Raw genomic sequence first — 72,089 nt, 5'->3', positions numbered from 1 at the left:
CATCCATATTCATCTGTTCAAGGCTGGCCATGATCAATTTCTATTCCCCATTGCAAAATGAGGCTTTGGGCAAAGCTTTCGTGCTACCAGTGCGGTCCCAATGTATATTTCACTGCTAACTCACCTAGGATCACGTGGGAAAGATTGATGGTCATTGTTAGGGGCTCATCGAGGTCCCCATGGGTGACTTCACAGGTGATCTGAGACAAGATATCTTGTTTGGCCAACAGCACCCACGCCTTGCTTGTGATGTAGAAAGAGTCATTGCTGATAGGCACCAGTTCTGGGGCTGAGGCTAGGAGTTCATTATTGTCCTTCAGCCAATTAAAACTGAGGTTCCTGGAGCTGAAAGGGCCAGCGGTGCAGTTAAAAGGGACTAATTCTGAAGTGCCTGTCTTTTTCCTCTCATCTGGGCCATTGAGAGAGATGAAAGGCTTCCTATCTGAAAAAAACAAAAAACAAACAACAAACTCCAGATGTGACCACCTTCTCATTATTAGAGTTATCAGTAACATACAAGAATATGTAAACCCTAAAAGGCCCCTCTCATGAGTAATAAAAATTATCCCTTTTCCTGAGGTTTAGAGCAATGGCTCACTCAAGTCAAAATGCATTTCCCTGCACCCATGCTCAAGGGAGAATATAGTACCTGTGCTATCTGACATTGAGGGGAATGCAAATGACCATAACGAGCAAACAGCCAATAAAATATGAGTGCTGGGGGGGGGGGAGAATGAGTGTTCCCAGGAAGCCCAGCATGTGCAGAGAGAGAAAATGAGGAGTCACTCTACTAGGTGGTGACAAAGGACATCTCGAGCTGAAACAAACAAAACCGTGGGTGGTAGTGGCCCATGACTCTAATCCCAGCACCCAGGAGGCAGAGGCAGGCGGATCTCTGTGAGTTCAAGGCCAGCCTGGTCCATAGAGCGAGTTCCAGGACAGTCAGGGCTACACAAAGAAACCCTGTCTTGAAAAGATAATAAAAGAAAAGAAAAACAACAATAACAGGAGGCTTCAGAAAACAGGTCCTTCCACAAGACTGCAGCACTGCTTTCCACATGGGCAGGCCTAAGTCTGAGGCTTGCGCATCTTTCCTGCTGGTTCCAACAGAGAATGGATAACAAAATATTTGGGATACACACACACACACACACACACATACACACACATACACACTACACACACATACACACACATACACATACGTACACACACATACACACATACACACGTACACACACACATACGTACACACACCACATGTTTGTGCTATTGAGCTTTGAAAAAAAATGTATTCACAAAATCTGATGGAAAACAGAGGGACTTCTGATGCATAATCTTAAGTGAGTTCACAAAACTTCAGGTTGAAGAAAACTGCATATTCCCTCTCACAGGTGGAATCTAACCAATCACACATGCATATATGTAAACAAAGTAGAGAAGAGAACAAGAAAGGCTGTACGATAAGGAAAGAGAAAGAAATGAATGCAGGTAGTGGATATGACTTATGAAATAGGATACAATATTTAATTGCTTCAGTTTCACCTCTGTTGTGGATTTTTTTTATTTTGATGGTAGGTGAATATATAAAATATATTCAGTATTGAAAGTGTAAAGTCCAATGAAGCTACACAACTTCCATTCAAAATGGATAGCCTAACTGTATAAAAGTTCAGTCATCACTCTCGATGTTGGGTCTAGCTAACTTTGGTGTGTAATTTTTATAAGTTTTTTTTTTTTTTTTTTTTTGGTTTTTCGAGACAGGGTTTCTCTGTGGTTTTGGAGTCTGTCCTGGAACTAGCTCTTGTAGACCAGGCTGGTCTCGAACTCACAGAGATCCACCTGCCTCTGCCTCCCGAGTGTTGGGATTAAAGGCGTGCGCCACCACCGCCCAGCTTTTATAACTTTTTATAGTAAAGTTGGTTTAAAATATTTAGATATCAAAGAATAAATAAAAAAAACAGTATAAAGAATCTACAAATCTGAGAAGTGATCCTTTGAGAAGATAAAGATTGACAGACTGCTAGTCCAGTTAGTTGAAAGAAAGGAGATAGATAGCTCAACAGAACCAGATATGAATAGGAAAACATTATAATGGACACCAAAGAGATCTAGAAGATTCTAAAGGAATACCTTTGGAATCAATACTCCATAAGAAAGTAAATAAACAAATTTCTAGATTCTCCCAAACCACTAAAGATGAACCAAAAAGAGATAAACAACTTAAATAAACCCAAAACAAATACAGAGATGGAAACAGCAATAAAAATAGAAATAGCAAACCAACCAAAACAAAGCAGTCCAGGCTAAGAGAGATTCACAGCAGAATGGTACAAGACTGGCCAAGATCTACTGTAGTTCAGATTCTAATTGGTCTTAATCATAAAAGAGCAGAGAAGTAAAGGAGTCAGCCACTAGTGAGACCTTTCACCTCTGCTGAATCCCCAGACCAAAGTGGGCATGATCCTGTCTCCATGAACCCTCAGAATGAATGTAATGACCGCCTGTCTCCTCCCGCCTTATATTTCTCTCTCCCTCGCCATATCCCTTCCTGTCTTCACCTCCCTGGTGCTGGTATTAAATGTGTGTGACTCCCAGGTACCTGGATTAAAGGTATGAGACACCGCTACTTGATTCTGCTTCTCTTTTCGACTGGATCAATCTCATTGAAGTCTATGGTGGCCATGAACTCATAGAGATCCACCTGACTCTGCCTCTTGAGTGTTGAGATTAACGGTGTGTGTCACCACTGCCTGACCTCTATAGCTAACTAGTGACTAGCTCCATACTCTGATCTTCATGTGAGCTGATGGAGGAATTACTTTCATTTAATAAAGAAACTGCCTTGGCCCATTTATAGGCCAGCCCTTAGGTGGGTGGAGTAAACAGAACAGAATGCTGGGAGAAAGAAGCCGAGTAAGGGAGTCGCCATGATTCTCCCACTCCAGACAGACACAGGTTAAGATCCTCCCTGGTAAGCCAGCTCGTGGGGCTACACAGAGTATTAGAAATGGGTTAGATCAATATGTAAGAGCTAACCAATAAGAGGCTGGAACTAATGGGCTAGGCAGTGTTCAAAAGAATACAGTTTCCGTGTAATTATTTTGGGGCATAAGCCATGCGGGCGGCCGGGTGCCGGGGACGCAGCCCCGCCGCTCTTATTACAACAGTGAGCTTTATTTGTTAAAGCACAAACAAGATACCACCACAATCTACCACAACATTCCTAAATTATTTTTTAAAAATAGAAACAGAAGTAACACTTCCAATCTCTTCCTACAAAGCCAGTGTTATTCTACATACAAACCAGGCAAAGATACAACAATAAAGATAACTACAGGCCAATGTGCAAGGTGAACAGAGATGCAAAACTTCTCAACAAACTAATTGCAAACTTAATATGGGTATGCACTAAAAAATCATCTACCATTATCAAGTTGGCTATCTCCTGGAGATGCAAGGATTGATAGATACTCAATGTATTTAATAAATCATATTGTAGAAGGACATCAGTGGCCACATGTGACAAGCCCTTAGTCCACATCATCTTAGATGGAAAAGCTCTTGAAGCACTCCTGATAAAATCAGCAGTGACAAGAGCTGTTCACTCACCCCGTTCTTGCCTTATAGTGCTTGGAGAACTAGTTAGAGCAATAAAACAGGAGATGCAATGAGAGGGGTTCAGTCAGAAAAGAAGTTGAATTATCCCCATTTCCAGAAGATACGTAATGATGAAATCCTCCTATGACTAGTATGAAGGCACATTGAATTTGGTCAAAGGCCTTTTCTGTACCTATTGTGATGAGCATATGAGTTTTATCTGGATGTCCATTTATATAATTTATTTATACATAACAGACAGACCCCAAAGGTCCATCAGAAAGCTTCTAGGAATTCTCATCAATGTCAACAAAGCAATAAAATAAAAAATCAACTTACAAAAATCTATATATGCCTTTCTATATACCTATAACAAAAAAAATCTGCCTCCTCATCTCCAATTTTTAATATTGTCTTGCTTTCAGTCCAGCTCTGGGACAGGCACCATGTAAACTTGGAATAATCACTGCAGAAGCTCAATTGTGTCCCAGTGTTCAGATACCACGCAGGAGCCAAGGGAGGGAATCCTTGGCATCTCTCATTGACAGATGAAACAAATTAAACAGGAAATTGTGTACCTGGGGTCACACAGGCATTGGCCACTCTGATGCCTTCAACTGCAAAGTTTACACATACACTCCAAGGTGGGGACATGCAGAAGAGGAAGGTGCATAAGAAAGCTGCAGACCTGCGCTCTTGGATGTCACTGAAGTCTAAGCACTTGTTTGTGGGAGCTGAATGGCGTAGACAGATGTGACATTCCAAGGAAAGCAAATGTCTTCCAACAGGATTTGATGCTACAGGCAGCAACATTTTACAGTAATTATTCAGCCGTCTTTTTACGAGGGTCTCACCAAAGTCAGGGCCTTTGGGTGAAGATTTCAAACCAAAAAGCGGGTCTTTTGGTATTATTGCTTAGTGAATAAAGTGACTGGTTGTTGCTGTAGATTCTTCACTGTAGCTGGTTCCCCCTCTGCTACAAATTTGGGAATTAATTTCCATAGTTCAAAACCGTTCGATCATTTTCGATGCTCTTTCCTGTGCTTTGGGGGTTTAGTGATTGTATTCTCCTAGCTACGTGAAGGAACAGTTTCCCACTGCCAGGCCTTCGTTTCTCTCTCCTAGGTAAATACAGAGACCTGCGTTCTTACAATTATCATTAAAAACAGTCCAGGTAAGAGCATTCCATTTAAGATATTCACAAATATCCAAGGGCACAGAATTACTGCCCGCCCAAATCTGCTAATTCATATCTGCTCGGATGAATAGAAGAATAAGCAGGCCCTGGTTTTACCTCACTTATGGGTAAGGAATACAATGACCCCAAACTAAGCTTACATGAAAAGATTCCTAACTCCTTATGTTCACTTTCACCTCGGTTTTCTGATGATTTTAGTTCAGGAAATTTACTGCTTGTGTTTAACTCTCAAGGACAGCAGAAAAGATGATTAACCACAACCCAGAGAAAGACCTCCTTCCTGCTGGCACACAGACCCACAATGCCCACGATCAGAATGGCTGATAACAGCATACCCTAAAACTGATAATCTAGAGACCTGGGTCTCCTCTTTGTTTCTATTGCTTAGAGCAATAGCTGCAAACTCCAGACCTGAAGGCCCATAGAAATTACACCATCTGGTGAATGTGTTATCAAACCAGGAGTCATAGCTTTACCCTGATTATTTACATAGGTTTCTTGATTACACAATACCCTGGGACCAAAAAAAAAGTGATGTACTGATTTAAAAAACAATCCATGCCCTATTTGTAATTTTACTGAAAGCTAAACATTTTAGTCTTGCTCTAACAACCTAAAAATGTAGCAAAGTGCACTTGCCTTCCCCTCTAGAATTCCCTGATGATTTAATCCATTTCTTAACTGTCTCCATTAAGGACGTGCACTAAGCCACTCTCACCTTTGAGCTGACAGCCACAGATCTCTGTGTGTAAAAACTCTTATCTGATTTTTATGGGGATAAAGAATTCTAGCCATGGAAGCTGCTAGGGCTGAGGAATTGCTGGTTATAAGGGTATATATTACTGGGAGCATTTGTAACAGGAAAAGAAGGAGGAGGAGGAGGAGGAGGAGGAGGAGGAAGGGGAGGAGGAGGAGGAGGAGGAGGAGGAGGAGGAGGAGGAGGAGGAGGAGGAAGAAGAAGAAGAAGAAGAAGAAGAAGAAGAAGAAGAAGAAGAAGAAGAAGAAGAAGAAGAAAAAGAAGAAGAAGAAGAAGAAGCAGAAGCGTGGATAGAAAGATTGTGTTGTGAGTAGTTTTCTTAGCTCTCAGATTTTAGCTCCATTTGCCTATTGTCTTGTCTTTATTTGAACTCTGAGAGGGATCCTTAAGAGTTCCTGCCAATTTGAGAGGCATTTTGTGATAAACCTAAGGTCTGCATTCTTAGGTGGCAAAGAGGAGGAAGGGGAGGAGGAGGAGGAGGAGAAGGAGGAGGAGGAGGAGGAGGAGGAGGAGGAGGAGGAGGAGGAGGAAGAAGAAGAAGAAGAAGAAGAAGAAGAAGAAGAAGAAGAAGAAGAAGAAGAAGAAGAAGAAGAAGAAGAAGAAGCAGAAGCAGCGTGGATAGAAAGATTGTGTTGTGAGTAGTTTTCTTAGCTCTCAGATTTTAGCTCCATTTGCCTATTGTCTTGTCTTTATTTGAACTCTGAGAGGGATCCTTAAGAGTTCCTGCCAATTTGAGAGGCATTTTGTGATAAACCTAAGGTCTGCATTTTTAGGTGGCAAAAAAATGAAGCATACAGAAACACCACATCGAGCTTGTGATCTGAGAGCTGCATTGTAAGCCTAGCACTGCTGGCTGTGACTCTCAATCTGCTGCCTGCCCGCTCTCATGGTGTGAGCTGGGGCAGCGGGACCACTGCTATGCAGTGCCTGCTCTGTGGGTGATGAGCGCTTAGTGCTCTACAGGTGACAGGGAGGGAGAGATCTGAGGGCTCCAACCAGATAGAACAGGGTGTGAGTAGATGTGAACAGGAGTCTGGTGCTGAGGACAGGGATCTGGGGGTGCTTGGGAAGGGACAGCTACAGAGATGTGTTAGTGCCTTGTATACAGTTCTCACCATAGTAATAAAATAGAAAAACTTTGTTAAAACATCATGAGACTTGCTTCCTATGTAAAAGCATTATTCTGGGGTCTGTCACCCAGATCTATAATACATCCCACCGTGTGGATATGTCTTATTTCTACTGGACAACGAAACAGGACCCAAAGAAATGTGGAGATCATTATCTTTGAGAATTCTTACAGCAACCAGAAAAGGGCTGGTTCTGCCACAGGACTAGATGGAAATCAGGGTGGAAGCCTGCTGTGAGAATGGGCTATTTGGTTGCCTGGCATCTCCACTCCTCTGATAGCTGCTACCTGCTCTGAAATACACTGCAGAGAGCCCACGTGCACTGTAAGGAAAAACCCGCACGCTGCCATCCCCTGGCTTGCCCGTGCCTGACATTTTATTGTATCTATCCCTGATTGTGCACCTGCACTAACAGGTCTGCTTCAGAACAGCAGCCCCTTCTCCCAAGAGTGTGAAGCATAGCTGGATAAACAAGGAAGCTCTGGATTGTGACGGCACAGCGCCCCCTTGTGGGAGAATAGTGTGAGTCTGCAAGGAGTGAAGTGAGGAAGAAATAGAAGAAATCAGGAGCCCTGTGCATGGAAAGGAAGGAAAGGAGCAGAGAGATGTGAGTGACGGGGGATTTACACCCACGCTGTGTGACCCTTTCCCCTAGCTAAGGGAGTCAATAATTCTGGAGCTTTTCAAAGTTGATTTCCAGAAACATCCAACTGAATTCACATCCTGATTAATTGCTTTCCCACACATTATTTGGAGCCCGGCTATCCTTAACATTGGCGATTTCTTGCAACCAAGGGTTAAGAAGAAAAACCTTGCAACTTGATGAGTGCAGCAAGGGAGACTCATTTCTTGGTGGAAATATCTGGAAGAAAGGGGGTGCAGGTGGGGATGGCTATGCCACAGCATTCTCACTAGGGAGGGCTTCCTTTCTTTACTTTTACCAAGGCTTTCCCAGAGTCTAGCTCTTCAACCACAATGTAAATAGCGGGGAAGCTTTTCTGTCCTGATGGCCTGGTCACAAATAAATACACAGAAGTGATATTAATTACGAAGTGCTCAGCCAATAGTGTAGGCTAATTATTAACTAGCTCTTACTTTTAAGTTAACCCATTTCTATTAATCTATGCATTGCCTCATGGTCCGTGGCTTTATAGGGTTCTCTGGGCAGCCTGCTCATGCCTCTTTTAACTCTGTCCACCTTCATCCCAGTTCCCAGTTTGCTTTTCTGGCCTACCTTTATCCTGCCTTGCTATTGATCAAACAAATTTCTTATTAACCAATGAGAGTATTACATATTTACAGCATGCAGAAGGATCATATCACAGCAACAATGGCCTGGCGGTAAAAGGAGACAAGACACACACCTCTGCCTTTACTGGGGGTCTGGTCTCCCAGGGTAATGCCAATCCTCAGTGGAGGCTGGTCTACCTGGATCACCATGCAGATAAAGGTGCTCTCATCCGATATGGCACCTTCTTGCAATGTGTGCTTTAGAGAGTATGTCCCATCGGAGTTCCTTGTGGCCTGAGAGAGCTTGAGAGTCAGGATCTTGTGCTTATTCTTAATCCAGACGAGCAGCCCGACTGGGGGGTAGAAGTGGTTTACGTGGCAAGTCAGGTTCACTCTTTGATGCGCATGATCTTGAATCTGCGAGGGCTCTGTGGTGATCTTCAGTGTAGGGATAACTAGACAGGAGCAGGAAGAAAACAGGTGAAATTTTGTTACTGTCTTAGTTCTCTGTCCCAGGGTCTCTGGACTGTTTTGTTAAGATGTGATTGGTTGGTTGGTTGGCAGTGGCCCAAGAATTCCAAGATGACCTTTAACTCACTATGTAGCTAGGAATGATCTTGAGTTCCTGAGCCTTCTGCCTCGCTAGACCAATCTTCAGTCCCTCTTTTCTTTCTTTTTTTTTTTTTATTCCAGCTAGTATAATTTTTGTTGTTTATATGCTCGTGGGTTTGGGACACTGGAGCGTGCTTGACCTACCAGGGCCACACCCTTAAGGAAAACTCTCTCATTCCTTCAGAAAGCACAGGAGACCCACAGATATGGGGAAGGGTCCATGAGATCTCCATCTCAAGCTGGAAGTCAAGTGGCCTGATTTCCTGCAATTCTCTTTCAGCTGCTGTGAGTTCCCAATGAAGAGAGTTCACGAGTTCACCCTTTTTAAATAAACAACTTTTTATATGTTTCATGTAAGATAAATAGGGACAAATATAAATATTCATGAAACATAGCTGGAGACACGTGGATATGTAGTCTGGTCTGTGTTTTAAATATTCCATATTGTGACATAGAATCACAGGAATTATTAAAGTGAATTGCCCCACAAGATCAGGGACTCTATAATCACAACACCTGCAACAGTGCCTGGCATATAGTAGATGTTCATTTTATGAGTGAATTATATTTTATACAATGCTAAAGAATTCTCTGAACTTAGGATCTTATACATAGAAGACAAGCACTCCACCCCTGAAGTACATCCTCAGTCCCATTTTTCACTTATTTCATTGTATTTTATTTCACAAAATGTCTAGGCTGTCCTTGAACTCAATCTTGACCCTTACAGGCCTGGAATTTATTATATCTCTGCCTGTTTCCCAAGGAACTGAGATTACAAGCCTTATATACCACAAGCTCCCACTAATAATAAGTATTTAGAAATGTTTGACCATTAACAAGGAATTAAATAGAAAAATATGTTTAGAGAAGGGTGCTAGGTTCCATACAATAGTAAGGTCAAACATTTGTAAATGACTTACAGTGCGTTAAGCACAGTTCCTTCTTGGTGTTCTAGAAGGAACAACAGGTTTAATCTTCAGAGGAAACTTATCAGGAAGGTGTTGGTTTTATTCTAAATTTTTAGGGAAACTGGGGCACAGAACATTTAAGACACATGACCAATATTATGTAGCCTATGAGATGGTACAGCTAAGATCAAAGCCCAGCTAGCCAGCCCATGGAACCTGTACTTTTGATCCATATTCATCTGTTCAAGGCTGGCAATGATCAATTTCTATTCCCCATTGTAAAACGGGGCTTTGGGCAAAGCTTCCGTGCTACCAGTGCGGTCCCACCGTGTATTTCACTGCTCACTCACCTAGGATCACGTGGGAAAGATTGACGGTCATTGTTAGGGGCTCATCGAGGTCCTCATGGGTGACTTCACAAGTGATCTGAGAAAAGATATCTTGTTTGGCCAATGCCACGGATACCTTGCTTGTGACGTAGTAAACATCTTTGCTGATAGGCACCAGTTCTGGGGCTAAAGCTGGATGTTTATTATTGTCCTTCAGCCAGTTGACACTGAGGTTCCTGGAGCTGAAAAGGCCAGCGGTGCAGGTGAAGGTCACTGGCTTTGCAGTGGTCATCCTCTGTTCTGGGCTCTCCAGAGAGATGAAAGGCTTCCCAGCTGAATAAACAACAAACAAGAAACAAAAACCAGTTGTGACTATCTTCTCATTGTTGGAGAAACCAATCTACAACAGTATGTGACCACTAGCAAGGCCCGTCTCATGAGTAATGAGGTCACTTTTCCAGAGCTTTAGAGCAATGGCTCACTCAAGTCAAAATGCATTTCCCTGCACCCATGCTCAAGGGAATATAGTCCCCGTGATGTCTGACTTTGAGGGGAATGCAAATGACCATATCGAGCAAACAGCCAATAAAATATGAGTGCTGGGGGGGAATGAGTGTCCCCAGGAAGCCCAGCATGTGCAGAGAGAGAACATGAGGAGTCACTCTACAGGGTGGTGACAAAGGACATCTTGAGCTGAAACAAACAAAACTGTGGGTGGTAGTGGCCCATGACTCTAATCCCAGCACTCAGGAGGCAGAGGCAGGCGGATCTCTGTGAGTTTGAGGCCAGCCTGGTCCACAGAGCGAGTTCCAGGACAGTCAGGGCTACCAGAGAAACCCTGTCTCAAAAGGATAATAAAAGAAAAACTACAATAATGGAGGAACGAATAAATCCATCTATGGGAGAGGACACAGCGATGCCATTTGGGGCCTGAGGAGAGAGAGTTTACATGCTTGGACACATGCCAGAGATATCAAGCTATGACCCTGCTGTACCACTCTTCGGCTGCCTCGGGCAGCAAGACTTTAGGAGGCTTCAGAAAACAGGTCCTTCCACAAGACTGCAGCACTGCTTTCCACATGGGCAGGCCTAAGTCTGTAGCTTGCGCAGTCTTTCCTGCTGGTTCCAACAGTGAATGGATAATGAAATATTGGGATACACACACACACACACACATACACACACACATACACACTACACACATACACACATACACACACACACATACACACACACACCACCAGCCCCAGGCACACACCTCACATACCCTTCTGGCCCCCTCTGCCCCTGTATTATGTCTACACTTGCAGGCATGTCTCTGGATACTTACCTCGCATACAGCCATTGCCTACTGTGTTCCCCTGACCCTCAATAACCCTGGACCATCTCCACATTCCCAGGCCTAATTACTGGAACTAGCTCTTGTAGACCAGGCTGTCCTTGAACTCACAGAGATCTGCCTGCTCTGCCTCCTGAACGCTAGGATTAAAGGTGTGCGCCGCCACCACCCGGCTTCCATACCTAATTCTTAATAAGATGATCATATACCAGATGTTCCCGACCTGCCTCCATTCACTCAGTTTCTGCTCTGACTCAATCCAGTGCCACCTAGAATCTCACAACAGACACACAACCATAGAAAGAAGTCCACATGCTCAGGATACAGCACACAAATACCAAATGCACGAGAGGACTAGAAAGTAGGTGGGTCTCGCTCCCCAAACCCACCAGTCCCACATACATGTTCTCTATGGTGAATTATATAGTTGAACCCCAGAGCAAAGAACTTAAAAGAACAATCATAAAATATATCAAATAAATCATGAACTATAAGGAAGACACAAAAACACAGCTCAATGAACTTAAAGAGAAAAATAATAAATGCACCAGAAATCATCTGTACCTGAATGAAATGAGGAACAAAATCCAAAATCCAATAAAGAGAGAAATATTGAAGAAAGCTTAAGGTGTAATAAAGATAGAATTGAGTAAACAGTAACACAATTAGAAAACTCAGGGGAAAGCCTTGCAAATAGAATGGATTGAGCAGAAGATAAAAAAATTACCATGTCAATCACCATAGAAGGACAAAACAAGATATTCCAAGACAAAACCAGATTTAACCAATACCTAGCCACAAACCCAGCCCTACACAAAATACTAGAGGGAAACTCCAACCCAAGGACATCAACTACATCAACAAAAACACAGACAATTGATGATCTCATAGCAGCAAATCCCAAAGAAGGGGAAAACACACAAATAAACATCACCAACAATTAACACTAAATTAACAGGAGATAGTAATCACTGGTCATTAATATCCCTTAATATAAATGGACTCAGCTCACCTATGAAAAGACACAGGCTAACAGATTGGATACGAAAACAGAATCCATCCTTCTTCTGCATACAAGAAACACACCTTAACCTCAAAGACAGACATTGAATCAGAATAAAGGGTTGGGGAAAAAAATTTCCAATGAATGGACCTAAGAAACAAGCTGGTGTAGCTGTCCTAATTGTAAGCCCCAGTCTCTGGCCTCCACCTTTGGAGGCCCCGTCCCTGTGCCTGCCAAGTCTTGACCCCTTCCTGGAGAAGAATCAAGACAAGCCCACCAAAATCTTGACCACGCCCTCAGTCTATTTAAACTGCTTCCCTGGAAAGTTTCCTCATGGTCTCTTTTTTCCTTCCCCCCTGTGGTTGTGTTAGCAGCCTCCAGGTTCCCCCTCAGGGTCACCCGAGAGTGCAGGAATCCCATCAAACCTGGATATTTTTTAATTTGGCTTGTTGTGATTTGGCTTGATTGGGATTTTTGTGTCAGCAGAGAGCTCGCGTTAGGAAAAATTCCTAACATCTTGGAGGTTCCACCAGGTAGGGTGGCCTTTCCGTGTGGCCCTAGGCCACACCTCAAAAGCCCCCTAGTCCACAATCTGAGCTCTCCATGCCATGCTAAAACCGACTCCTCAGCTACAGCGGCTGTGTTTTGGTGAGTCCCTTATTTTTGTCTATGCTATAGGGTTTTGGGGGCACCCACTCATACTTACTTTTGTAGATTATCGGACTCTTGTTGAAGCCGTGAGCTAGCGGCAATAGTTTGATCTCAGCAGCGGCTAGACCGGCAAGACTGGGCCTAGATGAGGTGGACTTTGTTTGCTTTAGGGACACCTAACATTCAATTTCCACGACCCCGTTAGGCCTAAGAGCTATTTTAGCAGACGCGCTGTAATAAACTTAGGCCATGTGGTTGGGCATAGACTTTAAAGTGGGCACTTGCAGTTCAAAGTCAGATCCACTGTAGCCCCTAGGATGCCTCTTACAAAATCTTTATAAATTGGGACTGTCCAATACAATCTGTTCTGAATGGCTAATTTCCCTATGTACTAAGATTTGGCCTCAATACTATCTTGGCACTGGGACACATTGGCCACCAGAAGGAAGCCTTGAGCTTACCGTCCTCTGGAACCCAGAAAAGTTTTGTCGTTGTAAGGACAAATGGGCAGAGCTTACATATGTCCATGGTTTTGGGGCTCTGCGCTCCCACCCTTCCCTTAGTAGCCAGTGTCTCACAGCAATGCCACAGAATTTGCAATGCTTCCAAATTCCCAGTATCTGGGAATTGGGACCCTGACAATTGCAGCTGGACCATGCAGTCAGAGGCACTGGTCCCTCCCCCACTCCCTCAAGCCCACACTACCCAAACTCCTCCTGTGGAGCAACAGTCTCCACATTCCTCTCCTTCCCTTCCCGATCTGGAGGTTCAAGGTCACCTTCCACCTTATCCCCTCCCCCTCCCCCTCCTACTTTATCTCCCTACTCTTGGACCCCCTCTGTACACTGGGCTAGCCCCTCCCAATCCTCCCCAGTCTCCTTACATACCAGGTCCCACCATAGCTCTGCCCTTCTCTGTCCTCTCCAGGAGGTGGTGGGAGTCGATGGCATTATTAAAGTTCACATTCCCTTTTCTCTTCCAGATCGCTCTCAGATAGAAAAGCAGCTAGATTCCTTTTCTACTAATCCTTCTGCTTAAAGTTAAAAAAGGTTGAGGAGGGTCCCCAAACCCCTGTATAGGAATTGGTGAAAATGGCCTTTAAAGTTTTTAGTGCCCGAGAAGAAACAGCTGAGTCTTCCTGACAGACAAGGCTACAACAATCTACAGGCCCAGGCTTTAGCAGCTGCCCTAAGGTCACAGGAAGGGGGACAAGGGAAGCCAACCACAAGGCTCTACGCTGACAGAGCCCAGCCTAAGTCAACCTTACAGGCAAGCTGTTTCAAGTGTGGCCTAAATGGTCATGTGGCACAATATTGCACTACGCCTCCTCCAAGGTTATGCCCTATCTGCCAGCAACCTGGACCCTGGAAATCACAATGCCCCCATGCAGGCTTGTCCTCTATGCCATGTCACGGAGGTCTAGCTTCACCAACATTGGCAAGTGAAACTGTGCCAGCCTTAGAACTTCTCAGCTTTGCAGAGGATTGACGATGCCCAGACTTGGTATATCCAGTAACCCTATCCGAGCTTAGGGTAAAACTGCAGGTAGTGGGTAAGTCTATTACTTTTATTTTGGACGTGGGAGCTACATATTCTGTTCTAACATCTCACTTGGGCCTTATGTCCCCCTCACCAATTTCAGTTATGGGGATAGACGAGACCCATTCCTCCCTACTTAAAACTTTGCCACTGCTCTGCATTCTTAGAGGACAATATTTCTCTCATTCTTTCTTAGTGATACTTGCTTGCCCAGCACCTTTACTGGATCGAGAAATCCTTAGCCGCTTCCTCAAAGATTTGTTTCGCTTCTTGGAGCCCCTTTTTGACCCCACCCATCTCCGAGATTCTATTTTACAGGTTCACCCCTTCTGCCAGATGTGTGCCAGGCCAACACACAAGGGGCTCTCCACATACGTCTGTCTCTATACCAGCTTTGTGGACACCAACTGGGCAAAGACTGGCAGGTTGATTTCATTTATATGACTACTCATAAAAAACTCTGTTATCTCTTGACACTTGTGGACACTTTTACAGGATGGATAGAAGCATTTCCGGTCTCCAGGGAAACAGCAGATGTGGTGGCTCAGGTACTCCTGAACCACATCATTCCTCAGTTTGGTGTCCCATGAACCATCCAGACAGACAATGGGCCAGCCTTCACTTCCAGGGTCATGGAGCTCGTGTCAGAAGCTCTCAACATCTCCTGGAAATTCCACACCCCCTACCATCCACAATCCTTGGGAAAGGTGGAGAGGGTCAATGGACTCATCAAACAACAACCAACCAAGCTCTCCATTGAACACAGACACCTGCCTTCTCACCTCCCCCAAGGAACAGATGTCTGACGTCTCTGGGATGGCAGTACATGGGATGCCTTCCCAGCCACACATTTTGCTGAGCGTGGACCCACCAACACCTAGCTCTCCCCTCCCCCACATCACCCTATGCCTGCAGGAAGGAGCCAGACTTGAGTCAACACCCCTTTTTCCTAAGAAAGCCTAGATGTTAGTAAAAATAGCACCTCAGCTTCCTGTTACCCCTTATACAAACAGTCTGGAATGTAAGCCCCATCTCTGGCCTCCATCTTTGGAGGCCCCATCCCTTCACCCGCCATGTCTTGACTCCTTTCTGGAGGAGGGTCAAGACGAGCCTGCCAAAATCTTGACCACGCCCTCAGTCTATTTAAACAGCTTCCCTGGAAAGTTTCCTCGTGGTCTCTTTTCCTTCCTCCTGGTGGTCATGTTAGTGGCCTCCCCGTAGCCCCTGGGAGCCACCAAAGAGCACAGGAATCCCGTTAAACCTGAATATTTTTTAAGTTGGCTTGTTGTGATTTGGCTTGATTGGGATTTTTTGCGTTGGCAGAGAGCTTGCGTTAGGAAAAATTCCTAACACTAATATCTAACAAAATAGACTTCAAGCTAAAAATCAATCAAAAGAGACAAAGAAGGATATTTCATATTAGTCACAGGAAAAAATCCACCAAGAGGAAATTTCAATACTGAACATCTATGCCCCAAATACAAGGGCACCGTCATATGTAAAGGAAACATTTCTAAAGCTTAAATCATACATTAAACCCCACACACTAATAGTGGGAGACTTCAACACTCCTCTCTCACCACTGGACAGGTCAGTCAGACAAAAAAATGAACAGAAAAATAAGGGAACTAACAGATGTTATTACTCAAATGGGATTAACAGGCATCTGTAGAATATTTCATCCAAACATAAAAGAATATACCTTCTTCTCAGCACCTCGTGGAACCTTCTCAAAAACTGACCACATATTTGGTAACAACACAAACCTCAACAAAAATAAAAAAAAATTGGAATAACCCCATGTATCTTATCAGATCACCATGGCTTAAAACTAGAATTCAACAGCAATAATAATTTCAGAAAGCCCACAAACACATGGAAATTAAACAATGATCACCCAAATCATCAATGGGTCAAGGAAGAAATAAAGGGAGAAATTAAAGACTTCCTAAAATTCAATGAAAATGAGCACACAACATATCCAAATTTACAGGACACAAAGAAAGCAGTCTTAAGAGGAAAGTTCATAGCACTAAATGCCTACATAAAGAAGATCCCACACTAGTGAATTAAGTGGATTAACAGAACATTTGAAAACCCTAGAACAAAAAGAAGCAAACTCACCCAAGAGAACTAGATGGCGGGAAATAATCAAATTGAGAGCTGAAATCAGCAAAATAGAAACAATACAAAGAATCAATGAGGCAAAGAGTTGGTTCCTTGAGAAAATCAACAAAATAGACAAACCTTTATCCAAACTAACCAAAAGGCAGAGAGAGAATATCCAAATTAACAAAATCAGAAATAAAAAGGAGGACATAACAACAGACATGGAGGAAATACAGAGAATCATTAGGTCGTATTTCAAAAACCTGTACTCCACAAAATTGGAAAACTTAAAGGAAATGGACAACTTTCTGGATAAATATCATTTACCAAAATTAAATCAAGACCAGATAAACAAATTAAATAAACCTATAACTGCTGAAGAAATAAAAATAGTCATCAAAAGTCTCCCAACCAAAAAAAGCCCAAGACCAGATGATTTCAGCTCAGAATTCTACAAGATTTTCAAAGAAGAATGAATACCAACACTCTTCAAATTGTTCCACACAATAGAAACAGACAGAACATTGCCAAACTCTTTTTATGGGGCTATAATTACCCTGATACCCAAACCACAGAAAGACATTACTAAGAAAGAGAATTACAGACCAGTCTCATTCATGAACATTGATGCAAAAATACTAAATAAAATACTGGCAAATCAAATCCAAGAACACATCAGAACCATCAGCCACCATGATAAGTCGGCATCAACCCAGAGATGCAGGGATGGTTCAACATATGAAAATCTGTCAACGTAATCCACCATATAAACAAACTGAAAAATAAAAACCACATGATCTTCTCATTAGATGCTGAAAAAGCTTTTGACAAAATACAACATCCCTTCATGATAAAGGTCTTGGAGAGAGCAGGGATACAAAGAACATACCTAAACATAATAAAGACAATATACAGCAAGCCAACAGCCATTATCAAACTAAATGTTGAGAAACTCCCAGCGAACCCACTGAAATCAGGAACAAGACAAAGTTTTCCACTCTCTCCATATCTATTCAATATAGTTCTTGAGGTCCTAGCTAGAGCAATAAGACATCAAAAGGAGATCAAGTAGATACAATTGGAAAAGAAAAAGTCAAACTCTCATTATTTGCTGATATGATAGTTTACATAAGCGACCCTAAAAATTCTTCCAAGGAACTTCTACAACTCATAAACATTGCCAAACTCTTTTTATGGGGCTATAATTACCCTGATACCCAAACCACAGAAAGACATTACTAAGAAAGAGAATTACAGACCAGTCTCATTCATGAACATTGATGCAAAAATACTAAATAAAATACTGGCAAATCAAATCCAAGAACACATCAGAACCATCAGCCACCATGATAAGTCGGCATCAACCCAGAGATGCAGGGATGGTTCAACATATGAAAATCTGTCAATGTAGCAGTAATACAGTAATGTAGCAGGATACAAAATTAACTCAAAAAATCAGTAGCTCTCTTTTACACAGATGATAAATGGGCTGAGAAAGAAATCAGAAAAGCAGCACCCTTTACAACAGCCACAAATAACCTATAATATCTTGGAGTAACTCTAACCAAACAAGTGGAAGACTTGTATGACAAGAACTTTAAATCTCTGAAGGAAAGCAATTGAAGAAGACACCAGAAAGTGGAAAAATCTCCCATGCTCTTGGGTAGGTAGAATTAACATAGTAAAAATGGCAATCCTACCAAAAGTAATCTACAGATTCAATGCAATGCCCATCAAAATCACAGCAAAATTCTTCACAGACCTTGAAAGAACGGTACTCAACTTCATATGGAAAAACAAAAAACCCAAGATAACCAAAACAATCCTGTACAATAAAAGAACTTCTGGAGGTATCACAATCCCTGACTTCAAACTCTACTACAGAGTTACAGTACTGCAAACAGCCTGGTATTGGCATAAAAACAGACAGGAGGAATCCCAGCACTCGGGAGGCAGAGGCAGGCGGATCTCTGTGAGTTCGAGACCAGCCTGGTCTACAAGAGCTAGTTCCAGGACAGGCTCCAAAACCACAGAGAAACCCTGTCTCGAAAAACCAAAAAAAAAAAAAAAAAAAAAAAAAAAAAAAAAAAAAAAAAAAAAAAAAAAAAACAGACAGGAGGATCAATGGAACCATATCAAAGACCCAGATTAATCCACACACCTTGGAACACCTAATGTTTGATAAAGAAGCAAAAAAAAAAAAAAGACATTAAATGGATAAAAGAAAACATATTTAATAAATGGTGCTGGTATAATTGGATATCAACATGTATAAGAATGAAAATAGACTCATATCTATCATCATACATGTAAGTCAAGTCTAAATGGATCAAAGACCTCAACATAAAGCCAGCGACACTGAACTTCATAGAAGAGAAAGTGGGAGGTACACTTGAACACATTGGCACAAGAGAGCACTTCCTAAATAGAACCTCAGTAGTGCAGACACTGAGAGAAACAATTAATAAATGTGACCTCCTGAAACTGAAAGGCTTCTGTAAAGCAAAGGACATGGTCAACAAGACAAAACGACAGCCTACAGAATGGGAAAAGATCTTCACTAACCCCACATCAGACAGAGGTCTGATCTCCAAAATATACAAAGGACTTAAGAAATTGGTCATCAAAAGAACAAATAATCCAATTTAAAAAATGGAGTACAGACCTAAACAGAGAACTCTTAACAGAGGAATCTAAAATGGCTGAAAGACACTTAAGGAAATGCTCAACATCCTTAGTCATCAGAGAAATGCAAATCAAAACAACTCTGAGATTCCATCTTACACCTGTAAGAATGGTCAAGATCAAAAACACTGATGACAACTTATGCTGGAGAGGTTGTGGGGTAAAGGTAACACTCTTGCATTGCTTACAGCCCCTTTGGATGTCAGTGTGACGATTTCTCAGAAAATTAGGAAACAGCCTTCCTCAAGACCCAGTAACACCACTTTTGGGTATATATCCAAAGGATGTTCAATCATGCCACAAGGACATGTGCTCAGCAGTGTTCATAGCAGCTTTGTTTGTCATAGTCAGAACCTGGAAACAACCTAAATGCTCCTCAGCCGAAGAATGGATAAGGAAAATGTGGTATGTTTACACAATGGAGTACTACACAGCAGAAAAAAATAATGACATCTTGAATTTTGCAAGCAAATGGATGGAGCTAGAAAACATCATTTTGAGTGAGGCAACCCAGACACAGAAAGACAATTATCACGTGTCTCACTCATAGGTGGTTTTTAAACATTAAGCAAAGAAAACCAGCCTACAAATCACAATCGCAGAGAACTTAGACAACAATGCCGACACTAAGAGAGTTTTACATAGTTATAATCTACATGGGAAGTAGAAGGTATGAAAAGACAAGATCTCCTGAGTAAATTGGGAGCATGGGGACCTTGGGAGAGGGTTGAAGGGGAGGAGAGACGTAGGGACCGGAGCAGAGAAAAATGTAGAGCTCAATAGAAACCAATAAAAATTATCATGTCTTGGAGGTAAAGCTGAGGAATTAGAACACTCAGGCAAATAATAATTATAAAAAATTTAAAGGGCAGGAAAGGAACATTCAGAAACTATGGAATGACATGAAAAAGATCAAATCTTCTAATTATGGAAATAGTTGAAAGAGAAGTCAATGGCAAAGAACACATCTTCAACAAGATCATAGGAGAAAACTTCCCCAAACTAAGGAAAGGTGCAAACACAGAGACACAAGAAACACACAGTACAGCAAGTAGACAAGACCAGAAACAAAGCTCCCCGTGCGTGTTAGAGTTAAAACATTAAATATACTGGGCAAAGAGAAGGTACAAAAAGCAAAAAGAGAAAATTTCCCAACTCACATACGGGGGAAACCCCATTATAATAACAGCCGATTTCTCGGTCGAAAATTTAAAAGGCTGGGGTAATGCTCTTCAACTTCTAAAAGACCACAAATGCCAATCTAGATTGGCATCTATACCAAGCAAAACTATCTGCCATGGACAGAAAGCCTGTCCATCACACAAACAAGCTAAAAGAACTTATGTGTTTCAAAACAGCCCTGCAGAATACTGGAAGCAAGCCTCAGACAGAAGAGAGGGGTAAGTACCACCACGCAGCTACAGAAAGGAGACAAGTGAAGTGACAACTATCCTCTATCCCGACTAGAGTGGCTGAGATCAAGAACTGGCAACAAAGGCAGGTGAGGATATGAGGAAGGCAAACCCTCTGTCGCTATGGATGAGATTGCAAACTTTTGCTATCCCTCTGAAAATCTGTGGAGAAAAAACCCTGGGGAATTCTCAAGAAGCTGAAAATAACTCTGCCACATGACCCAGCTATGCTGCTCTTGGGCATGTGCCCAAAGGATTCAACACCCTACCCCGCAGATCCTTGCTCAACCAGGTTCAGTTTTGTTCTATTCTCACGGTTAGAAAATGGAAACCATGTAAAAACGGGAGCACATTCCCTCCAAGGATGCTTCGTTCAGCCCCATGCAGTTGGACTGGGGCAAAGCACTCACTGCTCCAGGGGCTCTTCCCTGGAGCAATAAAGGTTGTCCTTCCCCTGGGGCCAGTTTTTGGAGATTCAGAGCGGTGGTTTAATTGTGATGCTGTATGCGTTTGCACCCCTACTCTGCTCAGATGGTGAGTCATGTTCTAGGGTCCCAGTGACAAGAGCCCTTTTTTCAAAGTCAAGTTGTAGTCCTGGAATTACAAAGACAGACAGATGGTAGAGAACAGCCTAGAGGCTCTGACACCTTCCACATTGCACCTGATGGGTTATGAAACACTTCCAGGTATAGGGAGGGGCTCATTTCACCCACAAGCCAACTGTGGGAGGACAGGACTGTTGCCTCTACTTCCCGGGGGAGCGGAGACTCAGAGAGGTTTAGGAACTTTCTCAAAGTCACATAGTCTGTCAGTGACTAAGGAAGGTTTAGCACTTTCACCTGACATTGGATTCAGGATTCATTACTTACTCCAGGTTCTTTCTCTCTCCCTCTCCCTCCCTCCTCCCTCTCTCCCTCCCTCCCTCCCTCCCTCCCTCCCTCTTTTCCTCCTTCCCTTCCTCCTTTCCTCCCTCTTTAGCTCTCTCCCCCTCCCTTTTCTCTCCCTTCTCCTGCCCTACCTCCTCCCTTCCCCCTCTCTCTTTCTATATATTTATATACATAAATATATATACAATATAAATATATATATATTTATATACAGTATATGTATTTCATAGTTCTGAAACTGGCAGCCATGAAGTCCAGAGTTGACATCATAGATCCCAGACCCTTTCCTTGCCACCAGGCCTCCAATGCCCCTACCTCTGTGTCACATGTCCTCCCTCTGATCCCTGAAATCCCACTATCTCCCTGTCCCTAAAAGGTCTACAATATGAAGATGTTCAAACAGACCAGGAAAGTTCCCTGGGACTCAGCTCCTGTCTAGAACATGATTTTGCCACCCCTGAGTGCTGGCCTGAATGCTCTGAGGGTCTTCATGGCCAATACTCACCTGCAAATGCCAGCAGAAGTGTTGGCAGAAGAGGTCCCAGGCCCAGAGCCTTCCAAAATACAGTAGCCATGGTAAGAACGCCTGGGTGAAACTCGCAAGAACCCAGGAGCCTCTGGCTGGTCTCTTCCCAACCTAGGCTGTCCTATAAATCTGCCCACACTTAACAAAGTCTGAGCAGAAGTTAGAGCCACACTGAAGGAAGTGGTCATTGTGGCTAAGGTCTCTGTCCATCCCTCAAGCCCACAGTCAAAGAAAGTTTACCATGTTGTCTGGGTGATGATTTTGTGGAACCCCTAAACCAGACTAGGGATGGACCGAGCTCACCACCAGCTTCTAGCCACAGCGCTGGTGTCTGATGTACCGAGCCCTAGATTCCCCCGTCCTGGAGGGACCATCACTGTCTCTCAGAGTCTACTCTATCACTGCCCGGGGACAACTTGTGGAGCTATAGAATGGATGCGGAGTCCCAGAAAGGCAGCTACAGTGAAGCTTGTAAGTACAAGAAGATACGATGAAGACAGAACACAAACTTGAAAACCCAACCCTTGGTCTCCACTTTGGGTTCATAAATGTTGCTTGGGCATTTTCCAGTTGCTCAGAATCATGTAATACTCACTAAGCTACAGAAAAAAGGAACACAAGACACAGTATCCTGTTTCTCCTGTTAGGGACAATCTCTCCCCTGGGTTTCTCTCTCCCTTACTCTGCTGTGTCTGACATTTCAGTTATTCACTTGAACATATAGGTCTGGTCTGCTGTTTTGAGGGCTTTGATTTGGTTTGTTTGTAGTATAGAAACTGATCTAATGATTTTATGCATAGTAAGTAATTACGCTATTACCGAGATACAACTCCAACCTTAGCTGATATTTATCTTTTTTCCCTATAAAAAATAATTTGACATGAAAGGCATTGCATGGCCTGAGTACATAGAAGGAATACCGTATTAATGAGGCCCTTGGTGTCAGGTGTGTCCTCAGAAGTGATGATGAAGCAGGCCTGCTTTCTTTCCCCTCTCTTGCCACATCCCACCTGCCCTCCCCAGTGTATCCACTCAGCTGATGTGGGAGGGGACTGAGGACTCGTCAGTCTGAGAGGGAAACTTCTATGGAAGTCTCTCCCTTTCTTCTAACTACCAGCACTCCACTAAGCAGGGCACTCCAAGAAAGAGAACTCCAGAGACCCGGGAGCTCCCAGGAGGAAGAAGTGGGTCCTCTCTCCTCTGGTATAGGTTTCCTGGACTGTAACTTCATGTCCTGTTGATCAGAGGGAGAAAGGAGGAAGTGGGAAGACCCAACCTTCTGGGGAAATAAAATGGAAAGAAAACATCCTGTGTGTCCTCCAGGCAGAGGGATGGTGAGTGAGGGGGAGGGAGGTGGAGAAACCTGAAAAAAGGAAGAACCTATTCTGGGGTCCTGGCTCTCTGCAAGAGGTCCCAGAAGCAAAGATTCAGCCATGGAGCTGAGTCAGATAACCTAATCCAGGCAGGATGACAAAGGACACAGGTCCCTTAGGAATGAAGGTCTGGGTTAGTTCTCCAGGAAAAGAGCCACGATCTCCTAAGGTGCTTGCTAAGGGTGGATGAAGTCCAGAATTGCAAGTAGAGCATGGTAATTATAAATACGAGCTAAGGCCACATGATCGGTTGCAGAATCGAAGATTATAATTGACATGAGTGTTTCTGTCATATTTTGTTAAGAATATATTTGTACAGATATTTGTTTTTTCTTTTAATTTTTATCATATAACATCAATTATTAGTGGTTGTTTTATTAAGTTTGAGATACTAAAAAATGTCCTTCAGGAGATATTTTCCCCTAATCTAAAATTTATAATGCATTAGTGGTTGTATAAAGAATAGTTATATTAGACATAATAATGACTATAAACATATACTCCTTTTACTATTGTACATGGGATAGTTATACCATGTTATATATAATTATGATCTAGTTATTGTTATCATTTAGAAATAAAGCATGACATAAGGAGATAGATTGTGTGTCAATTTGACAAGGGGTAGATTTCTGGTAGCTATTCATGGTTGTCAACTTGACTACATCTGGAATTAACTAAAACCCAAGTGGCTGGGTACACTTGTGAGGGGTTTTTCTTAATTAAATAATTTGAAGTGGGGAGACTCACTTTTAATCCAGATCTTTTGATGTGGAAAGATCCACCTTTAATCTTGGCCATAACTTCTGCTGGCAGATTATGTAAAGGATATGGAAGGAGGAAGCTCTCTTTGCCTGCTTGCTCTTGCGGGCAAGTCCATTCCTTCACTGGCATTGGAGCCTTCTTCTTCAGAATTCCAGCACACAGCACAGACCAGCTGAGACATCCAGTCTCGTGGACAGAATAATTACTGGATTCTTGAACCTTCTGTTGGTAGACAGTATGTGTGTGTGTGTGTGTGTGTGTATCATCTATCTATCCATTCATTCATATCTATCTATCTATCTATCTATCTATCTATCTATCTATCTATCTACCTGTCTGTCTGTCTATCTATCCATCCATCCACCCATATCTCTATCCATCCATCCATCCATCCATCCATCCATCCATCCATCCATCCATCCATCCATCTATCTATCTATCTATCTATCTATCTATCTATCTATCTATCTATCTTTCTTTCTATCTGCCTATGATTTTAACTATTTTACAAACTTAAAGAGACAAATGAATTTGATTATCTTGATTCACTAATTGTGAGAGGGACAGATTTGGTGATTCTGTATATAAAATTTTTGAAAATTTGTCAAAAAAATAAGAAAAATCAACTTTCCCCAGAAAGGGAGCTCACGATAGGCTGAAGTCACAATTTTACTAGTGTCCAATTTGGTGAACTAATGAGTTTTTATTGGAATTACTAACATGAGTATGGATGAGGGTTCCTTACAAGATAATTCAAAAGCAGCTGTATCACTAGGAAACCCACTCAACATGGGTGATGGCTCCCCAAACCTTGCAACCCCAGATCTGCTGTGCAGCTTGCAAGCCATTCTACAGTCTAAATGTCTCTTACCCAGGTGTTACTGCTCTTTACACTGTTGGGGAGGGGCCTTCAAGGATCTTATGCTCAGGCATGACTGTTGTTTCTCTCTTGTTTATGACTAGGGAGTTTTCCTTTCCCTCCTAGAGGAAATACTCATTTGTAGGGAAGCTGCAGTTTCAGAGAATATACCATATAACATAGGCACCTCACCCCCACCCCAAAGCACTGCAACCAAGACCCAGGAACTAGATAGACATCATTCCTGTGACCCTCAAAGTTCTTAGGAAGAGTTCCTGAGTACTCTAATGTTTTTGCAGGCCTGACATAGAAGTCAGGTACCGTCCCCCGGCCTTATTTTACACTGTTGTATTATTTTGGTACAGTCAGGATTTCGTGGGAATAATTTTGGTGTCAGACCAGAAAGATGATTTCTTAACTCAGTACGAGCATTTTTGGCATCTGCCTCTATTTACAAAAGTCCTCAAGGGTGGCGGGTTCCACTCTGCCAAGCAAAGCCTTCTTCTGCCTTACTTCCTGAAAGTAATAACTGGATTAATTGGTATAGGCAGGAAAACCTTGGTTCATGTGCTATTAGAGTAATATGAAATTGTTTAAAATTCCTAGTCCTTCCTGATACAGGTCAGAGAAGCCCATAATCAAAGGTCTCAGCTCACTTCTCTCCAAGGAGTAAAAACAGAATCTGAGTCCCCTCTTCCTCTTAGTTTTGAGGCTTAGACTCTGGTGGTCAGATAATTTCTGGAGGCCATTGCTGTCATCCCTGCTGCACTGCTGCTCATGCTTCTCCTCCTCGTGGCTAGGCTCAGCCCACCCACCATGCTGCTGCTCATGCTTCTCCTCCCAGTGGTCTTCCCACTAGAGTTCTTACCTCTACGAAATATCCATAGCGAAAAGGGGGCCATTCCGTTTTTATTACTATAGTTCTGTAGTACACTTTGAGATTGGAGATGGTGATACCTCCAGCAGTTCTTTTATTATTCTGGATTGTTTTAACTCTCCTGGTTTGTGTGTGAGGTGTGTGTGTGTGTGTGTGCGCGCGTGCGCGCGCGTTTCCAGGTAGAGCTGAAATTTGCCCTTTCAAGTTTAGTGAACAATTGTGTTGGAATTTTGATGGGGTTGCATTGAATCATAAATTGCTTTTGGTAGGATGTGCCATTTTTACTATATTACTCCTACCAATTCCATAAGTGTGGGAAGTCTTTTCATCTTCTGACATCATATATATATATATATATATATATATATATATATATATATACATACATATACATATCACACACACACACACACATACACACACACACATTGGTTTTTCGAGACAGGGTTTCCCTGAAACTCTGGCTATCCTGGAACTTGCTCTGTAGACCAGGCTGACCATGAACTCACAGAGATTCTTTTGCCTCTGCCTCCTGAGTGGTGGGATTAAAGGCATGTGTGACCATTGCCTGATTTTTCTTCAATATCTAAAAATTTTTTATCATTCAAGCTTTTCACTTGCTTGGTTATAGTTACCCAAAAATATTTCATAGTTTTGAGGCTATTGCAAAATGTGCTATTTCCCTGATTTTTTTCTCAGCCCATTTGCCATTTTTGTATAGGAGGGCTTCTGATTTTTGTTTTAATTTTTTATATTGCTACTTCGCTGAAAGTGGTTATCAGCTGTAGGAATTACCTGGGGAAGATTTTAGGCTCACTATACATTGTCACATAATCTGTAAGTAACAATGTTTTGATGTCTTCGCTCTTCTATTTGTATCCCCTTGATCTCCTTCAGTTGTCTTATTCCTCTAGATAAGACTTCAGGTATGGAGAGCGTGGGCAATCATGTCTTGTTCCTGATTTCAGTGAAAATACTTTGAGATTCTCTCATTTAAATTGGTGTTGGCTATAGGTTTGCTGTAAGCTGCTTTTCCTATGTTTAGGTATGTCTCTTGCATTCCTAATCTCTCCAGGACTTTATCATGAAGGAGTGTTGGATTTTGTTAAAGGCCTTTCTGCATTGAATGAGATGACCATGCAGATTTGTCATTTGGTTTGTTTATGTGGTGGGTTCTATTTATTGTTTTATGTGTATTGAACCATGCAGTTCTGGTGCAAAGCCTACTTGATCATGGTGGATAATCTTTTTGATGTGTTCTTGGATTCAGTTTGTAAGTATTTTATTGAGAATTTTTGCATTTCTGTTCATAAGGGAAATAAGTCTGTAATTCTCTTTCCTTATGGTATATTTATGTGGTTTAAGAACTAGGGTAAATACTTAAATACCTGCAGCCTTGTAGAATGAATTAGGCAATTTTCTTTCTGTTACTATTTTGTGGGATACTTTGGGAAATATTTGAAATAACTCTTTTTTGAAAGCCTGGTAGAAATCTGGTCTTAGTCTTTTTTTTTTTTTTTTTTTTTTTTTTTTTTTGTTATTGGAAGACTTAATTACTGCTTCTATTTTACGGGGACTATAGATCTGTTTAAACTGTTTTTTTTTTTAATCTTGATTTAACTTTGGTAGGTGTTGTACATCAAGAAAATTATTCATTTCTTTTAGATTTTCCAATTTTGTGGAGTACAAGTTTTTAAATTATTTCATTATGACTCTGGATTTTCTCCATGTCTGTTTTTATGCTTCCCTTTTTGTCTCTAATTTTGTTAATTTGGATCTTCTCTCTCCACCCTTTAGTTAAATTGGCTAAGGGTTTGTCAATATTATTGATTTTTTTCAAAGAACCAACTCTTTGTTTCATTTATTCTTTGTGGTTTTTTGTTTGTTTGTTTCTATCTTATTGATTTCAACTCTGGGTTTGATTATTTCTTGCCATCTAGTTTTTGAGGTGTTATTACTTCATTTTATTCTAGAGATTTCAGGTGTGCTATTAAGTTACTAATATGAGACCTCTTCATTTTTTAAATGTAGGCATTTAGTGCTGTATGAACTTGAATCTTAGAACTGCTTTTATTGTGTACCATAAGTTTGAATACATTGATTTTTTATTTTTGTTCAATTCTAGAAAGTTTTTTATTTCTTTCCTAATTTCTGTCTTGACCCATTTTTAATTCAGTAGTGATTTGTTCAGTTTCCACGAGTTTGTAGGCTTTCTGTTGTTTCTGTTTTTGTTGAAATCCAGCTTTAATCTGTGGTGATCAGATTGGATGCAGAGTGTTATTTCAATTATCTTGTATCTGTTGAGAATTGCTCTGTGGTCAAGTATGTGGTCAGTTTTGGAGAATGTTCCAAGGGCTGCTGGGTACATATATTTTTTTTTATATTTGGGTGAATTGTTCTGAAAATATTTTTTATGACATCATTTAGTTCCAGCATGTCTCTATTAATTTTTTGTCTGGATGACCTGTCTATTGCCAAAAGTTGGGTATTGAAGTCTCCCACTATCAGTGCGCGTGGTCAATATATGATTTAAGCCTTAGTAGTCTTTCTTTCTTTCTTTCTTTCTTTCTTTCTTTCTTTCTTTCTTTCTTTCTTTCTTTCTTTCTTCCTTTCTTTCTGACAGCTGTTTTGTATTTATTCTTCATGTCTTTCAAAACCTGCATCTCAATTACATTCATCTCCCACTCATAATATTTCTTGTAAGAGTTCGATTGTTCTTATGTTTGGTGCATAGATATTAAGAATGCCATCTTGGTAGATATTTTTCTTTAATGAGTATGTAGTATCCTTTCCTATATCTTCTGATGAGGGTTTTTTTTTTATTTTTGGAAGTTTCTTTTGTCAGATATTAAAATGGCTATACAAGCTTGCATCTCAGGTCTGTTAGTTTTGATTATATTTTTTCATCCTTTTACCCTGATGTTTGTCTGTGTGTTTCTTGGATACAGGGAAAAGTTTTCAAATCCATTCAATTAGTCTGTGTCTTTTTATTGGGAATTGAGACCATTGATGTTGAGCAATATCAATAAGCAATGTTTGTTGGTTCTGTTATTTTGATGTGGTGGTGTGAATTTTCTCCCACTTCCTCTGATTTGATGGTCTGATCTTATTCCTTTTGTTTTCTTGGGTGTGGTTAGCCTCTTCAGGTTGAAGTTTTCCTTCTAGTATCTCCTGTAGGGCTGTACTTGTAGGTAGTTACTGCTTAAATTTGGTTTTATTATGGAATGTGATTTTAAAGGAATCCACAGTTGAGAGGCTTTGAACTTTTAAAGAGATTTGGAATTTTACGAAGACTTTGGATTTTAAAAGAGACTGAATATTTTAAAAGGACAGAATTTTTAAGTGTTTGATTTTTTAAAGACTGTGGGACTTTTAAAATTTGCGATGTTTATATTGTAATGTGGATATTCATGTGTGATCTTGGAAATTAACAAGAAAGGAAAGGTTGTGGCTTAACAGTGATTTGTTTGTGTGTTGAGATGACAAAGGATCCATTGGATGGTTGGTTTTAAGTCAACTCCATATTAGCTAAGGCTATTGAAGAGGAAGGAATCTCAGTTGAGAAAACACCTCCATGAGATTGGGCTGTGGGCAAGTCTGCATGGAATTTTCTTAATTAGTGATTGATATGGAAGGGCCCAGCCCATTGTGTGTGGGGCCACCCCTGAGCTTGTGATCCTGGTTCTATTAGAAATCAGACTGTGCAGGCCACGAAGAGCAAACCAATAAGCACCACTCTTCCACAGTCCCTGCCCCCAGGTTCCTGCCCCTCTTGAGTTCCTGTCCTAACTTCCTTCAAGGTGAACAGTGATGTGGAAACATAAGTCACACAAACCCTCTCCTCCCCAAGTTGCTTTGGTCGTGGTGTTTCATCACTGCAATACTAACCCTAACTAAGGCAGAATTTCAGGATGGCATGTTTAGCAATTTAAGTTTATTAAAATTCCAAAGGTGATAATAATATATTCATGGTAACAAAAACTAACTTAAAAAATTGTTAGTTTTTTTAAGAACGAGATGTGTTGGTGCACACCTTTAATCCCAGCACTTTGGAGGCAAAGTCAGGTGGATCTCTGTGAGTTTAAGGCCAGCCTGGTCTATAGAGCGAATTCTAGGACAGCCAGGTTAACACAGAGAAACCCTGCCTTGAGAAATAAACAATCAAAAATGTGTTTAATGTAGATAATCACTTAAGTTTTTGGTTACTTTGTTGAACTTTAGCCACTTGGGAAACTGAGCCTTACCAAAGCCAGGACTTATGTGTTGAAACCTCTTCAGGTTGTTTGGTTCAGACTTCATCTAAATGCTGTATAGAGTTTACAGCATAAGACCCACAAAGCTGCCCTTGAAAGCCTACACCAAAAGGGAGAAGGGTCAAAGAGAACATCCAATATTTTGACTCCTGAGACCCGTGGTGATCCAGGACGCTGGAGACAATGAGACCCTGCTGATAAGTTGCCCATCCTGTTGGGGTCCAGCCTCAATGGGGTTTGCACTTACAGGGTAGGGGCGGGTAGATTAGAAATTTTAGGCAGGAAGAACAAAGATATGAAAGAAAAGAAACAGAGACAGAGGACCCGTAAGGCAATCAGTGAATACTGAATCTGCCCACATTTATTTTCCATATGCTCATATACCCCAATCCAAAAGGCCGGGGGAGGGGGGGCAAAAGACTGCTTTCACATGATACAAAAAACAAACAGAGCTTCAATACCTGAAACATCAAGCAACTATATCCTGAGTTAAGCATTCTCTTGTTTAGGCAGGACATGCAATGACCACACCTTAGACCAAACATCCTGTAGGCAGCCACTCCCTGGGTCAAACTTCCTGTCATTACATTGAAGGAGCAGGAATAGGCTTGAATTCTCTGACCTTTGGTCAAGGTAGAATGGACCCGCTTCTGTGGACCCCCACAACATTCTTTTTTTAAAATACTTATTTATTTATTTATTTATTTATTTATTTATTTATTATGTATACAATATTCTTTCTGCATGTATGCCTGAAGGCCAGAAGAAGGCACCAGACCTCATTACAGATGGTTGTGAGCCACCATGTGGTTGCTGGGAATTGAACTCAGGACGTTTGGAAGAGCAGACAATGCTCTTAACCACTGAGCCATCTCTCCAGTCCCCCACAACATTCTTTTAATCAGAGAAACCATTGGGTCTACAGAGATTAAATTCTAGTCAAGGTACATCTTACAAGAAAGGAAGTCACTAGTGTTCTCAGTTTATACATGATAAAATATAGAAATTATATGGGTCTACACCAGTGCTAAACAAGTATGTGAGGGATATGCAGCTTCATTGAAAAGGCATTATAAAAACTAGAATGTCTGTAGATGGCAGTGGGCTGGATTTTCAGATAGACCATGACCTTCCCCTTCCTCCCTGCTACTGCTGACAATGTGGGTAAAATTATCTGTCCCCTGCTATATGCAAAAGGGAAGCATTGCTGCTGCCTGGAGCAACCACAGAGCAGATGGAAAAACAGAACTAGCAACTTCCCCCCAAATGGGGGTGGAGTGGGGGGAAGGAACTGGCATTTGTGACAAGCCACATTCATTTACAGCCTGTTAAGTAAGTGGGACCCCGATTACAACAAGAAATGACAGGTTGAGACTGAAAATGGGGACTACTGAACATTTAAAGATGAAGAGATAGCCATTCCCGAGGCCATTGCCCTGCGTTTGTTAAACAGCTCCATTAGGGAACTTGAGTCAGCTAGGCAGGTTTAGAAGCCACAGTAGGCTGACACTTTTATGTTGCCTAGCTTGCCGGAATCCCCAGTGAACTCGTGAACAATGTGATCCTGTGCCCAGAATAACCCCTGACAGTGACTAAGGGCCCTCTCCAAATACAGATTTTATTTATTGATTGATTTTGGCTTTTAGAGACATGGTTTTTCTGTGTAGCTCTGGGAAGTAAATACAGAATTTTAGAAAGCCCAATTAAAAAAATTGTTGTTGACTTTATAGAACTTCCCCAAATCAGGAGTTACAAATACTAGGTTGTCTTTGTACTCTCTCTGGCTAGATAAAAGTCTTTTCTACTCATCCAGAAAGTATGTACGCAGTAGTCCAACTTCTAGAACAAAGGGTCCTTAGGTTTGCAATTCCTGTTATCACTGGGTCAGACAATGGCCAGGAGTTAGGGCAAACCTAACAATACCTTACTATATAAAGGGCATAGTGCTGATAGATTTCGCTTTGGTTTTACTTTTACTAAGTATGCTGATTTGAATTAGATATAAAGAATTAAATGAAATTTAAAATACATGATGCTTGCATGTCAGGACATGCCCCGGATAGAACAGTGCTCCTTCCTCGGATGGGACACAACGCCCCCTGCAATAACAGCATGTTAGGTATTGCACATTACAGAATGAGAACACATGGGAAAACAAGGCTTGCCAGGACCTGTTGCTCCTGTCCCCGACTGTGCAGGCAGAGCCACCAAACCCCCTCCTTACCAACAGAAGTGAGCTACTCCTCAAGGCTCACACAACAGGGGAGTGGATTCGTTTGCCTATGAGGGACTTTGGAGGCAGGACCCACACTGTGAACATCTCAGACAAGGGAGGGGCAGATGGTTGGTACCCCGTATTCATCCCACAAGCTGAACTTTGGTAGTGCTATGGACACGGAAATGTTTTACCCAGTCCGCCACCAGACCGCTGGGACCTGCGCACTGGCTCATTGGCTGTACCCTTTACCCAGGCCCTCCGTTTTCCTCCTCTTAGCAAAGTTAATCCCTGGAGTAAAAGGGCAACACCTGCGTCCTTTGATACCTATATTGTCCTCCAAAGTTGTACCACGCTTTTCAGCTGCAGCACTTTGAACACATTTTTTCTGGCAGCACAATTACAAAGCCAACCCAGCTCCGTAAGAACGTAAAGCCAAGCTCTAACTCCTCAGAATACGGTACAGAATCCCTTGCACTGGGCGTAAAAACCCAGTGAGATCCCTGCTGGAAAGGCTTGCTTGTTTCTAAATCTTTCCCTATTATAATAAATGTGGCAGAGAGGATTCCCTGGCCTCAACACAATAGAATGAAGCCAGCTGCTTGCCACTGGGAATGGAGGCATTCCTGACCTGTCAACACCGTGTGAATTGACCATCCGGGGAGGCCAAGCTCTGGTGCCAGAAGACCCCGTGAGACCAGAAAACCGTGAGATGTCTACGTCATTGCGCGGGCTTCTCGGGAAGCTACCTAGACTATGCACAGTGGAGGCATGAGGATTTGACTGCCCACAGCAAGAAGGAAATTATTTCCTTATCCTTTGCGCTCCTTGACATTAGCTACATTTGTTTGCTTTTGACAGCATCAAATCTTTTCTTTAAAAAAAAAAAAAACCAGCATAACAAAACTCACAAATTTAAACCGTATTTTCTAAATAACGTTCAAGGAATCTACATTTGTTTTAATCTCTGCTGTAGGCCTGACTCTCCACAGCCTCAGCAAACAGGAAGCATGACAAAAAAAAAAAAAAAAAAAAAAAAAAGCTTCTGTTGGCTCCTAGATGAGTGGTAGCTGGGAAAAATTGATGTCGTTTGCGTTTTCCGTCTCCTAATAGTTTATGATTGCTCTATCTGGAAGACTTTTTTAAAAAGATGAGTAAATGTATATATATTTACTCATGTCTTATATATATACATATATATAATTCTTAAAAGCGTCTGTTAACATTCTTTAGTCTTTTTTCAGTGTCAATGACTGAGTCCCCTAAGCCAGTTACGATATCTTTTGATATATGTAAAACAGAATCTGACAAACCACGTGCTAACCTTGCCTTAAAACAATGCCATGTCCAAACACACGCACACACACACAGACACAGAGAAAGAGAGAGACACCCACACACCCCAAAGAATTCTGCCCTCCAATACTTGGAGATTCCTGCTGAGTAAGTGGAGGTCCCTACATTAGAAACCCTGTCCAGGTATGCTGATATAGTTATATTTCTCAAGGTGTCTGGATGCCACTGGAGACGTGAGATGATGCTATTTTGACCTTGTGCTGACTAGTCCTATTTCAACTTGATTTAAGTTAAAGTCATCTGCAAGGAGGGAATCTCAATTGAGAAAATGTCTCCATAAGGTAGGGCTGTAGGCAAGCCTGAAGGACATTTCCTAATTAATGATTGACACAGGAGGACCCAACTCATTGTGGGTGGGGCCACTCCTGGACTGGTTGTCCTGGGTTCTATAAGAATGCAGAAAAAACCAGTAAGCAGCACTCACTCGTCCATGGCCTCTATATCGCCCTTGCCCAGGTTCCTGCCCTGAATTCCCTCTGTGACTTAGTGTGACCTAAGAGCTGTAAGATTAAAATAAACCCTTTTGGTCATGCTGTGTATCACAGTAGAACCCCTAGTTAAGACAGATTTTAAAAGGGATTGGAGCATAAAAAAATGGCAGAAGAGCCGGGCGGTGGTGGCGCACGCCTTTAATCCCAGCACTCGGGAGGCAGAGGCAGGCGGATCTCTGTGAGTTCAAGACCAGCCTGGTCTACAAGAGCTAGTTCCAGGACAGGAACCAAAAAGCTACGGAGAAACCCTGTCTCGAAAATCAAAAAAAAAAAAAAAGGCAGAAGGGTCTAAGAAGCTGAGGAAAACACACAACAAGCTGGGTGGTGCCCTTGAGCTATACCACGTTACTCACCTCTCCCCTCTACACTATAAATGATTTGTGGCTAATTCTTCTGCTTGTGGAGACCGTCTGCTTATGGAGGAATTTAGCAAACGCTACTAAACAAGCTTAATATAGCCAATCAAAATATGTCACTCTGGGTTGCTATGCGGGGGTGAGGAAGCAGGCAAGGGGACAGGAGTGGTATAAAATGCTTTGTTTAACCGAACTGAAGCTCGGTTTTGGGGTCGATGTTGCCTAGGCCTGTTGTATTCATGCAATAAAGCTGCCTCCTAGCTTTCAGCCCTGTGCCTGCCTCTTCCTTTGGTCATTTCCTGAAGCAGGAAAAGTCACACAAGAACACGAAAGCTGAAAGACTCTACAGATTGCATCATTTAAATGGAGGCCTGGGGAGTCAACCCGAACCTCGGGAAAGGAACACAGGGAAAAGGAGGTGAAAACCAATCTAATCTAGAGAAGGCCATCAGCATAGCTGAACACTAGGTTTCGAATAATTTTCCAAGGACGCAACTTTGTTCTGTGATGCATGGTCAAAATTCCCACCCATGAATCTCTATCGGTAGCTTTACAATAACCTCTGTGACCAAGATCAGCTGAGAGGTGTCTAGCCTTCATCTTTGAATGGGGTTGATTCCGCTCCCCCGCCTTCGCCTGTACGGTAACTAGAACTGGAAATGGCAAATGAAAGGAAGACGATACTAGGTCATTCCTTCCCAAAACACATGAGCAGAGGGGCCCAGAAGAATTGGATCCGAACAGTTAAAGAGTACTGGGAATTAGGGCTCCTAATTGTCCCCTCGAATGGTCTGGGCACTTAGCAGAACTGGCCCGCTACTTTGTCAGCACTAGAGCCATCCTGACTCTCTGCCTCACCTAACTTCCAGGTAAAGCCATCTTTTGTCAGCTAAAGCATTCTGAATGAGTGGGAGAGGTATGGCTTTCAACAACCAACAAGGCTGGGTCACCATGGAGACTCCTCAAGGACGACACTCACCACTGCCTTATGCAACACAGACCCGCGACTGCCTGTTGGAAGGCAGTAGGCAGCCGCAGCCTCGCTTCAGACCAGGAATGTTTGAACAAAAAAGAGCCATAGTCCTCCAATCGCTTTCAGAGAATAGCCAAAAGCTACATTCAAAGAACCCTGATGATAATGAATATGCTAATATCGTTTCTACCAGGTCCCTACACACTTTCAAAGAAATGCTTCTGACCTTCCACATAGATTCAAAGCTTCCATTGAAGTCCAAGGGGGGTTTGGGCTTAAACGACATGAAAGTTTTTACATAAATGGATACAACTCGGGAGTTGTGAATTAAAAGCCAATTTCACATTGTCCCCAAAAGCTCTGACCTTGAATGAGACACTTTGGTCCTAATTGGTTGGCAGTGGACCTTCTGGCCAGACAGCTGTTACCTTTGGGTAGAATGAGCCGTGAAGCATTAACTGGAGTCCTTTCTGCATGACAAGTGAGCTCTGGAAACGCGGGTTCAAATGCCAACTCCGCCACCTATTAGCTGGCTGAGCTGATGGAGCGCCACTTGCTTATGTGAGAAAGGCTTACTGATTCCTTGGTGGCAATGTGCATTCGAGAGGGGCTAGGCATCCACCCAATCACAGCGTATCCAAACTATGGAGACACCCCACCCCACCCCCAGTCTTCCATGTTCCCACCTGTGCTCACTTCCTCTAACACACACTGAGGAGGTACCCAGGATTCTGCTGTGAGCGAACCAGACGAATGGGAGCTGCCACATCAGTGGGAGGAACTGGAGCTAAACCAGGAGCAACGAAGAATCTCTAAGAGGGATACGTTGCGGAGGAGAGGAGAGAGAGCAAAGCCTTAGCCTCTAATCCCATCTCCCGGCTTCCTGGCTGCAGCTCTTAGGAGAGCCTTTTGATGACACGATTCTCAAATGTTCAAAGAGACCCACACTGGCCATTCTTCCATTCACTGAACAAATATTTATGAAGTTGTAACCCATGTCTGAATGTACTGCTCTGAATGCTACAAAGCTCACAATGAACAAAACCAGCAAAAAAAAAAAAAATCCTTGCTCTTGGAAATTTAAATTCTAGAGAAGAGAAATAGACATTAAACAGTACAGTCTTCCCTTGGTAACCACGGGGGACTGGTTCTAGGAGTCTTAATATAGAAATCCTTCGGGGAGCGAGCTCCTTATGTCAAATGGCCCTGTGTGTGTATAACCTCCATGCACTTTAAGTCATCTCTAGATTGATTACACAGATTAATGAAAAGACCTAATAACAATAAGTAATTACTACACTGTTTAGGGAATAATGACAAGAAAAACAAGGCTTCTGGGAGACCTGCCCTTTCCAAATAGATATGGGGGAGGAGTGGAGGGTGGGAGGATAGGGAGGAGGGGAAGATGGGGGGAACAGGAGGAGAAGGGAGGGGGATCAGTATGTAAAATAAATGAAAAAATGTTATTTAAATAAAAACAAAACAAAACAAGAAAAGAAAATAAAAAACCATAAGGCTTCACTTTGCTCTATTTTTTGTTGTTATCTTGAGACAGGGTTTCTCTGTGTAACAACCTGGCTGTCCTAGAACTCATTTTGTAGACCACACTGGTCTCAGAGTCACAGCGCTCCGCCTGCTTCTGCCTCTGGAGTGCTGAAATTAAAGGTGTGCGCCACCACCTCCCGCTGCTTTGTGGTTTGGGGCCCGACTTCAGAAAGGATCAGAGACTCAAGACCACACACCTGAAGCAGCTAATGCTTTCCTGGCCCTACGCAAGTGCTCAACAGAGGATAGCTTTTATTTATGACCTTTTTCATTGTTATTAGTGCTCTTGTAGGCTCTGTGAATTGCCCACTTTTCTTCTTTCCTCTTTTCTGAGTGACAATAAGCAAGGCTAATCCCCAGATTCCGAGCTAGTAGGGCTCTCTGCCTCAATCCCAGACAAAGCCAATAGGAATGGCTGATGTGTGTGGTGGTGCAGTCACGGAAAGGGCACATAACGAGTGAGTGTCGTTGAAGAATGATCAGTGTCTTGCATTCCATCCCTCTCTATGACCTTACAAATTAGATGCCTTGGAAAAGCTGTACCTTCATCCTGGGTGGAAGATAACATTTGCTAAACAGATGGGTCTTTTTAAAGAGCTGGTACCTAATAAAATTACCTGATTCTAGTTTGGGCAGGCAGAGCTGAATGGAAGGGGGCAGGCCAAAACCTGGCATCCACTCTTCCAAATTGAACCAACCTCCTCTCCCCCCAGGATCTGTCCACCTATACATTGAGTCAACCAACCTGGCCCCTAACAAGTCATGCTCTCTCAAGCTACCTCCTTTTCTTTATTCACCCCTCCCTGTGTCCTTCCACAGCCCTGCTCAGACAGCAGCAGCTTCTCCCTGAGGCCTTTTCCAGCCTCCCAGAAACACAGGATTACCTCCCATAAGATCTTGCTTTACAAAGTACTTTACACATTACTTGGCTGGAGCATCCAGTTTGTTCCAGTTTTATGAAGCCTACTGTTTCGTGAGATCCTTGTAACTGGAAATTGTTTAATGTTTTTATTAGCTCCTTAAGAATCTCATACAATGTGTTTTGATCACAGTCCTCCCTCTCTCCCAGCTTCTCCCAGATCCTCTCCAGCATCCCTACCTATCCAATTCTATGCTCACTATGCCAACCCCCATCAAGTCCAGTTTCTGTTGACCTGGGAGTGAGGTTTGTCCCACAGTACAGCATTAAATAAAACTGACTTTCCCTCTCCCAGAAGCAATCAACTGCAAGTAGTTCCTCAGCTAGGGGTGTGACTTTGTGCCCACCTACCCTCCTCTATACTGGTGTATTGTCTGGCTTGGGCCTCTAGAGATCACATGCTTGCTGTCTATCATGTCTTAGTTAGGGTTTCTATTGCTGTGAAGAGACACCATGACCAGGGCAACTCTTACAAAGGAAAACATTCAATTGTGGTGACTTACTTACACTTCAGAAGTTCAGTCCATTATCATCATGGTGGAGAACATGACAGAAAGCAGGCAGAGATGGTTCTGGTTACATCTTGATTGGAAGACAACAGGAAGTAGACTGTAACAGTGAGAATGGCTTGTGTAAATGGAGACTGCACGTTCGTTTCCTGGTCACTCAGACCTGAATAATCACACAAAACTATATTAATTGCAACACTGTTTGGCCAATGGCTCAGGCATATTCCTAGCTAGCTCTTATATCTTAAATTAAATCATTTATATTAATCTGTGTATTGCCATGAGGCTGTGGTTTACTGGTAAAGTTCTGGCATCTTTCTCCTTAGGTAGCTACATGGCGTCTGCCTGACTCTGCCTTCTTTCTTCCTGCGTTGTTTAGTTTCCCCACCTACCTATATTCTGCCCTGCCATAGGTCAAAACAGCTCCTTTCTTAACCAATGGCAATAAAACATATTCATAGCATACAGAGGGGAGTCCTACATCAAGCTTGAGCATAGGAGATCTCAAGGCCCACCCCCACTGTGACACACTTCCTCCAACAAAGCCATACCTATTCCAACAAAGCCATACCCCCTAATAGTGCTACTCCTTTTGGGGGGGCATTTTCTTTCAAACCACCACACTGTCACAATTCTAAGCTTATTAGAATTTTGACTGATGAGACTTTGGCCAACTCCAGAAGCAGCAACCTCAGGTGCCAGGCATAGTGCTGCCACCAGAGGGTCTCATTCGTCTTTATATTTGCAGCTGCTTCAGGAGTGGGCGTGTATGGAATGGCTGCAACTAAACTTTCAGAGCAACATTAGAGCTTTTGTTTACTGCAGGAGGTCTCTGAGACCTCCACAGCCGGATGATTTGTGAGAGGCAAGAAAGCAGTTCGTTTCAACACAACCTTGAGAGTGTGACCCCAAGTGTTTATTTTAGGCATATTTAAGCACAGCACAATTTGGTGGAAACTTTCCTGCTTACAATTAACTTGATCCCACATGCATAACAAAGCATATGTAAGACTCTTCGAGGAGCAAAGTAAGCAAAACAAGGATTGGGCAGGACTACATTGAAACTCTTTGTAAAGTACATGTGAGGTCGTCCATAAAGATGGGTTCTGTAGTGTGAATGGGACAAATAAGTCTATGAGAAGGGTCTTGGGAAGTGACCGATGTGGTTACCCACCACACCAGGCTGGAAAGCACAGATTTCCCCAGCCTTCCGGGTGGATAACAGGTGTAGCATTACTTCCCTTGAAGACATGACCCTGTATGCCAACATTCCAGGTTCCTCTAGGGCTTATCTATGAACACAAAGACTTCCGTGCTTCCCGCATCTCCTACTTTTTATTTTCAAGGAAAAGCGTTGTGGGTATAGTAGAGGCTAAGGTATCCATTGCCTGCATGGCTCCTCTAGCTGTTACAAGCAAGCAAAGCAGAGCTATGAGAACACCTAGCAGAGGAGCAAGGAAAGGAGAAAGTCACCTTAACCATGATGGCCATTCAGAGGTCCTTTGAGAGACTTTGTTTATCTCTTTTTGCAGATCATTAATTTGATCATCAATACTATGAGAAAAATATGAAAATCTGTCATATTAAAGCAACACATGCCAGGAAATTGTTGACAATCAAGATTGTGCTTGAGCAACAAATAATCTATAGTAGTAGCTCTTTTAATGAGTCTTTTTCTGTCCCTCCAGCCACTCCCAAATAATGACACAGAGACTTATTAATTATGAAAGCTTGACCTACAGCTTAGCCTTGTTCTTAACTCATTCTTTTTTTTTTTTTTTGAAGTTTTATAATTATATTTATGTACAGAAAACTCAGCAGTACATTTAACCCAGTTTAGTGGCGAGTTCTTTGGCCTTTGCCTTTTCCAGCTTGGCAATTCGAGCCACAGATTTAGGACCCAGGACGTTGCCTCCCCAGTGGCGGCCGATCTCATCATATCTGCCGTTGTAATTGGTCCTAATAGCTTCCACCAGCTTGGCCAGAGCACCCTTGTCTTCCGAGTTAACCTGTGTGAAGGCAACAGTGGTGCACGTCTTCCTGTGGACCAGCCATCCCAGCCTGGCCTTTCCCTTGATGATGCAGTAGGGGACCCCCATCTTGCGACACAGGGCAGGCAGGAAGACCACCAGCTCAATGGGGTCTACGTCGTGGGCAATCACCACTAGCTGAGCTTTCTTGTTCTCTACCAAAGTGGTGACTGTATTGACGCCCGCTCGAAGGACAGGTGGTCTCTTAGTTGGGACATCCCCTTTGCCGGCAGCTTTCTTCTCAGCACGGGCCAGCAGCCTCTGCTTCTTTTCCTGCTTGGTCTCTGGCCTGTACTTGTGGGCAAGTTTAAGCAACTGGGTAGCTGTTTGCCGGTCCAGGGCCTGGGTGAACTGGTTAATGGCAGGAGGAACTTTGAGGCGCTTATAGAGGATGGCCCTCTGCCGCTGCAGCCTGATGTAGCGGCGCCATTTGACGAAGCGTGTGAGATCTCTCTTGGGCTGGATGTCCTGCCCAATGCCGAAGTTCTTAGGCCTCTTCTCAAACAAAGGATTCACCACCTTCTTCGCCTCCTGCTTCTTCACGACGGCGGGGGCTGGGGCCACCTTCTTCCTCTTGGCCTTCTTTCCCTTGGGCATCTTGCCGGGCTGGAGGAGAGAGAGCTTAACTCGTTCTTATAATTTAAATTAACCCATTTATATTCATCTACATTCTATCATATGCCTTACCTCTCTTCAGTCGCGCGCCTCTTGTTTTCCCTCCGTGTTTTCTGGCTTCGCCCGTACACCTAGATTTCTCCTGCTCTTCCTTTCGCTCCTTGGAAATCCTTCCTATACCTCCTGCCTAGCTATTGGCCATTGAGCTTTTCATTACATCAGTCACAGCAATACGTCTTCACAGTGTGCAAACAGTCCACAACAAGCTCTGGTCTGTAAAACTGTGGTTCTCAACTCACCCATTTCTTGGCTGATTTCTGCTAACATGTTTGCTGTAGTGTTACTAATCATGTAGGCCAGTTTTGAAACCACTTTTGCATTCTAGTAATCATGTCTGGTACTAGTAATTTTTAAAAAAAAGCATAAAAACAGTCCTCAAGAGCCGGGTGGTGGTGGCGCACGCCTTTAATCCCAGCACTCGGGAGGCAGAGGCAGGTGGATCTCTGTGAGTTCGAGGCCAGCATGGTCTACAAGAGCTAGTTCCAGGTCAGGAACCAAAAAGCTACGGAGAAACCCTGTCTCGAAAATCCAAAAAAAAAAAAAAAAAAAAAGTCCTCAACATGGCAAAACAACATTGTACTGTCTTCTATAAGGACATACTGGCATTTGGAGTCTATAGTGACAAGCTGAGAATTAACATGTAATATAGTTAGTAAATATAACAGCATCATTTTGGGGTCAATAGTATTGTGTCCTGTTGTCTTTCCAAGGTCTTGGCTTGATGAGTTGAAGTCTTAATGTGTCCCTAAGTCAGTGCCGTCCTGGTCAGGTGTGCTGTAGCTGGAACCATCTGGGACCTCATCTCGGAAGACATAAGCGTAACCTCACGCTGATGGTAGAGTGACTAAGTCATTTCCACGGATTAGTTTCTAAGTATTTTCATTTAACAAATAACTTAGGCTGTGTCTCCTTTAGGGCTAAATATTTTGGGCAGCCAAAGAAGCAATATTCTTTAAAGTGCAAAACGTTAAAGTAAACCTGGCTAAATGTAGCCTAGTGTGTATAAACCACCTTTTAAAAAATTTGCCATTTAAGTATTAGATGTTGTCATTCCACAATAGCTTGACCCTGTGTGTTGCAAGGGATTTCACTAACATGATTAAGATTCCATATACTGCAAAATTCCTTAAAGCACTTACTAGTGTATGCCGGACCGTTATCAGTTTTTAATTGTAATGGAAATCCTAGGAAAGAAACAGTGTATAATAAATGTTTGACTACATCCAAGATGGTCTCACCCTGTGAACAGAAGTAACAATCATATTAGAAAAAGTATCAGCTGTTACATGAGCATATTTTAAATTTCAAATTTCTGAGAAATCTGTTGGCCATAATGGCACTGGATTTTAATCCTTGAGGATTAATTACGCCAGCAGAGGGCAGTGGGGTGAAAGAAGAAAAAGATCAGGCGTGAATGATGTGTTGTGCTTGTTCATGGGGTAAAGAGAATTGTACTTGTAACGTTTTTCATTTTGATGAAGAAGTTCTTGAGATTTTTGAGTGGCCTTTAAGGAAAGTACTAGGGGCAAGGAGGCAGCCAGCGCCTCATCTTGAGCACTAGCGGATGCTAACGGACCTGGCAAATTAGAATGAGCAGGAATATGAATTATGAAAAAGGTTGAGTTCATTATCATATAGATATCTGAAGGGAGAGAAATAATTATGAAATAACATCAGTAGTGGGCTTGGGTTTAAGTCTTGAAGCTTCTAATAGAGAAATGGTTTGAGCACAGTCCACAGAGTCAGTTGCAATATTCAATGCCTGAGAAACATCTAATAAAAGCTGATTGATTTCTGTGAGGGAAGGCAATTGATGTGGGTACAATTTATTTTGTGGAGGATGTGGAATCTGTATATAAAACATAAACTCCTTGTCCTCTTGAAGAACCATCTGTAATAGCATTAAATGGGATCTCTGTACGATTCATTAGTGGTAATTGTAGGTAATACTCAAGGGGTATCTTCAAAAATCCTAAAAGGGGGATCATTGGGTTAATGATTATCTATAGATCCTGAGGAACATGATAATATCACTTGCCAGTTATTATCAGTGTGAAACAAATAATCAACCTGCATTTTATTTAATGGTACAGTGACTTCTGTAGCTTCTTTACCACTAACTTGTTTAAGAAGTCTCCTTCCCACCATTATCCAGTGTATAATTTCTTGTAAACAAGGAGTTGCAGATAATTATGACATTCATAAATTTCTATAATACCATTACCTTGTTGGTCTATAATCCCAGTAGATGAGGAGGAGGAAGGATGAACAAGTCATAGATAAGGAAGTAAGAGACCACTTTTATCATCAACATTATTTAATAAACCAATAACTCCCTCTGCTTTCGAGTTTTATGTTTCTGATCAAGTATAAGTAACAATCTCTGGAAAGTAACATAAAGAACACAGCCAAATTTTTAGTAGTAATAGTGATAAGGACGTACCAAACTGATATGGCCCAAACGTTTTTGTAAGTAACTAAGGGAAATTTGTTTGGGAAGTTCTAAGTAGAGGATGATGGAGAACTTGTTGTGTGATAACATCCTAAATAATCGTAAAGTGATTGCTTTTCATTTTATTTGGAACTAGGTTTAAATTTGTTCTCTTTGCATTTACCGTGGAAGCAACGCACTCATTTAAGGATCGATTAGATGAGCTGGAGAGCAAAGTGTCATCCATTTAATGAATGAACAGTGACTTGGGAAATCCCTTTTGATAAAACTTTCCACTGATTTCAGGTCATTCGTTGGCTGTTGGTTGTTTAAAGCAGGAAGAGAGAATGCAAAGCATTCCTTATTATGATGTAAAGGAACAGAAAAGGCCATCTTTTAAGGCAAGTGTAACACTGACTGTCCTTGAGGATTCACAGTAGGAGCCAGGGGCCTTTGCTGGAGGGACCCACTGTTTTCATAGTAGCATTTATGCCCCTGATATCATGTAACAGGAAAATTTATTCTTCTCCTTTTATGAATTACAAAAATAGGGGAATCCCAGGAACTGACTAAAGGTTCTATGAACTAACTGTAATTGTTCCTGCACTAGAAGTTGGGCCTGTTTTAATTTTTCCCCATAAAGGGGTCATTGATCAGTCCACACTGGGTCATCAGAGACCCATTGTATTTTTAAAGGCTGTATGGATGGCCCTTGATCAATGACCCCAATTAGGGGGTATACTTCCTTGTATTATAATTATCAGATGATTTGTTATGGTAAGCACTGCTTGCATTTGTTACAATATATCTGTTCCCCACAGATTATATGAGCGTCCTGGGACAATGTCAGGCTGCACAGTGCCAGAGGAAGATTCTTCGTCAGTCTGATTTAAGACAGTACTTTTTAATGAGTCCCATTGGTGGCCAACACCTTGTAAAGGTGGGCCTCTAGACATTGGCAATGTGGGGGCTCTGTTCTTGATAATAATGGAATGACCTGCGCCAGTATCTAGAATACTTTTAATGGAATCGTTTTCCATATATAAGGTCAACATATGATGTCTATCCTCAGATAACTGATTGTCCTTAAAGCAAAGGAAATTAATCCCATTGCACTGTCTCTGAATGACTGGATACTGCGTTAGAGTCTGGTTCATCTTTGATTGTCTGGGTCAATTTTACCCTTGATTCTTGGGCTTGGGATTGCCCCCTTGGGAGTTTAAAGGCTTACCATCCTTCTCAAATTTGAATTGACATTCCTTAGCCCAATGTTTTCCTCTTTGACATCATGGGCAAAGACAAGGGACTGGATTACTAGATTTTTTTTTTTTTTTGCACTAATTTTTTCAGTGTCCTTTATTTCCTCATCCAAAGCAAGGTCCCCTTTGAGCAGTTTTGTGAATAGCTGCAGCAGTGACTGACGCAGCGTGAGACAGCTGCCAACATCCTGAGTGACTGTCACCCACTTAGAAAGACTATGTCTTACTGGTGCTATAGTAGCTCTGCACCCTCTGGTGGCTCTAGCAAACTTGAGCTGCCTGGCCAGGATATCTGCAGCTTCCCCATGAGTTACTTCCTCTTCTAAGGCCTCTTAACTTGAACAGGAAACTCAGACCAAGGCTCACTGACCTTCTGTTTTAGTGGCCAGCGAGTCCGCAGTTTCTCCATGATCAGGACCAATTCTCTGGGCTTGCAGCAGACAAAGGTGTGCTGGGTCAAAACTCCAGACCAAGCCATTCATCTATAGTAGAGCATCGCTAGATTGTCCCCCTCCTCAAAGCGTGCAGAATTGATAGGGACGTTATTGCCATGCTTTCCTTCTGCCTGTTCATCACATTCATCATACTATCTTGCTTTCCATATCAAGTATTGTCCTGGGTGGAAGCTTCACATACTTGCTTATTGTCCCAAGGAGTAACAATATCCCTGCTTAAATTGTCCCATAACACATCAGTAAATAGAGCAGGCACGCCATTGGCGGCAACAGATTTTCTGAAATTCTTTGAGAACTCAGAAGTAAATTGGTACTGTTGACACATATTTGGGTCCTGAGGATTTAAAATCATAGGCATCGTAAGAACTGGTATGGTGAGAGGTTCGGTCCAATCATTTCCTGTTGATTATGCCCCTTATCTTGTATAAGTAGTCTCTGGAAGTGAGGCGGCATGGACTGAATTTCTGAATTTAGATTGATGAGAATGAATATTTGCTGTACATGATTATAAAATTAAGGTGTTTGAAAGGGGAGGCGGCACATGTGTCTAAATCAGTCTCATTAAATGTAGGCACAGTACCCCCTGCCGAGCTGTGTCCAGAGGATCTTCCTCTTTATGGTCCTCTTGGAAGGGATCCAGGCAGTACATCACTGCAGTCAAGACCGCAAAATAATATGACAGGAATTTTGTTCCCCTTTTCGTGGGCTCTTTTCACATTAGCTCCTATGCCTCTCCAGCTGGCAACATCTATGGTTCCTTGTTCAGGAAACCAAGAATTTTACAGTCACTTGTGTAAGTCTTTGAATATTTTGCTAAAAGACATCTCAATAGTTGTACAAAATGCTTTGCTCAGAGGACTGAGATGAACCCATATTATTTCATTCTCTCTTACAGTTGAAACTCCTTGGGTGAGAGGACTGAATTCCTACGCTTTTATTTAGAGAAAATTTTTCTTACCTTCTTCAAGTTGTGGGGTCTCTGCAACCTTTACATCCAGCGGAGTGGTGATCCGTGGGAGGCAGAAAGTCAGTTCTATTCAACATGAATAAGAAGCCAGTGTTGGTCCAAACCTTGGGAATCTGACCCCAAGTAGTTTATTTTAAGCCATATTTAAGCACAGCACAATTTGATAAAATTTTCTTGGTGATAATTAACTCAATACAGTGTTCACAAAAAAAAATATAGATCTTCTCGAGGAATAAAGTTAAATAAAGAACAGATGTGACTACATTAAACTCTTTGTAAAGTCCATGTGACACCTTCCATAAAGAGGGATTCTATAGATTGAAAAAAAACAAGCAAACAACAATACTAACATTTATGATGAGGGTCTGGGAGTGGGTGTGGCCTCCAGCCCCACAGACAGCACAAAGGACAGTGGGTCAGAATGTGCAATCGACCCCAGCCTTCTGGGTGAGTAGCGGGTGTAGCATTCCTTCCCTTGAAGGAACAACACTGATGAGAAATGTCTCTCTGTATGCTGTGAACATGTCTTTTTAAATTCATTTTTAAATTTCATTTTACAGTCCATCCACAGTTCTCCTACCCCTCCTCCCAACCTCCCTGCCTACCCCCAGCCCACTGTCCACTCAGTCCTCCCAGTGGGTAAGGGTTCCCAAGAGAAGTCATCAAAGTCTGACATATTAAGTTGGGGCAGAACCAGTGCCCCCCCCCCAATAAGGCTGAGCATGGTATCCCACCATATGAAATGGGCTACAATAAGCTGGCTCATGCACCAGGGATAGATCCTGGTCCTACTGCCAGGTGCCTCACAGATAGTCCAAGCTTCACCACTGTCTCCCACATGTGGAGGCCTAGTTCAGTCCCATGGAAGCTCCACAGCTGCTGATCCACAGTTCCTGAGTTTCCATGAGCTTGGTTCAGCTCTCTCTGTAGATTCCTTCATCATGACCTTGATCTACCATTGGTTAATAAAAAAACTGATTTGGCCAATAGCCACGCATAGTAGAGTCAGGTAGGATACAGGGAGAAAAAGGGTGAAGTCAGAGAGATGCCCGCAACCACCAGAGAAGCAAGATTTGAGGTAGCAAGTCACAAGCCTCATAGTAAAATATAGAATAATAGAAATGGGTTAATTTAAGTTGTAAGAGCTAGTTAATAATAAGCCTGAGATAATAGGCCAACAGTTTGTAATTAATATTAAGTTTCAGAGTGATTATTTGGAAACTGGCGGGCAGAGGAGAAACCACCAGTTACACAGCCCTGTGTGTCAACGTTCCAGGCTCCCCAAGTGCTTATCTGTGGACACAAGGACCCCTGTGCTGCCTCTAGTTGACTATGACACTTAGAATCAGAATAGATGTTTTTGACTGTTTTTTTCTTAATCTATTTTTTAAAATAGGAAATAAAAAATGTATTTTTAAAACCTATTTCCTAGGAGTAAGGGGAAGAGGATAGACAATGTTTCCTGGTATATTTAAGCATCAATGTTCCAGTGAGTCTTAGAATCTCAGGGTTATAAAGAACAGTGGAATCATAGTCTTACAACATGGGAGCAGTGGAAATCTATGTGCTACAGAACCCTAGATTCCCAGGAGTGGTGGTTTGGATGAGAGTGGTCTCCGTGGTCTCCATCTCCATATATTTGAACTCTTGGTCCTTGGTTGGTGAAACTGGAAAGGATTAGAAGATATAGTTGTTGGTTTTTTTTTTTGTTTTTTTTTTGTTTTTTTTTTTTTTTTGGTTTTTCGAGACAGGGTTTCTCTGTGGTTTTGGAGCCTGTCCTGGAACTAGCTCTTGTAGACCAGGTTGGTCTCGAACTCACAGAGATCCGCCTGCCTAAGATATAGTTGTTGGAAGAGGCTTGTCACTGGGGGTAGAAATTGAGGTTTCAAAATCGCAAAGCCTTCCCAGTTTCTCTCCCCCCTTCCCTTCCTTCCTCTCTCCCTCCCTCTCTCTACCTTATGCCTGCAGATCAGATGTGAGCTTTTAGCTTCTGCTTCAGTGCTATACTCCCACCATGGTGGTCATCAACTCTGGTCCTCTGGAGCTCTGAACTCCCAATTAAACGCCTTATTGTATAAATTGATTTGGTCATGGTGCTTTGTAGCAACAGTAGAAGAGTAACTAATCTTTCCTAGACCTATAGGATCTTTCTTAAAAGACTGAAGTCTTGCAGTCAGATCAAGTTAAACTAAATATCTAGAGGGCTCTCAGGAGACCTTCAACGTGTTGACTTCTGCTTTTCTATGTTCCTGCCTTAGAGGGCTTTTCCTGACTTCTTATCCTCAGTGTGCCCTGGTGGCTGACACTTTCTTTTGCTTTATGTCTGTTCATTTGTTAGAACTGCTCATTACCCAGCATGTGATGATTTTTCCGCCTTCTTTGCTTGCTGTCCATCTCCCATATACATTATATTAAAGTCAAGAACTTTAGCTGTTGACTGTTAAAACATTCTTAAGACAGTCCTGGCATATTACAAGAGCTAAAAACAGTTATCCGTTCATTCCACGAATATTTATTGCATACTCACTTCCTGTTGGTCTCTTGGACATGATCTTGTCTCAGGATGGGAGAAAGGTCTCAGTTTAAAGGCTAAGCACAATTGGTGGTAGATAAGTGGAGCACCGTGTTGAGAAGCATTCTCAGAGATCTGAGAATCCAAAGCGCATGCGGGAAAGTGATTAACAATGTCAGGCATGAAGCAACAAAGGAGGAAAGAAGCCGCTACTCCTGGGGCTCCTTGAGCTCCAGAAAGAGATGGGGAACCTGGAGTTCAGACAGCATAGGGAACCCCATGATTCTTTCTGTGTCTTTTGTGAATGGAAGGGCCATTAATAGGAAACCAGAAAATGGAGCCTAGTCCCAATTAAGGAAACTTCATGAACATGTTCCAGGAATCCCTAACTGCCAGTCTTGAAGCGTTGCATATCACAGAGCCAAGTGCTCTATGACCCAAACCTTTGACATCAGCCAGGGCTGTCCATATTTGCATGACCACGATTTGCATAGACCTTATTTGCATGCCAGAGATTGCAAAACTGGAAATTATGTGTGTAGCAACTCATATTAACCTCCTAGACTGTACACCGGCCAATCTGAGCTGTATGCCCTTTCATGTCGTGAATGACATGCTAGGCAACTGTGCACAAGACACTCATCCTAACCGAAAGTGCTTCTCTAACATGGACACACTGCCCCCCAACATTGTGTGATAGGCAGAACTCTAATTGTACCTCAGACTGCTGCCCTCTGGCAGTATACTCAAAAAACTATTTTCCCTATTTTATTGTAGATGGTAAAATCATTCACACCTGTGTCTGTCAGACCCTTGCCCGACCATAGGTTGTGTACACCTGTTCACTATGCTGTCGATCTCACCGTGTTAGACCCTGAGCTGGAGGGCACCTCTGTACCTCCTTCCCCGCCCCCATTAGTCTTCAGGTTCTTCCTCTTTTCTGGGTCTTTGAAGGGGTTAAAAAGATGCAGAAGTCCCTGGCCCTGAACCAAGCCTGGAACCCAATTCTGTCTGAACTCACAAACCAGTTATTTTTAAAAAAATCCAAAGAGAAAAGGAAGAAAGAAAAAAAAAAGAAAAGAAAAAAACCCTGACTGTTCCAGTCACTGTACCAGCCAGCTGAGAGAATAGAGAGTTGAAAGGAACAAAGGGTTTCCTCAAACATGCAGATCAAGGGCTTGGCTTAGGTGGTAACCAGTAACCTACCACCATGTGCTTTCTGACAGAACCTTCAGAATGGCGGCCTCTGTTCCTGCCCCAGTCCTGGCAGGGGGATGGGGAACCCAGGGACGCTCTCCTCCCATGCCCTGAGGTCAGCAGCTTATAATCAGAATCTGAGCACTGCAAAGTTCGCGTCGCTCTGGCACATGCAACTCCAAACCGACTTTAAGGGACATTGTCATCAGCCTATGAAGCATGAGCGCCAGCTCCCCTGGTTCTTCCTGTTGCCGTCCTTCCCTTTCACCCCTGGCACTGAATTTTGTCTTAGGACAGCCTTCAGAGCCTGGGAACAGGTGAACTGGAGGACTTGGAGCGAACAGGAAGAAGGGATCTACCTGATATTCTTGAACACAGGACCAAGCTAGAGTCTGGGGCTCGTAAGGTGTCTCAAACCAAGTACAGGATCCTTTGTTTAAAAGTAGAGCTATGACCCTGAGCCATGGAGACTTCTGGGCCCGGGCTGCATCTGAGGGCCATGTCGGGGTTCATGGTCCTATCATAGCCCAGGACTGGGTTGATGTCCAGGGTTCTTCTTTTCATGGAAGATAGTGCAGAAAACCAGGTCTGGACCGAAACCTGAGTCCATGTTGGTTTCCGAAGGTCAGGAGGCCGCCATAACTGCACAGATCTGAGTACTCTGCAAAGCAACCCAAGGCTATGGTAACACCCAGGCTGAGCTGCAGCCTGGGGCCATGTCTGGGTCTGTGGCCCTGCTGTAGCCACGGTCTGTGTTGATATCCATGGCTCCTGGTACCACCAAAGGCCAGGCACATGCCAGAGATCTGGGCTGCCACCTGGGGTCAGGCTGTTTTCCTAGGGTCACCTTGCAGCTGGGGCAATGCAGATCTGAGCTGCCTGTGCAACCTCCCGGGGCCATAGCGACATCCAGGCCAGGCATGTCACCCACGACCATGTGTAGGTCCAGGGTTCTAGGGCAACCTGGCCCTATGGTGATGTTCATTATCCACATTGCCACTAACACCCTCCCCCGCCTCTAGACCACCACCTGTAGCCATTTTGGGGTCTGAAGGACATGTTGCTGCAGGATCATGCCAACCTCAGTGGTTTGGGCTGCTACCTATGACCATGGTGCTGTCAGGACCTGAACTGCTGCCGAGGGCCACATCTGTATCTGTGTCCCCACCAGAGCCAGGGTCTGCATCCATGTCCCAGGCTCTGGTTACCACCAAAGGCAGTGCAGATGCCCAGGCTGACACCTGAGGCCATCTTGGTGTCCTCAATCAGCGTGGCCAGCACTGCCACCCAGGGCCATATTGATACCCATACCTGCGCTGTGGCTTGGGGCCATTTCTGAGTCGGTGGTCCTGCCACAGCCAGAGTCTGTGTTGAGGTCTCTGGCTCTCATTGCCATTGGGCCAAATGACAGCTGGAGATCTGAATCGCCACCTGGGGCTAGGGTGGCGACCAGGGACCACACTGCTGCTGGCCACATCTGGATCTGAGAGGCCTGCGCTGTCACCTGGGGCCATGGTGACATCCAGCTCCAAACTGCTGCCATTGACCACTTCTGGGTCTGTGGTCCTGCAACAGTTGGGGTATGTGTAGATCTCTGTTGCCCATGTTACCATTGGGGGCCGTGCAAAAAAAAAAAGAGTACGAGGGCTCTGCTGACCTGGCCCCACCTCTCACCGGCCCAGAGTGACCTGCTCCCCCAACATACAGGAGAGCCTGCCTTGAAAGTCCCCATACCTGGGATAATGGACCCTGAAGATTCCTGATTGGGAAAGCTGGTCCCACTGCTAATAAGAGAACTGACTCTCCACATTTGCTCGTCCCCACCCCTCACTATGGGCCTGGAAGAGCCCGTTCCACCCCTCGCCTGAGAGGAGTGGTCCTAGCAGCTTGAACTGACCACCTCAGCTACCACCCAAGCACACATCTGTAACAGGGGAGTGCCTGTTCGTTTCCCCGACCACTAAGACCGGAATAATCACACAGAAACTGTCTTAATTACAACATTGCTTGGCCAATAGCTTAGGCATATTTCTAGCTAATTCTTATATCTTAAATTAACCCATTTCTATTAATCTGTGTATCACCATGTGGCTATGGCCTACTGGTAAGGTTCCAGGGTGGCTGCCTTCTGTGACCCAGGGTGACGGCAGGATATTGGAGATGAAAGTCGGTGGGGGTCCAGTATTGATGATGTTCTGAAGTCAGAGACCTTGAACCTGACCAACCGCTCATCACACGATGACCATTTGAATGTAAAGCTGTTCGGACAAAAGGATCTATTGCATGACACACAGCAGCTCCCAGTGCCACTATGATGAATGACAGGCGGAGGAGGGGGAGAGGTGGAGGCTAGAAGTATTTTTCTTTCTTTCTTTTTCTTTTTGTTTATTTTTATTTTTATTTTTTTTAGCCTTTTGGTGGGTAAGGGGGCACTACCAGAGTGAGTTGTGGACATGGAGGAACTAGGAGATGAGTGGGACTGGGGTGCATTGTGTGAAATTCCCCCCCTCAAAAAAAATCAATAAAAATGGAAAAGGAAAGAAAAGAGCAGAGCTATTGCAATAATCATAATATCATTAGGAGTGTCAATAGGGAGCATTTACAATGAACAGGAACCCTGCGGAGCACTTTGTGTGGCTCATCCTTACCAGGGTTTCAGGACCATTGTCACCTCTGTGGGACAGATGAGAAAACAGGTTCAGAGAAGAACAGCGGCCTACAGGACCTCACAGTGTGAGCCAGTGGGGTCAGGACACTGGCCGGATAAGCTTGACTCTGGAATTCTCTGCCTATCCTCAGACACACTGAAAATGCTGACACTACAGAATGAGAGGGAACTGACTCACCGCAGGACAGAGGAACAAGTACGTGCTCGCATTCCTCCCTTGTGCCCCAGCTTTCTCATTTTTTTCTCAAGGGTTTCCGTTTGAAAAGTATAGACCTCAAAGATACTGTTTCAGCCAAGCCCAGAGAAACAACATATCTCCTTTCCCAGGAGGGAGGGAGCCCGTGAAGCCAGAGCATTTCCCTTTCTCCGGGCCAGACTCGGTTTCCTCAGCCAGGCCTTCCCTTGGCTCTCTTCCGAAAGTCGTCAGCGATCTGCCAATCTGTTGCTATTAAACGCTCAGCCTCTTAATTGTTGCCAAACGCTGCCCCTGATTCCCACACGCTGGCTTTATCGCTTGCCCAGGTATCTACGTAGTCTGTTCCTTGGTCTCTTTGCTTCAGCTCTAGGCTTCATCAGAACAGTAACATTGTCCCTTTCGAACAAACCAACAAAGTCTCCTCATACCCTTCATGAGTTCCTATCCTCAATGGAACCAGGGCTAAACTGCTGGTCCTGGCGCTGCTCCATCTTCTCTGCCTCCCTTACAACAGGACTCAAGACAAACCAGATTTTCTACTCCAAGCTCTTGTTCTTCTCCCGGCTTCTCTTCCTTCTTTTCTCTGCGCTCAAAAGCCACTCCTCCCCTGTGGTCTTTTTGGATCTCATCTCTAGCCCCTCCCTCCACGAACACCACGCCAGGATGTTGTCCACATCAATGCATTTCCAGCATGTTGCCTCTGCCAGTTTGCTTTTGCAAACTAGAAAACTCCAAGGTCTCATTCCTCCATAGAAACATCAAACTAACACTCAGGAGCAGGATGAATAGATGCAAAAGCTCTGGATAACAACTAAGGTTTATAACAACCAAGTATACATCCAGTTAAGGAACAGCCGCTTTTGAAACAGGAGTTCTCTGGCCTCTGTTGGGCTCAGTTCCAGTGTTTCCCTGGTGGAGCTGCTGCACTGGACTAGACGAGGTAGCTGTCCTGCTCCTGGTTTTCTTTCTGCAGACCTTACTCACGACACGCCAGCATGTTGCGATGGCACTTGCATGCTACTCTCTGTTTATTTTGACTCTGATCTTTCTCAAGCGGAGACTACCCACGGGCTCTGTTAAAGAAACAGGAGCAGGACACACAATAGACTGCAGATGCTTGTGGTCAGACTGTGGAAGGCATACATAATAAGCCATCTGTGACCCTGGTCAGAAGCCGGGCACTTCAGTGCTACTCGGCACCGTGGCATGTGCAGTATGAAATGCACGTGTATGTTCAGAACCAAAGCTTCCATGAAGTTCCATGCAACATGGGCGAACACTACCTGAAACTTCAGATTCGTTCCAATTTGGTTTTGATGGATGGCTCGTTGTTACGCATTCGGCAACCTTTTGCTGTTGCCAGATTTTTCCTGCCTCCCACATTCAGCTGTAAGATCTCACATGGGGTGACGCTTACAGTTTAAGAAGTCGGGTATGTATAATCCCTGTGAAAGTCAGGAAGAAATATCTGCAGTCTGACAGGTCATAGAACTACAGCTGTTTATAAGCATGGGTAGAACATACTTTAAATGTCCATCAACAGGTGAGATCAGGTATGTTCAATGTGGGGTGGCTCACCAACATGGCTACCTCAATAAGACCTGGGCAAGGACGTCACCAATAGATATACTAACGTGGAAGACAGAGTGATCACGAAACCTCAGCCTTAGACAAAGAACTGCCTGCAATTAAGGAATGTTGAAAGTAGGAGAGATAGTCATCCTCAGGGAGGATACAGCATTATTTATCCAAGACCAATAATCAGCCTGAAAAAATACCTATATAAAATTATACAGACTGATCAGATTGCATTTTTATATTAAGATATGTACATGTGTGCATATGCATGTATACGTAACAGTAATTAAAGAAAAAAGGGCAAGAATTGAAAAAGAGCAAGGGGGTTAGAGAGAGGGGGGTTAGAGCGAAGAAAGGGAAGGACAAATGATGTGATTATACTATAATCTTAAAAAAATATTTTCCGTCATAGGTAGTTTGTCTTTATGAGGCTATTTTAATTTAAAAGAATGAATATGTGACTGCTAACTATGTTGGTATGTTATAAAAGCACACATTAGTTTATGGAGAGTCTGGGCCATACTTATATGGCCGTGTGTGGCCACGGAAACATTATGTTTCTCAGAGAGAACACGGCAGAACCTGAGGTTTTCTATAAAATAATTCAATGATGTGACCAAATCAACTCCCCTCATTTTGACAGACTGCAAAAGCCTCCTAGGAATTTTCATTGAAATATTAACTTGAACCTTTATAGCTTTAGTCTACAATAACTGTTTTCAACTCCTGGAAAGTAGCAGTTGTGAAGACATTTCTTGTTAGTTTAGCTTGGTCAATAGGGAGGTTTTTTTCTTCTGAGGAAGAGGCTTATTTGTTGTTACTTTGCTACACTGTTGAGTATCGGGTTTTGGAGGTAAACAGAGATGTTTTAGAGTCCTATTAGCCGCTGGTTGGTGATTGTCAGCATTGCTGTTTTACTTTAATAACTTTGCGACTACTGACTAAAAGCTAAGATGTGTGAGGGTAATAGCTACTACCATAAATTCAATGTCTTGAAAAGACAAAGATATAAAACTAGGAGATGCTAACTGGTGACAATATGAAACAGGTGTTGTGTCCCAAACAGTGAGACAAGGCTACAGAACGCTTCATGAGACTCTAAGTGGAAACATTTAAATTATATCCTGAAAATTCCTCAGAAATCAAGGAGAGAAAAATAGTATCTTTGATCAGGATCAATATGTGATCTATCAAAGAAAACTAAAAGACCGTGGGGCAGCCCTAGGCACCATCAGTAACACTGCCACTTGGCAGAAAACAAGCAGGGTACACAGCTAGAGTCGGCTTTGTTTTTTAAGAAAGAATAATCTTGGCTACAAACTAAGGAAAGATTCCCAGTTCACACTTGTTTTAAAAAGAATGTGTGCATCATTGCCAGGCATGGTGGTAAGCATCAGTAACCCCAGCTAGCAGACTTCAGGAGGATCACTGAAAGTTCCAGGCTAGCCTGGTCTACATAGCAAGTTTCAAGCCAGCAAATACTACAGGGTGAGAACTTGTCTCCGAGAACAAAATTGTAACATTTAAAAGCCGGGGTAATGGGAGTGGTGGGTGGGGGGTGAGTAGCAGGGGAGTATTCTGGAAAAAAAATGTATCAAAGCACACTAAAGAAAAATGAGAAATAAAAACAGAACTACAAAAGAACCAGTTAAATACAGAAGAAAGTGGTAGAGGACGAAATGGAGGGCAAAATACTAGAAGACATGGAACAAGTAACAAAATGGCAAAAGTAAGTATCAGTAACTCAGTTAAATGTAAATGGGTAAGTTTTCCGATTAAAAGGCATACACACTGAGCTGGGGAAATGACTCAGTGGATAGAGCACTTGCCACACAAACACCAGGACTGGGTGAAAAATCCCAGGACCCACATAAAGCAGGCAGTGGTGTGTTCTGTCATCCCAGTCCTCTATGCAGACCAGAGAGTCTCAGGAAACTCAAGGGGCCGATCAGCCTGGTGTACACAGTACCAGACAACACCAGAAGAACACTCCCCTACACAAGGGGGGGGGGGTGAGGACTGACACCTGAGGCTGTCCTCTGATTCCCATACAAACACCACTGTGAGCATACATATGCATGCACAAAAAAACACCACACATGCACACACATCATACATGCACAAAGGCATAAGCTGATGAATGGATTCAATTAAGATAAAAATTCAACTATCTGGTGTCTATAAGAGATTTTCCTTGGATCCAACAATATGCATGAAATGAAAGTGAAATGATAAAAAAGGTATTTCATGTAAAGAGTGACCGAGAGAAATCTGGGGTGATTATACTGTCATATAATATGCCCTTTAAATCAATTGTGACTTTAAGAGAGACACAAAGGAACATTATATATTTATTTCTGAAATGTCAATATGCTGAGAAGATGTGAGGCTTTTACATAGACATGCAGCAAATGGCATAGTCACCCTTTGAATGTGAGTTCTGAGGGCAGAAACGCAGTGGGGCTCATTCCGTTCTTAGATGCAGCCCCGAGACTTATTATACGTGTTTGCTCAATTCCCACCCTCCCCAGCAAGTGACCAAGAGGTAAGTTCTGCGGAGTGTTGCTGGTCATCCTTAGGGACCTAAGTTTCTGGATGTCCCATTCTGGAACTGGGCATCTGTCTTTGCTATCCATGCTCCAATCATAAAGACAAGAAAGAACGCAGATTCTTGGACAGGTAGATCTAGCTTCCCCAGCCAAGCATTCCAAGGTTTGTGAGTACACATCAGGGGAACCTGGAAGCTCAAAAGGCTTTGCAATTGGAGCTGGTGTTTCCTAGGAGGACACTGAAACCCAGACAGGTCAGGTACCAACTGAAGGTCACACAGCAAGCTAACCGCAAAGCGAGCATTCAGACAGCCTCTCCATCACCCTGCCTGTCCCATGTCGTTTCTTTAGGATGCTCCCCATACTCTATGATTCCTCTGTCACACCTCTCCGTCCACTTCTCTTGTCACTGCCCACTTTCAATGGTGCTCGGTCCTCTGCCCTCTGCCACATAAGGCCAATGACAGCCTTTTCAGTATTCATGTTATACAAAATGACAATTTTACTCCCATGGTGGCCCTATAGAGTTAAAATAAAACTGTCAGGCCATCAAGATGACTAAGCAGGTAAAATAACTTGCCTACAAGCCTGCAAATCTGAATGGTAGTCTGGGGAACCACAGCCAAAAGAGTCAACTGACTCCTAAAATTTATCTTTTGACATGCACATGCACCCCCGCCCCCACGTACCGTGAACATGGATAAGCAAAATGATAGGAATAAATAAAATATCTTTAAAAAGAGGTTCTCGAATGCTGTTCTTCCGGTCAGGACCTCCTCTTCCCCTTTTCTGCACCGTCCTGTACTGTATGCCTGACTCGCCTTCTTGCTGTGTCTTCTCACATGATTTTCAGAATCAAGTGATTCCTGGCCAAGATCCAAGAGCAAAATCGTCCTGTTCCTCAGTGGATTCGGATGGAAACTGGTAACAAAATTAGGTTCAACTCCAAGAGAAGAAACTGGAGGAGAACAAAGCTGGATCTGTAAGGATTCACGCAGTGGCATGACAGAGTTTATACTGAATCATGGTCCTCCATCAGTCCGATCAGATGGAGTTCAACATTTCAGCCTGGAGACTTGGTCATGTTTAAGTTGGAGGAGTGGTTTGTCCAGTAATAAAATATAGGAACTTTAAAAAAAAATCTCTTTTAGGCTATCCACTCCTCCCTGTTTCAGAGACAGCCATATCTTCTCATGAAGTGCCAGCCTTGTCCCCAAGACTTGAAGGCGAAGTCAGAGTAAACGGATTTGACCATATTGGGCACCTGGGTACCAGAACTGCTACCGCGTCTGGGAAAGTAAAAATTGTTGCCACCATTTACTCTTTTATTGACCTCAACTACATGGTCTCCATGTTTCAGTACGACTCTACTCATGGCAAGTTCAATGGTACAGTCAAGGCTGGGAATGGGAAGCTTGTCATCAATGGGAAGGCCATTGGCATCTTCCCGGAGCAAGATGATGCCACCAACATCAAATGGAGTGATGCCGGTGCCAAGTATGTCGTGGAGTCTACTGATGTCTTCACCACCATGGAGAAGGCTAGGTTCCACTTGAAGAGTAAGGTCAAAAGTGTCGTAATCTCTGCCCCTTCTACTGATGCCCCCATGGTTGTTATGAGTATGAACCATGAGAAATATGGCAACCCACTCAAGACTGTCAGCAATGCTTCCTGCACCACCAACTGCTTAGCCTCCTTGCCCAAGGTCATCCATGACAACTTTGGCATTGTGGAGGGACTCATGACCATAGTCGACAACATCACTGCCACTCAGAAGATTGTGGACGACCCTTCTGGGAAGCTATGAAGTGATGGCCGTGGGGCTGCCCTATTCTCTTAAATATCATTAATAAAGTTCACTGGATCCACAAGAAAAAAAAGGAAGAAGAAGAGTTCTCTTTTAGGCCTTATTTTACAGATGAGATAACTGAACTGGAAAGCGACCAACCAGTTGTGGTTGGGGTTTATGTCAACACGACACAAGCTAGAGTCATCTAAGAAGAGGAAGTCTCAACTGAGAAGACGCCCCCATCAGATTGGTCAGTGGGGCAGTTTCTTGATTGGTGATTGATGTAAAAAGACCTGGCCCACTGTAGGTCATACAGTTCCTGGGCAGGTGTTCCTGGGGTATAGAAAAAAATTGAGCAAGCCTGTGAAAGCAAGTCAGCAAACTGTGTTCCACTGGTCTGGGCTTCCAAGTTCCTGCCCTGACTTCCCTTCATGATGGACTAGAAGCTGTAAGGTGAAATAAATCTTCCTCCCCAAGCTTCTTTTGGCCATAGAGCTTTATCACAGTGATAAAAACCTAAGTAAGACACCAGCCAATGAAGTTACTTAGGTCCAGAGCCAAGCCCAGCCTCCTGTCTGACTTTGAAGTCCTCATCTGCCCTCAGAAGTATCAGTAGTACCCCTAACAACAATCTATAAACATTTGTCCTTATACCCACAGATAAATGTAGGCTTGACCCTTCAGCAAGTAAAAGTCTCTTTGTAACAGATGGAGACGACAACAGAATCCACAACCAATCAAAATGCATAGTTATGGAGCCCAGTTCCAGTGGCTGCATCTACAAAATACTCTTGCACCTAAGACCCAGGGAAATTGCAGAAGAGGAGCAGAAAGACTAAAAGATAGAGGATCATGGAGTTTGCTATGAGACTGTATCTCCTAGTAATATCAGAAGATACACCCATGAAGTCTCACCAACATGACTGCCCAAATATGTATCCAGCAAGGATGAAACCAATGGACATGCCAAACTGCATGGAGAAAAACCCACGAGGGCTCAAACAGACACAAGAACTATAGGCAATGGAGGAAAGCTGGGAGAGGTACCAAATGGTCAGCCCTGCAAGCATACATACAAGTAACATCGTATGGACTCAACAGGTTATATATAGGGACGTATATGTCCATACAAAATAAGAGGCTATATATTGAAGTAGAGCAGGGAGGGGTATATTGGAATGGTTTGGAGGGACAAAAGGGAAGGGAGACATGTTGTAATTATAATCTCAAAAATAAAATTTAAGGAAAAGTTATCAGGATAGTTGATTTGCAAAACCTCATGTTGTCTGGTCCCAGTTCCCACAGAAAACTGCCCCGATTCTGCTCCTTTCTCCTTAGACTTTTCCTTCCATTGTGGATGACCACGAAGCACGCATCTCATTCTCCAAGACTCGAACATATAGAAGAGCATGGGGCTACCCAGGCCTGGACAGCTTTAAGCTCTCTAGGCTCAGGGTCCTTGTCAGTTGATAGGCACTGAGCCGAACATTGTGCAGGTGTGTCTCTAGTTCAATGAGGCCACAGACATCACATCATTATGCAGTGAAAGGTGCCGAGCCTGCCAGGAAGTGGCTTGCACAAGAACACTGTTACGGTCTGTTTGTACCAAAGTTCAGGTTAATGGGTTAGTCCCTATCTATTGTGACATTCTGAGATGGGATGGAGCCTCTAAGAGGTGTTTGGGCCCTGCTTCCTAAAGGGATTAGGACGGTTCCTACAAGAAAGGGCTAGTTTCTGTTAGAGCATCATTACAAAAAGAGTGACCTCCTTTGCTCTGTCTCTTCTGCGCATAAATCGCCTGTCTTGGTTAGAGTGACTATTGCTAGGTAGAAACGCCATGACCAAAGCAATCTGGGGAGGAAAGGGTTTACCAGCTTACAAATCCATCCAGGGGCTATGTAAGAGTTACAGTCCATTTAGGGGAAGTCAGAACAAGAAGTCAACAGGGCAGGAACCTGGAGGCAGGAGCTGATGCAGAGGCCATGAAGTACTGCTACTGACTGCCTTGGTCCCCATGGCTTGCTTGACCTGCTTTCTTATGGAACCCAGAGCCACCTGTTCAGAGGTGGGACCATACACAATGAGCTGGGCTTTCCCCCATCAAACACTAATTAAGAAAATATCCTTTAGGCTTGCCTATAGCCTGATCTTTCAGAGGCGTTTTCTCTGTTGAGGTTCCCTGTCTCAGATGACCCTAGCTTGTATCAAGATGACATAAAACTAATGGGTACACCCCCTTTCTCCCTTTCTTCTCCATGGTTGAACCATCAAGCACCCCAAAAAATCCTAGCAGTGTTTTGTTTCACATGCTGCCCTTCCCCCACTTTTGGAACCCTAGTGTAAATTAGTTATGTATACAAATTGTCTCAAGTATTCAGTTATAACTACAAAACTGATCAAGACAAGATCTCATGAACATTAACTGGACCATGCTTTTAGCTCTCTCGTTGTCTTGGAATTGCTTATGCTGTTGGAAATCTGCAAACCTGAGGTGCCCAGTCATCAGAGCCTCTGGGAGTGTGTGGATACTCCCAGGCTGCCTTGGCATGGCTTGCTTTGGTTTCCAGTGAGTGAGAAGCAGCGTGAGTTGGTGTGGGGAAGCCCAGGATATTTTTTCTCAAACCACTTGTTCAAAGCGTGTTCTGAATGAGCCTGACCCACACAGGAATGGAGAACTCAAGAGTTATAGGACCTCCCTGGGTCCTGTGGTGTGGTCCTAGGTGATCAGAGTTCAGCATCGCCCCCTATTGCTCAGCAGCAGCGCGGTCAGCGGTGGAGGCTGCAAAGACTGTTGGGAGAGTTTGGATCCTGACCAGACCAGGCATGAGCAATGGGCTTCCAGCCCCCCAGGCTCTCACCTATGAGGTCTGCAGTTCTCTCCGCCTGGTCAGTTGATCCTCATCCTTTTTTTGTCAATGAAGAAGCTATTTACTCCCAGAAAGTCCGTCGTTCCCAGGTAAGATCCATCTCAGTGGTAAAGAGCCTCCCTCTCCCTTTCTCAGGAGACAAAGAGTGAGAGTCCTATGCTCAGAGCCTGATCCACAGCAGAAGGAAAGAGGACCTACAGGCGACACTGGTTAGCAAGCCCTGCTGGAATAGTGGGGACACCTAGTCCACAAAGACAAAGTTCAGAGGAGCCTTTGTCAAAACTCAGCCCAGATCTTGTCTCTGACATTCAGGCATTGTTCTTCCCAAACTCCCACAGTTCCGTGAGCTTCCTCTTGATTTAAGTTTACACACACTATCCTAACAAAACACACTGACACTACGTTCCAATGCAATAACATATTTTAGCATAATGCCCTAAAATCCTATTACAAACAGAATGTGCGAACACAGATTCGTGTTTTAATTCAACATTTTAAAACACAATTCTTACCAACATTCCCATCTAAAGCTCCAAGGCAACCCACCTTCTAACAGATAGCATGACCCAGCATCTGAGCGCAGACTCTTAACACAGAGAACACAACATTTAGACTACTAATAAAAAAAGAACAAGGTCTGTACTGTCGGAACACAGGTCTATCTCAACTCGCTGAAACATTATTCTAAGGTACGCTTTAGCGTGGATGACTCTGGATATGTGTTGAGCAAGGTGCTGTAGAATCCAAGCCAAGCTCAGAGCTCATGGCTTCCTTACAGGCTATTATTCACCACGGTGTGTGACCCTGGATGCCATGGTTGTGAGGCCAGAGCACTCCCTAGTTCTGACCCTCTCAAAGACCCAGTCAGCTACACCCATCTGTATAGCAGCGACAGACTTTCTAAAGCCTCTGACTTCCCTTCTTCTCTCCCTGTTCATATTCCCTTCCCCAGGCTTCTGTGAGCTGGGGCTGGTTTGGGGGCAGGGTGGGTAGGAGGAGTACTGGGGATCAGCCTTTGAATACACCAGCCTAGGCCTTCTTTACCATATGGGTTACAGCGTAGATAGAATGGACCTTGGGGCAGTGTGAGCTCCTTCTGGCCTTGAGGAACTAAACACCCCCTCTGGGCCTTCTGGTCCACCTGTGACTTTCCAGCAATAAATTGCCTTACTAGTGGGCACACTCCAGCTCACTCTTTCCCTGCTTTGGCCCTTGCTCTCCCCATGCCCTGGGCCCATGCCCCCTAATTTTCTATGCTGTATTCAGGAGCTTCTGTGGGTCTCTCCTGCTGTAGACTCCTCACCAGTGGCCCCATGGGCTGAACTATGTTGCAACCCCATTTCTTTTCATGGATTCTCTTCCCTAGGCCAATTTTCATTTCTAGGTGGTCATTCATTTCTTTCCTTTTTCAGGCTGCAGTTCTCAGCAAAGGTGGGCTCCTAGAATCACTCTGCTTAAAGTCTCATGGCCCTAGCACAAGACACAGCTATCAAAAAAGTCAACATTACCCCAAAAATGATTCTGCTGTGCAACTAGAACCCAGAACTTTGGGCTGAATATCAGCTCCCAGAGGCCAGGACCTCTTCTGTCTTGCTCCTCTGTGTCTGACAACCAGGAGAGTAGGTGTCAACAAGAGCAGTCCAATCACTAAGCCATATAACCAAGTACATCCACTTGAAAATCTTCCACATTAGGGCAGCGGAGGCACACACCTTCAATCCCAGCACTCAGGAGGCAGAGGCAGGTGAACCTCTTGAGTCTGAGGCCAGCCTGGTCTACAGAGTGAGTTCCAGGACAGTCAGGGCTACACAGGGTAACCCTGACTCAAAACTCAGAAGTTAAAAACAAACAAACAAACAAAAAACCAAAACACTTCCACACAGAAAAAAAAAATACAAACAGCATGTAAGTCTTCTTGGTGAAAAGTGAGTTTCTTCCTGCTCTAGGTTAGGCTGTCATAAAAGGCCTAGTCCCTTAGCTGGGCTGGAGGAGGGGCATTCTCTGCAGGCAGCATAGCGGTACACAGGGCCAGGGGTACGGCCCAGATGCTAACTCTCAAACATGACGGAGATTTTCTTGCCACCTTGCCCAATTGTTAACTTGCACCATCACCTCGCCGGTGTCTTTCCTCCCCCAGAGCGTCAGTTTCTAACTCAGCGGGAATGAGCACCCTGCTTCCTGCGCAGGGGTGACATTGAAAATCAGATGAGACACCAGATGCAAAGCGGTGTCCTGAAGCCCTAGAGCCCTCTCCGCTTCCAGCCTGTGTCTTGCACGTCACTGAATCTGTACAGCCGGAATTGTCCTGCAGCTATGTGCTTTCCAAAGGTAGCCGGAGGCTCAGACAGTCCAAAGTCACCTGACCTAGAGCTGAGACCGGCTTTGCCTCTCCCAAGGCAATGGAAGAAGCGAATTAAGGCTCCTGACCTGGCAAGTCCCAGTCTGCAGGATCTGAGGATGCCCAGGTCCAGGCCTGCCAGGTGGCCAGGAAGGGTGAACAGCTTACTTTCATGACTGTCTCACCGCTCTCGATTGTTTGCTTATGAGAGGGGAGGAGGTGGTGGGAAGCTGGGCCATCCAGTCACACGGGGTGAGTTGTCCCAATGCCAGCCAATCCCGTCTGCCAGAGCTGGCGCTGGAAAGGCCCTGGCCCCATCTTGCCAGGACACTTTATCTTTGTCCCAGAACACAAAACGAGCCTTGTCTTGGCCCCTGCAGCACCGATTCCACATGCTCCTGACTGCCCCGGTCCTCGGCCCCTGGAAAGGCGGACTTTGTCCAGTCAAAAGACTAACTTGTTTCTTTTTCATCAAAATGTGGCGGCTGACCTGGCTGATTTATCTTGGGAAAAATGATGGATGGGGGAGGGGAATGAGGTGACAAGGACGGGCACAATCCAAAAAGCCACGTAGACTGTCTCACTTAGGAGTGGGCTCTTAGCTCTTACCAAGACAGAGTAATAGCTGTGTATCGAGGGCAGTTTCAGCGGCTCAAGACAGTCCTCAACCTTACTAGGAACACAGATGCCTCCATCAGATAGTCTGTTTGTTTGTTCTGTTTTAGCCTTTGAAGTTTAAAAATAAAAATTGCCTTTGAAAAGAAGCAACTTGTTATCATACCCGAGTATGAATTAGTTTTCATGAAAACAAACAGGTGAGTTAGCAACAGGACAAAATGGGCACAAATGGAGCCATTATAGGTTAAAGATGCAAGAGTCGGAGACAGGAGGGAAGTAGGCACCTGTGCATATGCACGCACCTGCACACAAAAAATGCACATATGTTCACTTATATGTGCACACACACAGCACACACATATGCTCATATACACAAACACACATGAAAATAGGGGCACATGCACACATTCATGCATACATGCACGTGCGCTCACACACACAGGGTGGCATATTCGTATGTGTATCTGTACACATAGGCCCTAGCATATCCCAGAGACAGAAAAGAGGCTGATATAATCAGGTTCTTATTGTGTGTATGTATATGTATGCATCTATGTGTGTGTTCTTAGTTGTGTGCATGTGAGGGTGTATTTATTCATATGTGCCCCAAACTGTGTATGTCCATGCGAGGGAACATATCTATGCCTATGTATGTGTTCATAAGCATAGTATTGATGTTTGTATGTGTGTGTCTATGTACATATATGCACATGACTGCCTGCATGTATGTGTATCCATGAATGCGTGCATGTGTATGCCTATTTTCATGATCTTGTACATGATTACATGTATGCTGTGTGTACATGTATGTGAATATGTATACATAGACTTATGTTTCCATGCATGTGCATACTTGTGTGTGGTGATCACATGCAAATGTGTGCATGTGTGAACACATGATTATGTATATGTGTGTATGTGTAGCACAATGTAAAAAAAAGGGTCTGTGGTACTGGATGGTTCTTGGCCATGTAATTTTACAGGTGACACAGAGGCTGTAAGAGTATTCAAGAGGTGACATGATCTAATTTGCATTTTAAGAAAGTCTCCCCTTCACTGTGGTATGAAACTAGGTTGGATGGAGGATGGTGGTACCATCAGGTAGGAAGAGTGTTGTTAGCTGGGACAGGTAGTTCAGGGTGGGCCAGGGAGAGTGGACAGATTGAGGGAAATAAACTTCAAGTCAGGGAATGAATGAGCCCTTGCCGTGAGAAATGTAGGTCTGATCTCCCTTCTCTCACTAAGTAACAGTGGAAAAATCCATCTCCCTTTGGAGGCCTCAGTTTCCCTGTCTAGGACATAAGATCTGAGGAGGTGGAGCTGCTGGTGCCAAGGTCTTCTGCAGTAGGCACAGGCAGCCCTATATTTGGGGCCTTGGCACTCGGGCTGTGATCCAGTTACTAATCCCAGCAGGCCTGAATGCCCCATGGCAGCTGCAGACCTGGGGATGATGCGGTGGCTCAGGCACAGTTGCCTGTTGTCTGCAGAAACTGGGACAACCAGAGACTGCAACTTGCCTGCCCACCCACAGGCTGGGAACGGCTGGTCTGATGTCACTGTTCAGTCGGAGGGAAACTGCAGGCTACCAGCCCAGGGCATCCTGAGCCCCTCAGGGGACTGATGTCCCAGCCACAATGCCCTTCCAAGTGGTTCAGTCTCAGTTCTGGGGCTGTGCCCAACCCCGTGGATGACCCTCAGTGTACCAGTTCAAACGTCTTTGCTGAGCTCTTGACAAGGTAGAAATCACTACCCTTGTTTTATTGAGTAGAAAATTGAGGACCAAAAAGTAGTGGGCAGCAGAGCTAGGAGTGAACCTAGGTCAAATTGTTCTTCCATCATCCTTTGCTGCCTCTCACGGGTGCAGTGGATGTGTGAAAAAGAGAAATCGAAGCTAAATATGTTTTAATAAATATAGACATTCACACCCTCCTGCTTTGTCAGGGCTGAGGACTTCCAAACAAAAGCTCTTTCTGCAGCTGAAGTACAGCCCTTTTGTGAAGTGGATAAGCCCCCTGGTCATTGTTTACAGCTGTTTTGCTGCTCGTTTATTCCATTGTAATTGCAGCAAATTTTTTTTTCCGGACATATACATGCTGGGGACTCTATGAGGCTCCAGGGAGGGGACCATAATAATTAACAGAAAATGACTGAGTTCCTGAACCCACTGGTTTGCACTGCAGTTGAAAGATGTCCTCTTCTGGATGTTATTTCTGCTCCAATCTCTGTACAAGAGAAATCCAGGGGCCTGGTGAGGGGCTGTGATTTCACCGGGAGAGAGACCTGATCAGAATTCAAACCTGGACCTTGTGGCTCAAAGCAGCAGTAGTCAAAGCGCTGTGGGAGCTGCCGGCCCTGCGTCGGGCAATTTGATTAGGGGTTAGTAGAGGGATTACTCACAAAGGAAGACAAGACTACAGGAGACCACAAAGCACTCATCAGGACCCTTAGTACACAGTAAAAGGAAAGAGAAGCCCATCTTTGGCAGATAGATGAGGACTCCCAACAAAGCTGGGGTTTCAGTGGAGGACTTGGTGAGACCAAGACAACCCTGCACCAGTAGTCTAGGAGTGAACACTCCAAGTTCACAGTCCTCTCCCCTTCCACATCCTTCCAGCGTTATCAACAGGTCAGATCATTGCCATGATTCCTGTAGGATAGATTCTGGGGGAAAGAAGGGTACAAAGGGGACCTGGGAGAAAACCACATGGTCCTCAGCCAAAGTTAAGATGCTTCTGAATCAAGGGCACCTCGTTGGGCCAGGAGAGGTCTAGATTCAGGATCAAATAGGTCCTAAGTTTCATGATGCTTCTTACTTCAGGCTGACGGGAATGCCAATGTGTGTGCATTTAGACTTGTCCGTGCATGCTCCTGCATGTGTGTGGTAATCACACGGTGTGTGTGTGTGTGTGTGTGTGTCTGTGTCTGTGTGTGTCTGTGTGTAGGTGTGTGTGTGTGTGTCTGTGTGTGTGTGTGTGTGTAGCTGTGGGGCTGGGTGGCTCTCCTGGTCTTGCATTCTTACATTCATTCTGAATGACATAAGAAGCTGTAAGAGTGTTCAAGGGGTGGCATGATCTAATTCGTGTTTTCAAGAAAGTCTCCTGACTATTGTATGAGAATAGATTGGATGGAGGATGGATGTGACCGTCAGGTAAGAGTGTCATCAGCTGGACCACTTAGTTCAGGACGGGGTCAGGGAGAGTGGACAGACTGAGAGAAATGAGCTTCAAGTCAGAGAATGCATGAACAAATGAAGGAGCCGTTATGAGAGAAATTTAGGTCTGGTCCTTATACTCCCCCATCATCTGCCTCCTGTGGGTGACCAGGGGACAAATATTGATGGCTGACAGTTTTCCTGACAGCCTTAGGGTATGAACTTGGTTGACATCTATCAAAGAATGCAGGTGCTATCTGGCTTGGTGCAGACTCGCGCAGCCTCCCACACTGCTGGGGCTGTCTTGGTGCGGTGGGGGGGGGGATGGGCAGACAGAACAGAAAAAACGTGGGGAGGAATGTCAGCTTTAAGGGGACAGGTAGGGGGTGAGACAGAACAGTCTGGGAGCTAGCATGGGGACTTCAGTTTGTTCCAGGCTTGTTTGAGTTCACTGGAAACTAAATACCCTTGCCTGAGGTAGTTGCCTGCAGCCTAATGGATGAGGGAAGTAATGGCTTTATCCTGTAAAAAGAAGCCCAATTCACGGGTTTCTGAGGAATGCTGAGTTTGGGTTTTGTTTATCCACTAGCAATCTGTTCTGTTTACCTGGTCAGACTGAGCTGAGCCCTGACTGTCATTCAGGACGTTGTCAGCAGCACAGCTGCTAGTTTCGAAGCCTGCTTTGGACCTGACCGTGCCTTCATCTGCAAATGGAATAATTACTTGTAAGGGTGAAATCAATGCTATGCACGAAGCATTTAGGTGAGCGCTTGGCACAGAGGAAGCGCTGCTATTGCTAATAGCTATTATGACTACACACCTCTCTCAGACATCAGATCCAGCACCATGTTGAGTGTACTACAGACTTGGGCTAATTTCTCACCAAAAACCTATGACATTTTGGTCTCCATTTCACAGCCGAGTTTGGCCCAGAGACTCTAACCCTTTCAAGGTTCCACTGCTTACAGACAAAGAGGGGTTTGCATCCAGCTCTCAACCCACCCTGGATCTTTATACGCATTGCTGCTTCCTCAGGTCTCTACCAACGGGGGCACTGAGGCCTGAGAACTCCCTCCAGAATTAAGTCCTGCTGGATCCTCTCACCAATTCAGGCAACATCTCATCTCAGGGGCGGAACTATGGAGCTATTTCTGTTCGCATTCTTGGAGAGGGAAACTGAGGCTCAGAGAGACAGAGGAACTCTCCCGAGACTGCTCAACACCTGGGTAGAGGCAGCACAGGTGCCCTTTCTCTCAGAGAGACAATACAGTCTCTAGGACCCCAGCACCACCTGGCATCACCCCTCACAAAGCCCAGCAGCACCCCCACCCATCTCCCTGCTTTATGACCTGTTTTATGAGCCAGAGACCTGCCAGCTTCTGTGTTGCCATGGAAACAAACCCAGCACAGATATTCTGGTTGCTCATTCTGGGGTTGATGATTTTTGTTGTTGATTTTCTTGCCTGTGTATACGTGTGTGTGTGTGTGTGTGTGTGCATGGTGGGGTGGGGACGCAGGTGTGTGCAGATGCATATGAAGGTCAGACAAGACCTTGATGTCTGGCATCCTTTTTGATCCCTCCTCACTTTATTAACTGAGGTAGGATCTCTTACTGATCCGAGAGCTCACAGACATGAGCTCGCTCTCCAGATTATCTCTGCCTCCCAGGGGCTACGATTACAGTTTGGCCATCAATTCTGCCTGGCATTTGAGTGGAATCTAGGAATCTAAATTCTGGTCCTCATACTTGTGTGGCAAGTGTTTTATCCAAAGAGTCATCTCATTACCTTACAAGATTGGCAATTTTAAGTCAGGAGCCAAACTAGGAGCCCAGTGTCGGAGCCAAGGATTGGAATTTGGGTTCCTAGGCTACATAGAGCCTGCCCGTGTCTCCTCTGCCCCAGTTCATGCTGTGCTGAAAGAGCTCAGGGTCTGCACATCTGGGTGGTCAAGGGGCTGCAAGAGGGTTGGGGGAATCTGCGATACACAGGAAAATACAAGGGGTCACTAAACAAGGCTTGGAGAATCCAACAGAGCTGGGCTGTCGACCCACAAGGTCCAGTATATGCAGAGACAAGAGGACAGCCCACATTAAAGGTGTCACAATGGTTTACAAAGACACACGATGTATACTCAGAAATAGAGGTGGATACGCAGCAGCTGCAGGAGATGCCCATGGTGCCCAGGTGTCCAGGAGCACAGACTCCAAGACACACAGAGGACATCTGGATACCCATAGGTACATGTCAACACACATACACATACACGCAAGGCATACACACATACACACATACTGCTTACCATACTGTGTAACCCAGGCACCTTGTCCCACTTTCCCAAGCCTCAGTTTCATCCTCTGTCATGGGGATAGCATGGTTGGAATTCATGAGGACAGAGAGTCAGCAGAGTGCCTGTGCCCCTCAGACACCTCTGTGTAGCCACTCAACCAACATTCATTAAGTACACTTTCTGTGCTAAGGGAGACGTGAGCTAGCAAGGATTCACTCAGCTCTGGTCGTGTCTGCTCCCTTGGGGATCCTCCAGCCCAGGGATGCAGAATCTCCTGCTCGCATCCCACAAAAATTATACCAGTCAAAAAGTGAAAGCAACATGAGATTATATGTGTGGCTTCACCAGAGCCTGCCCTGGTGAGGTGGAACAGCTTCTCAGAGATGTCAGAATCCCCCCTGTCTTCCTGGACTTGAGGCTCAGAAAGGGTGCACAGCCAAAAGAACTCCAGGGTTCTTATCCATATCTAGAGACTCCCAGCCTTTGTGCAGAGTGGCCATGGACGAAGCTTATGTATGGTTGCCAGGGAACTGAGTAATTTTCCAGATGGCAGGCAGTTTGCTAGGGTGCCACCTCCCCTTACTCTCTAGGTATCCTCGAGATGCTCTGGGTTTCCAGCCTGGCTAGGCTGCCTATTTATGGATAATTTGGCACAGGTGAACAGAGCTGCTTAGGATCTTGCTTTCTATGGATGTTCAGCCCTGCCTACTAGGAGAAAAACATGAAGAATGGTCACAGTGCCATCATTGTCCCCAAGGTCATGACCAAGGTAAGCCCAGAATTCAAGGCAGTCCTGGAAGATCTACCACAGCTCAGCTCAGCCAGTGACCTTGGCTGAGAGACTCTCCACTCCCCACCCCGACCCTCCATCCATGAATCAAATGTCTTTGCTTGACCTGAGGAGATTACAGGCTTCCTCCCACATGACTCTCAGGATTGGGGAGAGCCTGAATTAAGGATGAAAGCGGAAGCGTCCTGAATAATTAAAGAGGCAGGTGGGCCTCTATCTATCACCTTGAAAGGCTCCACAAGGCCGGTCAAGAATGTTGTGCAAAGCTAGACTCCCAGATGCCACGGCATAAAACACTAAGTCAGAAAATGACACGTGACCCAGCCACTTTGACTCTGGGTGCACGCCCAAAACAACCGAGTGCAGCATCTCAAGAATAGATTTGTTGGGGCTCAGGTGGCACGTGCTTGGTAGAGTGCTCATCCATCACTCATGCGGCCCGTGTTTGATCCCCTGTACCACCTAAGATGCCTATAATCCTAGCACTTGGAAGGTGGTGACAGGAAGATCAGAAATTCTAGGTCATCTTCAGCTAGATGAGGAGCTCGAGGCCAGCCTGGAATACATGAGCCCTTATCGCCAAGTGGTCATAGAAGCCAAAATGTGGACGCAACCTGAGTCTACTGATGAAAGAACAGATAGCATATCCTGTGCAAACATGTTTGTGGGATGGTATTCAGCCTCAAAAAAAGAATGAATTTCTGCCCTGTTACAATCCACATAGACCTTGAGTACATTATACTAAGTGAATAAGCAAGTCATAGAAGAACAAATACCGTGTGCTTCCATTTGCATGAGGTTTCTAGAATAGTCAAATCCATAGCAACAAAAGAAATGGTGGTTGATGGGGGCTGAGAGCCAGTGTTTAATGGATATAGAAATTTAGATTTAAAAGGTAAGGAGGTTCTGAAGATGGACTGTAACAATGCCTGCACAACAGTATAAATATACTTACTGGGAATGGGCCATTTTCAAAACAGCTAAAATGGTAGGTATTATGTGATGGAGTATTATATCTTTTTTTTAAAAAAAGTGACTGCAGCTGTGCACAGTGGCACACTGTATGTGTTCTATTAGCACTGGCTGGATGAATGAAGGGTGACCTCAGCGATGCCCAGAATATACTCATGACATTCCTACGGTGTGGTATCTTCAAAGATGTCAGTGTGGAGAGACACCCCATGCCAACAGTGCTGAGCCAGAGAAGGGGCTGAATCATCGGCTGGCTGTGGACTCATTCACTCCATGTTTCAGCCGAATCTTCCAGTACAGACCTAGTTGCATGGTATCTGGTGATATTCAAAAAGAGTTCCGAGATAGC

The 72,089-nt window shown here is 43.9% G+C and overlaps 2 protein-coding genes and 1 pseudogene across 2 annotated transcripts in view; 1 reads left to right on the top strand and 2 right to left on the bottom strand.

Annotated features, from left to right (window-relative positions):
* Sirpg (signal regulatory protein gamma) overlaps positions 1–10,059 on the bottom strand; it is a 21,045-nt gene extending 10,986 nt beyond the window's left edge. The window contains exons 1-3 of the mRNA XM_057780169.1: positions 9,789–10,059; positions 8,050–8,370; positions 125–442 (exon numbers count right to left, since the gene is read on the bottom strand). Of these exons, the coding sequence (XP_057636152.1) occupies positions 125–442; positions 8,050–8,370; positions 9,789–10,059 (910 nt within the window). The remainder of the gene's footprint in view (positions 1–124; positions 443–8,049; positions 8,371–9,788) is intronic.
* A 30,136-nt stretch (positions 10,060–40,195) lies between these two features.
* Positions 40,196–41,042, bottom strand: LOC130881611 (60S ribosomal protein L7a-like). The gene has a single exon (XM_057781253.1). It carries the CDS (start codon positions 41,034–41,036, stop codon positions 40,236–40,238), a length of 801 nt encoding a protein of 266 aa, XP_057637236.1. The 5' UTR covers positions 41,037–41,042; the 3' UTR covers positions 40,196–40,235.
* A 15,014-nt stretch (positions 41,043–56,056) lies between these two features.
* LOC130880982 (60S ribosomal protein L39-like) lies at positions 56,057–57,912 on the top strand (annotated as a pseudogene).
* Positions 57,913–72,089: the final 14,177 nt, after the last annotated feature.

The sequence above is a fragment of the Chionomys nivalis genome, chromosome 9 (assembly GCF_950005125.1).
Source record: "Chionomys nivalis chromosome 9, mChiNiv1.1, whole genome shotgun sequence".
Classification (NCBI taxonomy): Eukaryota; Metazoa; Chordata; class Mammalia; order Rodentia; family Cricetidae; genus Chionomys; species Chionomys nivalis.
This window is presented reverse-complemented; position numbering and strand designations above follow the sequence as displayed.

Bases quoted from the DNA above. Each gene is read 5' to 3' on its own strand.
- LOC130881611 (XM_057781253.1), bottom strand. From the start codon at position 41,036: ATGCCCAAGGGAAAGAAGGCCAAGAGGAAGAAGGTGGCCCCAGCCCCC.